The sequence below is a fragment of the Rutidosis leptorrhynchoides genome, chromosome 6, assembly GCF_046630445.1.
Source record: "Rutidosis leptorrhynchoides isolate AG116_Rl617_1_P2 chromosome 6, CSIRO_AGI_Rlap_v1, whole genome shotgun sequence".
NCBI lineage: Eukaryota > Viridiplantae > Streptophyta > Magnoliopsida > Asterales > Asteraceae > Rutidosis > Rutidosis leptorrhynchoides.
Genome location: NC_092338.1, coordinates 111557482 through 111629570, shown reverse-complemented (window position 1 = coordinate 111629570; position 72089 = coordinate 111557482). Strand labels below are relative to the sequence as shown.

The 72089-nt window shown below is 33.3% G+C and overlaps 2 protein-coding genes across 2 annotated transcripts; one reads left to right on the top strand and one right to left on the bottom strand.

The window, feature by feature from the left end:
* The first annotated feature begins 24422 nt into the window (after window positions 1-24422).
* On the top strand, window positions 24423-25490 carry LOC139853973 (L-type lectin-domain containing receptor kinase VIII.1-like). The gene has a single exon (XM_071843308.1). It carries the CDS (start codon window positions 24423-24425, stop codon window positions 25488-25490), a length of 1068 nt encoding a protein of 355 aa, XP_071699409.1.
* A 961-nt stretch (window positions 25491-26451) lies between these two features.
* LOC139853021 (O-fucosyltransferase 19-like) lies at window positions 26452-32495 on the bottom strand. Its single transcript, XM_071842391.1, has 7 exons — window positions 31837-32495; window positions 28923-28995; window positions 28530-28600; window positions 28306-28394; window positions 27773-27905; window positions 27422-27654; window positions 26452-27333 (listed from the first exon to the last, which is right to left on the bottom strand). Exons 1-7 carry the CDS (start codon window positions 32392-32394, stop codon window positions 26595-26597), a joined length of 1896 nt encoding a protein of 631 aa, XP_071698492.1. The 5' UTR covers window positions 32395-32495; the 3' UTR covers window positions 26452-26594.
* Window positions 32496-72089: the final 39594 nt, after the last annotated feature.

Here is a 72089-nt window from a genome sequence, read left to right as displayed (position 1 = left end):
CTCACTAACTTCAATCCCTATATATATATATATATATATATATATATATATATATATATATATATATATATATATATATATATATATATATTTTATATACTTTATTTATATATGTAGAAAATTTTAAATAATAATTTATATATATTATTATTATTGTACATAATTAATTCTAACAATTACAATATATAATATTTCATATTATTATATACATATCTATATACACATAACGTTTTGTGAAACGTCGAGCTTGGTCAAAGAGGATAACTAATTATCCAAATATATATTTTAGACTTTCTAGACTCAATATTAAGGTTTTTGCTTATCGTGTTGGAAACATATAGAAATCAGGGTTTAAATTTGGTCGGAAATTTCCGGGTCGTTACATTAAGTATTTATCATTTTCTGTAGTCACTGACTGATAATCATATCCATTTTGGTATATGTCAGAGAAGCTTAACAAATTTCTCTTTGATATGGGAGAAAATAAGGCATTTTTTATCAGAAAATTTGTACCATTTGGTAACATGAATTTTGCCTTTTCCATTCCTTTTATTAAATCCGCAGGACCTGATATAGTATGTACCGTTCCTTCTGTAGCTTTGAAATCAGCGAAATATTTTTTAGATTTAAGTATAGTGTGTGTGGTACCACTGTCTGCAATACAAAGATCCCCACCATTTGACTGATTTTGCACTCCAGTAGTGTACATCATGAACTTGATTATACGGAGCACTTCGTGCTGATAACGTATTATAATTCAGTAGGCTTATAACTCCCTTTAGTGACGTGTTATAATTCAGTAGGCTTATAACTACCTTTAGTGATGTGGTTTTTGACTGTGGACTATTCATAATTATTAGAAGAAATAAAGAGAGAGAGAGAGAGAGAGAGAGAGAGAGAGAGAGAGAGAGAGAGTATATGAAATATATATATCATTCAAGCAAGTTACATGATTACATTTGATGGGGTATTTATAATACATGATTTACTGTGCATTATTTGACTTATAATTAGGAGTAGCTGTCATCCATATTTACTTTATCACAACACATTCTACAAAATTAAGTGCATGTGGAAATTTTATAAGATTTATTTCTCGCATTCTAATTAAAATAATACAACTTAGAACTACATATTAAAAGTTGGTGTTAATAATACTACACATCGTTTAGCAAATAAAAATGAAAACTTAGTGCATGTTAGAGAAATTTTCTTTTGATCACTCTGTTTTATATTTAATTTATCTCCCACATCGCCAAAAGAATAAGTAAAACTTCAGTATATATATATATATATATATATATATATATATATATATATATATATATATATATATATATATATATATATATATATATATATATATATATATTGTGACACCGCTAAAAAAAATTTTTTATTTTATACGTGGCAGAAGCATTAACATTAATTAAATACGATATCAACAATTGTACAAACCGATGTCACGTGTCATTAAAACAAATTACATATTAACATGAAAAGACGTAAATACATTCTGTTATCAAAAGTACACGGTTCATATTCCAAAAGACCACATCAGAGTTAACCCTGTCAAACATAACATTGTCATGCCCGTCTTCTCCCCAAAATGCAATATTTACAAAAACTAATAACCTGCAGGGAGGAGATGGAGGGGAATTAGCACGAAGCTAAGTGAGTACGACTAACTACAGGCCATAGCATACATAACTGTTATACTAATCATGTCACATAGTCTAACACACAAACATCACCCAAGTGCCGTCTACAGAGACTCTAGCGGCTCGGCCAAACCATTAACCACCAGCTGATCGGACTGGGGCTTACCAGAAGTTCCTCCACCACCGTACGTATATATATAATCCACACGCGACGGACGCGTCATTCACATATATATACACCACGGCTGTCTAGGCTACCACAGAGGAACCTAACCCGCAGGTTGATCTCTCCTACCGAGGCTACCACACAATAGGGACGCACTGGGCTCCAGCAGACAAGCATCAATTAACATGCAGTCATCACAAGAACTAACTAACCACAACAATAAGTATATCTAACAAGTATGGCAATCATAATATAACATGCTTCTATATACTATAATCTCCAGTTAGTCCCACTCACCAATTACCAGCAAACGAGAAGGTATTCAGCTATCTAATCACTGAACCTTCTCTTTCTCCTTTTCTCCTGAGAAAAACATATACATAAGTTAGTTTCTATCTGATAGCACAAAACAGCACAATACTGAAATTTTTGTCAGAAAAAGTATCCGCTAAAACTTGTTGCTTAACACTTATGCACTTTCAAAATTTACATCAAAATCATCAAAATAAAAACGGGCAGCATAACGGCTAAAAATCAACCCTTAGTAAAAATTTCTACTGCATAGACCATCGGTCGATCGTCAGGGACGGTCGGCCGATCGTCACTACACCATCGGCCGATCGACCACACTATCGGCCGATCGTTAAAATTTCAACCGTTGGTCGAAGGGCTCACACCATCGGTCGAAGGTCTAGTCCATCGACCGATCGTCAGACACCATCGGTCGATCGTTAACGACCATCGGCCGAGGGTAGTTCATCTGTCACAGCAGTTGCCAAAGTGACGGGTTTCACCCAAAATCGACTAATTCTTGCTCGAGAGCTCGATTATGACCTCAAAACTGACCAAATCAAAGACACTAAGCATGTAGAAACATAAACCCACAAGATTTGGACTCAAACAACATCAAATCTAACCATTTTGACCCAAAATACACACTTTATAAAAACTAACACAAAAACCCCATTTTCTTGAAGATTAAAGCATGAAAACTTGTGATTCTTACCTTGAAAGAATCAGTGAATCACAAGGAACACAAAGATGTAAATGATTCGAGCTCTAAAACAAGGATTAGAAATTAGGGTTTGATTGTAGGTGAAAGGAAGGTACGGGAGTGTTTTGGGAATTTTCTAGAAAATGCAAGAAGGGGATAGACATCAGTCTATTATTTGGGATTAAATCCCATACTGTGTAACTCACGGGTATTTACCAGTTATCTGATATCTTTCATACATCATTTGGCAACCCAAACGAAGTCCAAATTAAATAAACAAACCTGTTCTGTGACCCTTGTCACAAACTGGTCCTAACCACACCATTATTTAATAATAAATATTAAATAAAAATAAAAGCATATAATAACGCAATACAAACTTAAGGGCAATCTAGTAATCTTACATCTAGGCCCAATTGAGGATGTTATATATATATATATATATATATATATATATATATATATATATATATATATATATATATATATATATATATATATATATATATATATATATATATATATATATATATATATATATATATATATGAGAGAGAACAAACTCAATTACTTGTAATTAATACGATTAGCTTTTTTGATTTGGGCTTCAGTCCGCCCTGCTAATCATAAAGTTTTTTTTTCAAGATTTGGCGAATCGAGGTTTCATTCCTCAATCTTCGGGTGTATTTGTTAGCGACAAATCCTCTAACGTTTTAACGTATTTAAATCGAAATGGAAAAAGTGTCTGCATCGATAAGATCGATGGTTTGATGTCGCTACCGGATGAAAGAAATAAGTTTACTTTTTAGCGAGCCGTCGCGAACGACAAAGGTGTACCCAAGGCCGGTTATTTTGGTAATTTGGTTTCTTTGGTTGGTTTATGTGTTTGGAGTCGAGTTCTTTGATGGTTGTTTTATTTTCTTGTTCTATCGCATTGTATGTTGCTCCGTCCGATTAAGTTGTATGGTTTTGTTTTACGAGTTATTTTTTTCGTAGTGGCTCGGTTAGAGTTAGCTAGGTCTAGCTATCGGCTGTGATTCTAGTAAGTTTACTTTTAGCGAGCCATTTTGATGTAGGTACTACTAAGTGTATTAATCCCGTTAGTGATTCAAGCCAAAACTATGGCCAGGTATATAAACGAGGGTCCAGGAAACAAGCTGGAGTTGGGCTGCTGTATTGTGTTAATGGGCTACAGTTTGATTATGGGCTGCAACAGGCTAGTGGGGTGCAGATGGTTATTAGGCTCCAGGTCTATTGTGTAGTGACCCGAACTTTTCCATGTTTATATATATTCATTGAGATTGATATTTACATGATTAAATGTTTCCAACATGTTAAGCAATCAAACTTGTTAAGACTTGATTAATTGAAATATGTTTCATATAGACAATTGACCACCCAGGTTGACCGGTGATTCACGAACGTTAAAACTTGTAAAAACTATATGATGACATATATATGGATATATATATAGTTAATGAAATGTCCCGTTCTTATTGATTAAAAACGTTCCATATTAATTGATTTCGTTGCGAAGTTTTGACCTCTATATGAGACGTTTTTCAAAGACTGCATTCATTTTTAAAACAAACCATAACCTTTATTTCATCAATAAAGGTTTAAAAAGCTTTACGTAGATTATCAAATAATGATAATCTAAAATATCCTGTTTACACATGACCATTACATAATGGTTTACAATACAAATATGTTACAATAAAATAAGTTTCTTGAATGCAGTTTTTACACAATATCATACAAGCATGGACTCCAAATCTTGTCCTTATTTAAGTATGCGACAGCGGAAGCTCTTAATAATCACCTGAGAATAAACAGGCTTAAAACGTCAACAAAAATGTTGGTGAGTTATAGGTTTAACCTATATATATCAAATCATAATAATAGCCCACAAGATTTCATATTTCAATACACATCCCATACATAGAGATAAAAATCATTCATATGGTGAACACCTGGTAACCGACATTAATAAGATGCATATATTTAAGAATATCCCCATCATTCCGGGACACCCTTCGGATATGATATAAATTTCGAAGTACTAAAGCATCCGGTACTTCGGATGGGGTTTGTTAGGCCCAATAGATCTATCTTTAGGATTCGCGTCAATTAGGGTGTCTGTTCCCTAATTCTTAGATTACCAGACTTAATAAAAAGGGGCATATTCGATTTCGATAATTCAACCATAGAATGTAGTTTCACGTACTTGTGTCTATTTTGTAAATCATTTATAAAACCTGCATGTATTCTCATCACAAAAATATTAGATTTTAAAAGTGGGACTATAACTCACTTTCACAGATTTTTTCTTCGTCGGGAAGTAAGACTTGGCCACTGGTTGATTCACGAACCTATAACAATATATACATATATATCAAAGTATGTTCAAAATATATTTACAACACTTTTAATATATTTTGATGTTTTAAGTTTATTAAGTCAGCTGTCCTCGTTAGTAACCTACAACTAGTTGTCCACAGTTAGATGTACAGAAATAAATTGATAAATATTATCTTGAATCAATCCACGACCCAGTGTATACGTATCTCAGTATTGATCACAACTCAAACTATATATATTTTGGAATCAACCTCAACCCTGTATAGCTAACTCCAACATTCACATATAGAGTGTCTATGGTTGTTCCGAAATATATATAGATGTGTCGACATGATAGGTCGAAACATTGTTTACGTGTCTATGGTATCTCAATATTACATAATATACAATACAAGTTGATTAAGTTATGGTTGGAATAGATTTGTTACCAATTTTCACGTAGCTAAAATGAGAAAAATTATCCAATCTTGTTTTACCCATAACTTCTTCATTTTAAATCCTTTTTGAGTGAATCAAATTGCTATGGTTTCATATTGAACTCTATTTTATGAATCTAAACAGAAAAATTATAGGTTTATAGTCAGAAAAATAAGTTACAAGTCGTTTTTGTAAAGGTAGTCATTTCAGTCGAAAGAACGACGTCTAGATGACCATTTTAGAAAACATACTTCCACTTTGAGTTTAACCATAATTTTTGGATATAGTTTCATGTTCATAATAAAAATCATTTTCTCAGAATAACAACTTTTAGATCAAAGTTTATCAGACTTTTTAATTAACTAACCCAAAACAGCCCGCGGTGTTACTACGACGGCGTAAATCCAGTTTTACGGTGTTTTTCGTGTTACCAGGTTTTAAATCATTAAGTTAGCATATCATATAGATATAGAACATGTGTTTAGTTTATTTTAAAAGTCAAGTTAGAAGGATTAACTTTTGTTTGCGAACAAGTTTATAATTAACTAAACTATGTTCTAGTGATTACAAGTTTAAACCTTCGAATAAGATAGCTTTATATGTATGAATCGAATGATGTTATGAACATCATTACTACCTTAAGTTCCTTGGATAAACCTACTGGAAAAGAGAAAAATGGATCTAGCTTCAACGGATCCTTGGATGGCTCGAAGTTCTTGAAGCAGAATCATGACACGAAAACAAGTTCAAGTAAGATTATCACTTGAAATAAGATTGTTATAGTTATAGAAATTGAACCAAAGTTTGAATATGATTATTACCTTGTATTAGAATGATAACCTAATGTAAGAAACAAAGATTTCTTGAGGTTGGATGATCACCTTACAAGATTGGAAGTGAGCTAGCAAACTTGAAAGTATTCTTGATTTTATGTAACTAGAACTTGTAGAATTTATGAAGAACACTTACAACTTGAAGATAGAACTTGAGAGAGATCAATTAGATGAAGAAAATTGAAGAATGAAAGTGTTTGTAGGTGTTTTTGGTCGTTGGTGTATGGATTAGATATAAAGGATATGTAATTTTGTTTTCATGTAAATAAGTCATGAATGATTACTCATATTTTTGTAATTTTATGAGATATTTCATGCTAGTTGCCAAATGATGGTTCCCACATGTGTTAGGTGACTCACATGGGCTGCTAAGAGCTGATCATTGAAGTGTATATACCAATAGTACATACATCTAAGAGCTGTGTATTGTACGAGTACGAATACGGTTGCATACGAGTAGAATTGTTGATGAAACAGAACGAGGATGTAATTGTAAGAATTTTTGTTAAGTAGAAGTATTTTGATAAGTGTATTGAAGTCTTTCAAAAGTGTATAAATACATATTAAAACACTACATGTATATACATTTTAACTGAGTCGTTAAGTCATCGTTAGTCGTTACATGTAAGTGTTGTTTTGAAACCTTTAGGTTAACGATCTTGTTAAATGTTGTTAACCCAATGTTTATAATATCAAATGAGATTTTAAATTATTATATTATCATGATATTATCATGTACGAATATCTCTTAATATGATATATATACATTAAATGTCTTTACAACGATAATCGTTACATATATGTCTCGTTTAAAAATCATTAAGTTAGTAGTCTTGTTTTTACATATGTAGTTCATTGTTAATATACTTAATGATATGTTTACTTATCATAGTATCATGTTAACTATATATATTTCCATATATATGTCATCATATAGTTTTTACAAGTTTTAACGTTCGTGAATCACCGGTCAACTTGGGTGGTCAATTGTCTATATGAAACATATTTCAATTAATCAAGTCTTAACAAGTTTGATTGCTTAACATGTTGGAAACATTTAATCATGTAAATATCAATCTCAATTAATATATATAAACATGGAAAAGTTCGGGTCACTACAGTAACTACCCGTTAAATAAATTTCGTCCCGAAATTTTAAGCTGTTGAAGGTGTTGATGAATCTTCTGGAAATAGATGCGGGTATTTCTTCTTAATCTGATCTTCACGCTCCCAGGTGAACTCGGGTCCTTTACGAGCATTCCATCGGACCTTAACAATTGGTATCTTGTTTTGCTTAAGTCTTTTAACCTCACGATCCATTATTTCGACGGGTTCTTCGATGAATTGAAGTTTTTCGTTGATTTGGATTTCATCTAATGGAATAGTGAGATCTTCTTTAGCAAAACATTTTTTCAAATTCGAGACTTGGAAAGTGTTATGTACGGCCGCGAGTTGTTGAGGTAACTCAAGTCGGTAAGCTACTGGTCCGACACGATCAATAATCTTGAATGGTCCAATATACCTTGGATTTAATTTCCCTCGTTTACCAAATCGAACAACGCCTTTCCAAGGTGCAACTTTAAGCATGACCATCTCTCCAATTTCAAATTCTATATCTTTTCTTTTAATGTCAGCGTAGCTCTTTTGTCGACTTTGGGCGGTTTTCAACCGTTGTTGAATTTGGATGATCTTCTCGGTAGTTTCTTGTATAATCTCCGGACCCGTAATCTGTCTATCCCCCACTTCACTCCAACAAATCGGAGACCTGCACTTTCTACCATAAAGTGCTTCAAACGGCGCCATCTCAATGCTTGAATGGTAGCTGTTGTTGTAGGAAAATTCTGCTAACGGAAGATGTCGATCCCAACTGTTTCCGAAATCAATAACACATGCTCGTAGCATGTCTTCAAGCGTTTGTATCGTCCTTTCGCTCTGCCCATCAGTTTGTGGATGATAGGCAGTACTCATGTCTAGACGAGTTCCTAATGCTTGCTGTAATGTCTGCCAGAATCTTGAAATAAATCTGCCATCCCTATCAGAGATAATAGAGATTGGTATTCCATGTCTGGAGATGACATCCTTCAAATACAATCGTGCTAACTTCTCCATCTTGTCATCTTCTCTTATTGGCAGGAAGTGTGCTGATTTGGTGAGACGATCAACTATTACCCAAATAGTATCAAAACCACTTGCAGTCCTTGGCAATTTAGTGATGAAATCCATGGTAATGTTTTCCCATTTCCATTCAGGGATTTCGGGTTGTTGAAGTAGACCTGATGGTTTCTGATGCTCAGCTTTGACCTTAGAACACGTCAAACATTCTCCTACGTATTTAGCAACATCGGCTTTCATACCCGGCCACCAAAAATGTTTCTTGAGATCCTTGTACATCTTCCCCGTTCCAGGATGTATTGAGTATCTGGTTTTATGAGCTTCTCTAAGTACCATTTCTCTCATATCTCCAAATTTTGGTACCCAAATCCTTTCATCCCTATACCGGGTTCCGTCTTCCCGAATATTAAGATGCTTCTCCGATCCTTTGGGTATTTCATCCTTTAAATTTCCCTCTTTTAAAACTCCTTGTTGCGCCTCCTTTATTTAAGTAGTAATGTTATTATGAATCATTATATTCATAGATTTTACTCGAATGGGTTCTCTGTCCTTCCTGCTCAAGGCATCGGCTACCACATTTGCCTTCCTCGGGTGGTAACGAATCTCAAAGTCATAATCATTCAATAATTCAATCCACCTACGCTGCCTCATATTCAGTTGTTTCTGATTAAATATGTGTTGAAGACTTTTGTGGTCGGTATATATAATACTTTTGACCCCATATAAGTAGTGCCTCCAAGTCTTTAATGCAAAAACAACCGCGCCTAATTCCAAATCATGCGTCGTATAATTTTGTTCGTGAATCTTCAATTGTCTAGACGCATAAGCAATCACCTTCGTTCGTTGCATTAATACACAACCGAGACCTTGCTTTGATGCATCACAATAAATCACAAAATCATCATTCTCTTCAGGCAATGACAATATAGGTGCCGTAGTTAGCTTTTTCTTCAATAACTGAAACGCTTTCTCTTGTTCATCATTCCATTCAAATTTCTTCCCTTTATGCGTTAATGCAGTCAAGGGTTTTGCTATTCTGGAAAAGTCTTGGATGAACCTTCTGTAGTAACCAGCTAGTCCTAAAAACTGGCGTATGTGTTTCGGAGTTTTCGGGGTTTCCCACTTTTCAACAGTTTCTATATTTGCCGGATCCACCTTAATACCTTCTTTGTTTACTATGTGACCGAGGAATTGAACTTCTTTCAACCAAAATGCACACTTTGAAAACTTAGCGTACAATTTTTCCTTCCTCAATACTTCTAACACCTTTCTCAAATGTTCACCGTGTTCTTGGTCATTCTTTGAGTAAATAAGTATGTCATCAATGAAAACAATGACACACTTGTCAAGGTATGGTCCACACACTCGGTTCATAAGGTCCATGAACACAGCTGGTGCATTAGTTAAACCAAACGGCATGACCATAAACTCATAATGACCGTAACGTGTTCTGAAAGCAGTCTTTGGAATATCATCTTCTTTCACCCGCATTTGATGATACCTGGAACGTAAGTCAATCTTTGAATAAACAGACGAGCCTTGTAGTTGGTCAAATAAGTCGTCGATTCTCGGTAGTGGGTAACGGTTCTTGATGGTAAGTTTGTTCAACTCTCGATAGTCGATACACAACCTGAATGTACCATCTTTCTTCTTGACAAACAAAACAGGAGCTCCCCACGGTGATGTGCTTGGTCGAATGAAACCACACTCTAAAAGTTCTTGTAATTGGCTTTATAGTTCTTTCATCTCGCTGGGTGCGAGTCTGTAAGGAGCACGAGCTATTGGTGCAGCTCCTGGTACAAGATCTATTTGAAATTCAACGGATCGATGTGGGGGTAATCCCAGTAATTCTTTCGGAAATACATCGGGAAATTCTTTTGCAATGGGAACATCATTGATGCTCTTTTCTTCAGTTTGTACTTTCTCGACGTGTGCTAGAACAGCATAGCAACCTTTTCTTATTAGTTTTTGTGCCTTCAAATTACTAATAAGATGTAGCTTCGTGTTGCCCTTTTCTCTGTACACCATTAAGGGTTTTCCTTTTTCTCGTATAATGCGAATTGCATTTTTGTAACAAACGATCTCTGCTTTCACTTCTTTCAACCAGTCCATACCGATTATCACATCAAAACTCCCTAACTCTACTGGTATCAAATCAATCTTAAATGTTTCGCTAACTAGTTTAATTTCTCGATTCCGACATATATTATCTGCTGAAATTAATTTACCATTTGCTAATTCGAGTAAAAATTTACTATCCAAAGGCGTCAATGGACAACTTAATTTAGCACAAAAATCTCTACTCATATAGCTTCTATCCGCACCCGAATCAAATAAAACGTAAGCAGATTTATTGTCAATAAGAAACGTACCCGTAACAAGCTCCGGGTCTTCCTGTGCCTCTGCCGCATTAATATTGAAAACTCTTCCGCGGCCTTGTCCATTCGTGTTCTCCTGGTTCGGGCAATTTCTAATAATGTGGCCCGGTTTTCCACATTTATAACAAACTACATTGGCATAACTTGCTCCGACACTACTTGCTCCGCCATTACTCGTTCCGACACCATTTGTTCCTTTCGTTCTATTAACCCCTGGTCCGAAGACCTCACACTTTGCCGCGCTATGACCATTTCTTTTACACTTGTTGCAAAATTTGGTGCAGAACCCCGAGTGATACTTTTCACACCTTTGGCATAGCTGTTTCTGATTGTTGTTGTTGTTGCGGTTATTATTGTTGTTGGGATGATTGTTGTAGTTGCTGTTGTTGTTGTTGTTGTTGTTGTTGGGCCGTTTTTTGTAGTTGCGATTGATGTTGCGATTGTTGGGATAATTGTTGCGATTGCTGTTGTGGTTGTATTGGTGATTCTTATCACCATTTTCCTCCCACTTTCTTTTGACTTGCTTCACATTGGCCTCTTCAGCAGTCTGTTCTTTAATTCTTTCTTCAATCTGGTTCACTAGTTTGTGAGCCATTCTACATGCCTGTTGTATGGAGGGGGGCTCGTGTGAACTTATATCTTCTTGGATTCTTTCCGGTAATCCTTTCACAAACGCGTCGATCTTCTCTTCCTCATCTTCGAATGCTTCCGGACACAATAGGCACAATTCTGTGAATCGTCTTTCGTACGTGGTAATATCAAATCCTTGGGTTCGTAACCCTCTAAGTTCTGTCTTGAGCTTATTGACCTCGGTTCTGGGACGGTACTTCTCGTTCATCAAGTGCTTGAATGCTGACCACGGTAGTGCGTACGCATCGTCTTGTCCCACTTGCTCTAGATAGGTATTCCACCATGTTAACGCAGAACCTGTGAAGGTATGCGTAGCGTACTTCACTTTATCCTCTTCAGTACACTTACTTATGGCAAACGCCGATTCGACCTTCTCGGTCCACCGTTTCAATCCGATCGGTCCTTCGGTTCCATCAAATTCCAAAGGTTTGCAGGCAGTGAATTCTTTGTAGGTGCATCCTACACGATTTCCTGTACTGCTAGATCCAAGGTTATTGTTGGTATGTAGCGCAGCCTGTACTGCGGCTATGTTTGAAGCTAGAAAAGTACGGAATTCCTCTTCATTCATATTCACGGTGTGTCGAGTAGTCGGTGCCATTTCCTTCAAAATAGTCAAATGGAACAAGTTAATCATATAGAATATTAAGAGTAGTTAATAGTATTTCGTAGCATAATATGAACTCATTTATAAAAGCTTTTTCTTCATATTAGCGTTTTATAAGTTTAAATTCGGGTAGTACCTACCCGTTAAGTTCATACTTAGTAGCTAATATACAATTCAACTACTACAATTCTTATATGAAAAACTGATTATAATAATATTTCGCGTTCAAACTTTTATACAATATTTTACAAACTTACAATACCGCTTATTTTACATAAAGCATGAAATATAGCACACAATAACTTTGATACAAGATAGTTGTGAAGATAATTCTAGCTAGTACACAAGTCGTTCAGCAAAGGCAATAAAGACACGTAATTCATACGTCCAGAAACAAGTCATGCATTCTGGTTTTACTAGGACTACTTCCCATCCTTGGTCTTGTGGAACATAACCGTTATGGCCGTTGATAAGACAGGGTGTTGTAACGTCGTCAAAGGGACGAGGGTTACGTAATGTCCAACAGTCCCGTAACAATCTAAAAACCTCATTTCTTACCCCAATTACCGACTCCGTCACTTGTGGGAATGGAGTTAGCTATACAAGGTTGAGGTTGATTCCAAAATATATATAGTTTGAGCTGTGATCAATACTGAGATACGTATACACTGGGTCGTGGATTGATTCAAGATAATATTTATCGATTTATTTCTGTACATCTAACTGTGGACAACTAGTTGTAGGTTACTAACGAGGACAGCTGACTTAATAAACTTAAAACATCAAAATATATTAAAAGTGTTGTAAATATATTTTGAACATACTTTGATATATATGTATATATTGTTATAGGTTCGTGAATCAACCAGTGGCCAAGTCTTACTTCCCGACGAAGTAAAAATCTGTGAAAGTGAGTTATAGTCCCACTTTTAAAATCTAATATTTTCGGGATGAGAATACATGCAGGTTTTATAATTGATTTACAAAATAGACACAAGTACGTGAAACTACATTCTATGGTTGAATTATCGAAATCGAATATGCCCCTTTTTATTAAGTCTGGTAATCTAAGAATTAGGGAACAGACACCCTAATTGACGCGAATCCTAAAGATAGATCTATTGGGCCTAACAAACCCCATCCAAAGTACCGGATGCTTTAGTACTTCGAAATTTATATCATATCCGAAGGGTGTCCCGGAATGATGGGGATATTCTTATATATGCATCTTGTTATTGTCGGTTACAAGGTGTTCACCATATGAATGATTTTTATCTCTATGTATGGGATGTGTATTGAAATATGAAATCTTGTGGTCTATTATTATGATTTGATATATATAGGTTAAACCTATAACTCACCAACATTTTTGTTGACGTTTTAAGCATGTTTATTCTCAGGTGATTATTAAGAGCTTCCGCTATCGCATACTTAAATAAGGATGAGATTTGGAGTCCATGCTTGTATGATATTATGTAAAAACTGCATTCAAGAAACTTATTTTGTTGTAACATATTTGTATTGTAAACCATTATGTAATGGTCGTGTGTAAACAGGATATTTTAGATTATCATTATTTGATAATCTACGTAAAGCTTTTTAAAACCTTTATTGATGAAATAAAGGTTATGGTTTGTTTTAAAATGAATGAAGTCTTTGAAAAACGTCTCATATAGAGGTCAAAACCTCGCAACGAAATCAATTAATATGGAACGTTTTTAATCAATAAGAACGGGACATTTCAGTTGATATCAGAGCGTTGGTCTTAGAGAACCAGAATTTTGCATTAGTGTGTCTTATCGAGTTTGTTAGGATGCATTAGTGAGTCTGGACTTCGACCGTGTTTACTTGAAAAATGATTGCTTAACAAATTTTGTTGGAAACTATATATTTTTAACATGTGAATATTATGTGATATATTAATCTCTTAACGCGTTTGATATTATGTGATAGATGTCTACCTCTAGAACAAGTCCCATTGACTCACCTAATAATAATAAAGAGTCAAATGTAAATTGGAATGATTCGTGGACTGATTCACAAGTTCCCGAAGAGGAACCGGAAGAAGAGTCGGAACTGGAAGAAGAATCAGAACCGGAAGAGGAGGAACTGGAGGAGGAAATAGAACCGGTGGGGGAAATAATAAAACGGTTAAGTAAAAGAAAATCCTCAACCAACCGACCAAGGTTAATTATGGTCAATGGTGTTTCCGCCAAGGAAGCAAAATATTGGGAGGATTACCAATTCTCCGATGAATCGGATTCCGACGAGAATTCCGATGATGTTATAGAAATTACCCCAACTGAATTTAAAAAGGCAAAAGAAAATAATAAGGGAAAGGGCATAAAAATAGAGAAATCTAATTCCAACCCCGATGAACTTTATATGTATCGTCAACCCCCGAAGTCCTTAAGTTGTAACAATGACCCGGGAACCTCTAAACCACCAGGTTTTTCTAAACCAATGTGGAAAACGACGATTCGTATTAGGGGAACATCATATATCCCTAGAAACTTGGCAAAACGAACCAAAACCAAAGAAGAAGAAACAAGCGAGTCGGAATAAGATAGTTGTATTCGTGTGGTGTAATATATGTAATATAGTGTGCTTATGCTTTATGATATATGTAAAAATTGCTTGTATTAATAAGTATTTTTTTTTTATGAATCTAACTCTTGTCTATTTTACAGTATAAAAACACAAAATGGAAAGACAACCCAATATTTTAAGAGACCTACCCGGAGACATGATTGATGAAATCTTGTCTAGAGTCGGTCAGAATTCTTCGGCACAACTATTTAAGGCGAGATCAGTTTGTAAGACATTCGAAGAACGTTCCAAGAATGCCTTGGTTTATAAAAGGCTTTCATTCGAAAGATGGGGGATATCACATTGGAAAATCCATAAGTTACGATGTGTTTACTTTGACGCATATATTGCGGGGAACCCAAATGCTATTTTACGCAATGGGTTAAGAAATTATTTTGACTCAATATATCCGAATATTGGACTTCGTGATTTAGAAAAAGCGGCTAACATGCAACATAAAGAAGCATGTTATGCTTACGGATTAGTAATGTTCGCTTCTCACCAAAGTGAGAACAAGAACATCGGGCTACAACTATTAAACAAAACGTTCCCACAAGTGACGGAGTCGGTAATTGGGGTAAGAAATGAGGTTTTTAGATTGCTACGGGACTGTTGGACATTACGTAACCCTCGTCCCTTTGACGACGTTACAACACGATGTCTTATCAACGGCCATGACGGTTATGTTCCACAAGACCAAGGATGGGAAGTAATCCTAGTAAAACCAGAATGCATGACTTGTTTCTGGACGTATGAATTACGTGTCTTTATTGCCTTTGCTGAACGACTTGTGTACTAGCTAGAATTATCTTCACAACCATCTTGTATCAAATTTATTGTGTGCTATATTTCATGCTATATGTAAAATAACCGGTATTGTAAGTTTGTAAAATATTGTGTAAAAGTTTGAACGCGAAATATTATTATAATCAGTTTTTCATATAGAATTGTAGTAGTTGAATTGTATATTAGCTACTAAGTATGAACTTAACGGGTAGGTACTACCCGAATTTAAACTTATAAAACGCTAATATGAAGAAAAAGCTTTTATAAATGAGTTCATATTATGCTACGAAATACTATTAACTACTCTTAATATTCTGTATGATTAACTTGTTCCATTTGACTATTTTGAAGGAAATGGCACCGACTACTCGACACACCGTGAATATGAATGAAGAGGAATTCCGTACTTTTCTAGCTTCAAACATAGCCGCAGTACAGGCTGCGCTGCATACCAACAATAACCTTAGATCTAGCAGTACAGGAAATCGTGTAGGATGCACCTACAAAGAATTCACTGCCTGCAAACCTTTGGAATTTGATGGAACCGAAGGACCGATCGGATTGAAACGGTGGACTGAGAAGGTCGAATCGGTGTTTGCCATAAGTAAGTGTACTGAAGAGGACAAAGTGAAGTACGCTACGCATACCTTCACAGGTTCTGCGTTAACATGGTGGAATACCTATCTAGAGCAAGTGGGACAAGACGATGCGTACGCACTATCGTGGTCAGCATTCAAGCACTTGATGAACGAGAAATACCGTCCCAGAACCGAGGTCAATAAGCTCAAGACAGAACTTAGAGGGTTACGAACCCAAGGATTTGATATTACGACGTACGAAAGACAATTCACAGAATTGTGCCTATTGTGTCCAGGAGCATTCGAAGATGAGGAAGAGAAGATCGACGCGTTTGTGAAAGGATTACCGGAAAGAATCCAAGAAGATATAAGTTCACACGAGCCCGCCTCCATACAACAGGCATGTAGAATGGCTCACAAACTAGTGAACCAGATTGAAGAAAGAATTAAAGAACAGACTGTTGAAGAGGCCAATGTGAAGCAAGTCAAAAGAAAGTGGGAGGAAAACGGTGATAAGAATCACCAATACAACAACAACAGCAATTACAACAATAATCGCAACAATTATCCCAACAATCGCAACATCAATCGCAACTACAACAAACGGCCCAACAACAACAACAACAACAACAACAACAGCAACTACAACAATCATCCCAACAACAATAATAACCGCAACAACAACAACAATCAGAAGCAGCTATGCCAAAGGTGTGAAAAGTATCACTCGGGGTTCTGCACCAAATTTTGCAACAAGTGTAAAAGAAATGGTCATAGCGCGGCGAAGTGTGAGGTCTACGGACCAGGGGCTAATAGAACGAAAGGAACAAATGGTGTCGGAACGAGTAATGGCGGAGCAAGTAGTGTCGGAGCAAGTTATGCCAATGTAGTTTGTTATAAATGTGGAAAACCGGGCCACATTATTAGAAATTTCCTGAACCAGGAGAACACGAATGGACAAGGCCGCGGAAGAGTTTTCAATATTAATGCGGCAGAGGTACAGGAAGACCCGGAGCTTGTTACGGGTACGTTTCTTATTGACAATAAATCTGCTTACGTTTTATTTGATTCGGGTGCGGATAGAAGCTATATGAGTAGAGATTTTTGTGCTAAATTAAGTTGTCCATTGACGCCTTTGGATAGTAAATTTTTACTCGAATTAGCAAATGGTAAATTAATTTCAGCAGATAATATATGTCGGAATCGAGAAATTAAACTGGTTAGCGAAACATTTAAGATTGATTTGATACCAGTAGAGTTAGGGAGTTTTGATGTGATAATCGGTATGGACTGGTTGAAAGAAGTGAAAGCAGAGATCGTTTGTTACAAAAATGCAATTCGCATTATACGAGAAAAAGGAAAACCCTTAATGGTGTACGGAGAAAAGGGCAACACGAAGCTACATCTTATTAGTAATTTGAAGGCACAAAAACTAATAAGAAAAGGTTGCTATGCTGTTCTAGCACACGTCGAGAAAGTACAAACTGAAGAAAAGAGCATCAATGATGTTCCCATTGCAAAAGAATTTCCCGATGTATTTCTGAAAGAATTACCGGGATTACCCCCACATCGATCCGTTGAATTTCAAATAGATCTTGTACCAGGAGCTGCACCAATAGCTCGTGCTCCTTACAGACTCGCACCCAGCGAGATGAAAGAACTGCAAAGCCAATTACAAGAACTTTTAGAGCGTGGTTTCATTCGACCAAGCACATCACCGTGGGGAGCTCCTGTTTTGTTTGTCAAGAAGAAAGATGGTACATTCAGGTTGTGTATCGACTACCGAGAGTTGAACAAACTTACCATCAAGAACCGCTACCCACTACCGAGAATCGACGACTTATTTGATCAACTACAAGGCTCGTCTGTTTATTCAAAGATTGACTTACGTTCCGGGTATCATCAAATGCGGGTGAAAGAAGATGATATTCCAAAGACTGCTTTCAGAACACGTTACGGTCATTACAAGTTTATTATCATGCCGTTTGGTTTAACTAATGCACCAGATGTGTTCATGGACCTTATGAACCGAGTGTGTGGACCATACCTTGACAAGTTTGTCATTGTTTTCATTGATGACATACTTATTTACTCAAAGAATGACCAAGAACACGATGAACATTTGAGAAAGGTGTTAGAAGTATTGAGAAAGGAAGAATTGTACGCTAAGTTTTCAAAGTGTGCATTTTGGTTGGAAGAAGTTCAATTCCTCGGTCACATAGTGAACAAAGAAGGTATTAAGGAGGATCCGGCAAAGATAGAAACTGTTGAAAAGTGGGAAACCCCGAAAACTCCGAAACACATACGCCAGTTTTTAGGACTAGCTGGTTACTACAGAAGATTCATCCAAGACTTTTCCAGAATAGCAAAACCCTTGACTACATTAACGCATAAAGGGAAGAAATTTGAATGGAATGATGAACAAGAGAAAGCGTTTCAGTTATTGAAGAAAAAGCTAACTACGGCACCTATATTGTCATTGCCTGAAGGGAATGATGATTTTGTGATTTATTGTGACGCATCAAAGCAAGGTCTTGGTTGTGTATTAATGCAACGAACGAAGGTGATTGCTTATGCGTCTAGACAATTGAAGATTCACGAACAAAATTATACGACGCATGATTTGGAATTAGGCGCGGTTGTTTTTGCATTAAAGACTTGGAGGCACTACTTATATGGGGTCAAAAGTATTATATATACCGACCACAAAAGTCTTCAACACATATTTAATCAGAAACAACTGAATATGAGGCAGCGTAGGTGGATTGAATTATTGAATGATTACGACTTTGAGATTCGTTACCACCCGGGGAAGGCAAATGTGGTAGCCGATGCCTTGAGCAGGAAGGACAGAGAACCCATTCGAGTAAAATCTATGAATATAATGATTCATAATAACCTTACTACTCAAATAAAGGAGGCGCAACAAAGAGTTTTAAAAGGGGGAAATTTAAAGGATGAAATACCCAAAGGATCAGAGAAGCATTTTAATATTCGGGAAGACGGAACCCGGTATAGGGCTGAAAGGATTTGGGTACCAAAATTTGGAGATATGAGAGAAATGGTACTTAGAGAAGCTCATAAAACCAGATACTCAATACATCCTGGAACGGGGAAGATGTACAAGGATCTCAAGAAACATTTTTGGTGGCCGGGTATGAAAGCCGATGTTGCTAAATACGTAGGAGAATGTTTGACGTATTCTAAGGTTAAAGCTGAGCATCAAAAACCATCAGGTCTACTTCAACAGCCCGAAATCCCGGAATGGAAATGGGAAAACATTACCATGGATTTCATCACTAAATTGCCAAGGACTGCAAGTGGTTTTGATACTATTTGGGTAATAGTTGATCGTCTCACCAAATCAGCACACTTCCTGCCAATAAGAGAAGATGACAAGATAGAGAAGTTAGCACGACTGTATTTGAAGGAAGTCGTCTCCAGACATGGAATACCAATCTCTATTATCTCTGATAGGGATGGCAGATTTATTTCAAGATTCTGGCAGACATTACAGCAAGCATTAGGAACTCGTCTAGACATGAGTACTGCCTATCATCCACAAACTGATGGGCAGAGTGAAAGGACGATACAAACACTTGAAGACATGCTACGAGCATGTGTTATTGATTTCGGAAACAGTTGGGATCGACATCTACCGTTAGCAGAATTTTCCTACAACAACAGCTACCATTCAAGCATTGAGATGGCGCCGTTTGAAGCACTTTATGGTAGAAAGTGCAGGTCTCCGATTTGTTGGAGTGAAGTGGGGGATAGACAGATTACGGGTCCGGAGATTATACAAGAAACTACCGAGAAGATCATCCAAATTCAACAACGGTTGAAAACTGCCCAAAGTCGACAAAAGAGCTACGCTGACATTAAAAGAAAAGATATAGAATTTGAAATTGGAGAGATGGTCATGCTTAAAGTTGCACCTTGGAAAGGCGTTGTTCGATTTGGTAAACGAGGGAAATTAAATCCAAGGTATATTGGACCATTCAAGATTATTGATCGTGTCGGACCAGTAGCTTACCGACTTGAGTTACCTCAACAACTCGCAGCTGTACATAACACTTTCCACGTCTCGAATTTGAAGAAATGTTTTGCTAAAGAAGATCTCACTATTCCGTTAGATGAAATCCAAATCAACGAAAAACTTCAATTCATCGAAGAACCCGTCGAAATAATGGATCGTGAGGTTAAAAGACTTAAGCAAAACAAGATACCAATTGTTAAGGTTCGATGGAATGCTCGTAGAGGACCTGAGTTCACCTGGGAGCGTGAAGATCAGATGAAGAAGAAATACCCGCATCTATTTCCAGAAGATTCGTCAACACCTTCAACAGCTTAAAATTTCGGGACGAAATTTATTTAACGGGTAGGTACTGTAGTGACCCGAACTTTTCCATGTTTATATATATTCATTGAGATTGATATTTACATGATTAAATGTTTCCAACATGTTAAGCAATCAAACTTTTTAAGACTTGATTAATTGAAATATGTTTCATATAGACAATTGACCACCCAAGTTGACCGGTGATTCACGAACGTTAAAACTTGTAAAAACTATATGATGACATATATATGGATATATATATATAGTTAACATGATACTATGATAAGTAAACATATCATTAAGTATATTAACAATGAACTACATATGTAAAAACAAGACTACTAACTTAATGATTCGTAAACGAGACATATATGTAACGATTATCGTTGTAAAGACATTTAATGTATATATATCATATTAAGAGATATTCATACATGATAATATCATGATAATATAATAATTTAAAATCTTATTTGATATTATAAACATTGGGTTAACAACATTTAACAAGATCGTTAACCTAAAGGTTTCAAAACAACACTTACATGTAACGACTAACGATGACTTAACGACTCAGTTAAAATGTATATACATGTAGTGTTTTAATATGTATTTATACACTTTTGAAAGACTTCAATACACTTATCAAAATACTTCTACTTAACAAAAATTCTTACAATTACATCCTCGTTCAGTTTCATCAACAATTCTACTCGTATGCACCCGTATTCGTACTCGTACAATACACAGCTTTTAGATGTATGTACTATTGGTATATACACTCCAATGATCAGCTCTTAGCAGCCCATGTGAGTCACCTAACACATGTGGGAACCATCATTTGGCAACTAGCATGAAATATCTCATAAAATTACAAAAATATGAGTAATCATTCATGACTTATTTACATGAAAACAAAATTACATATCCTTTATATCTAATCCATACACCAACGACTAAAAACACCTACAAACACTTTCATTTTTCAATTTTCTTCATCTAATTGATCTCTCTCAAGTTCTATCTTCAAGTTCTAAGTGTTCTTCATATATTCTACAAGTTCTAGTTACATAAAATCAAGAATACTTTCAAGTTTGCTAGCTCACTTCCAATCTTGTAAGGTGATCATCCAACCTCAAGAAATCTTTGTTTCTTACAGTAGGTTATCATTCTAATACAAGGTAATAATCATATTCAAACTTTGGTTCAATTTCTATAACTATAACAATCTTATTTCAAGTGATGATCTTACTTGAACTTGTTTTCGTGTCATGATTCTGCTTCAAGAACTTCGAGCCATCCAAGGATCCGTTGAAGCTAGATCAATTTTTCTCTTTTCCAGTAGGTTTATCCAAGGAACTTAAGGTAGTAATGATGTTCATAACATCATTCGATTCATACATATAAAGCTATCTTATTCGAAGGTTTAAACTTGTAATCACTAGAACATAGTTTAGTTAATTCTAAACTTGTTCGCAAACAAAAGTTAATCCTTCTAACTTGACTTTTAAAATCAACTAAACACATGTTCTATATCTATATGATATGCTAACTTAATGATTTAAAACCTGGAAACACGAAAAATACCGTAAAACCGGATTTACGCCGTCGTAGTAACACCGCGGGCTGTTTTGGGTTAGTTAATTAAAAACTATGATAAACTTTGATTTAAAAGTTGTTATTCTGAGAAAATGATTGTTATTATGAACATGAAACTATATCCAAAAATTATGGTTAAACTCAAAGTGGAAGTATGTTTTCTAAAATGGTCATCTAGACGTCGTTCTTTCGACTGAAATGACTACCTTTACAAAAACGACTTGTAACTTATTTTTCGGACTATAAACCTATACTTTTTCTGTATAGATTCATAAAATAGAGTTCAATATGAAACCATAGCAATTTGATTCACTCAAAACGGATTTAAAATGAAGAAGTTATGGGTAAAACAAGATTGGATAATTTTTCTCATTTTAGCTACGTGAAAATTGGTAACAAATCTATTCCAACCATAACTTAATCAACTTGTATTGTATATTATGTAATCTTGAGATACCATAGACACGTATACAATGTTTCGACCTGTCATGTCGACACATCTATATATATTTCGGAACAACCATAGACACTCTATATGTGAATGTTGGAGTTAGCTATACAAGGTTGAGGTTGATTCCAAAATATATATAGTTTGAGTTGTGATCAATACTGAGATACGTATACACTGGGTCGTGGATTGATTCAAGATAATATTTATCGATTTATTTCTGTACATCTAACTGTGGACAACTAGTTGTAGGTTACTAACGAGGACAGCTGACTTAATAAACTTAAAACATCAAAATATATTAAAAGTGTTGTAAATATATTTTGAACATACTTTGATATATATGTATATATTGTTATAGGTTCGTGAATCAACCAGTGGCCAAGTCTTACTTCCCGACGAAGTAAAAATCTGTGAAAGTGAGTTATAGTCCCACTTTTAAAATCTAATATTTTTGGGATGAGAATACATGCAGGTTTTATAAATGATTTACAAAATAGACACAAGTACGTGAAACTACATTCTATGGTTGAATTATCGAAATCGAATATGCCCCTTTTTATTAAGTCTGGTAATCTAAGAATTAGGGAACAGACACCCTAATTGACGCGAATCCTAAAGATAGATCTATTGGGCCTAACAAACCCCATCCAAAGTACCGGATGCTTTAGTACTTCGAAATTTATATCATATCCGAAGGGTGTCCCGGAATGATGGGGATATTCTTATATATGCATCTTGTTATTGTCGGTTACCAGGTGTTCACCATATGAATGATTTTTATCTCTATGTATGGGATGTGTATTGAAATATGAAATCTTGTGGTCTATTATTATGATTTGATATATATAGGTTAAACCTATAACTCACCAACATTTTTGTTGACGTTTTAAGCATGTTTATTCTCAGGTGATTATTAAGAGCTTCCGCTATCGCATACTTAAATAAGGACGAGATTTGGAGTCCATGCTTGTATGATATTATGTAAAAACTGCATTCAAGAAACTTATTTTGTTGTAACATAGTTGTATTGTAAACCATTATGTAATGGTCGTGTGTAAACAGGATATTTTAGATTATCATTATTTGATAATCTACGTAAAGCTTTTTAAAACCTTTATTGATGAAATAAAGGTTATGGTTTGTTTTAAAATGAATGCAGTCTTTGAAAAACGTCTCATATAGAGGTCAAAACCTCGCAACGAAATCAATTAATATGGAACGTTTTTAATCAATAAGAACGGGACATTTCATATTGAGATCCAGGTTGATTGGAAAAGTAGGGAACTAGAAAGTCACCGGAAGAGCTAGAGTCCTAGTTTATTTATGATTTTGTATTTAATAAGGACTCTCCAGCTAGTATATAAAGAATACCAAAGTTATTTGTCTTTTCAGTTTTTTTATTATCGATTTTTATTCAATAAAATTAAGCCGTGGGCTTTGTTTCTTTGCTGTGAGTTCTTGTGTGAGTTTTAGATTCAGTCACTTGCAATTCAATTCCTATTCTATTGTGTGTAGCCATTAAAGATCTTCATTACGTTTTTTATTTGATTTGGTTGTATCGATTTATATGTTCTTTCATTTATTGATATAAATGAAAGCTTTTTTAGTTTGAATAGTAACCGTTATTTCAGGAGAGAGAAAAAGAAGTTTCGGTATGAATGAAAAAAAGAATCCAACTCACCTTTTATTCTTCTACTCCCAAGTCATCAACCACCGAACAAAAAGTGAGAAACAATCAGACTGACCCCTGCAATAACAGTCTTACCATGACCAACTTAAAATAAATTCCCTACATTTAATTTTTCCCCAATTTTAAACCCTAATTTATAATTTATAATTTATAAAAGTATTTCTTCATGTTTTCAGTTGTAAATTCAAATCAGGACTAAATTTTGCACATTTACTGAACTATCTTATACACATGGCCTCAATTTTCACTTCAAGGAGTTCAAGGTACTTTATAATAATCTGTTTCTTTACTTTTTACTTCAAATCTTTAAATGCAGACTCAGATTCATCATTTGACTTCAAGAATTTTGGTAAAGATTCAAACTTTGAGTCTGTTCTTGCACTATATGGTGATGCAAATGTTGTGAATGATGGGTTATCTTTACAACTCACTGCCCCATTAGTTTCTAGTGCTGGTAGAGTGATTTACAAAAAACCAATTAAGTTTTATAGTGGAATCCCTAAAAAGTTAGTATCTTTTTTGACTTATTTCTCGTTTTTGATATCATCTGATTCAAGAAATGGAGACGGGTTAGCTTTTGTTGTGTTTTCAGATGGGTATCCTGTTGATTTGTTTGATGATAATGGTTCATTTGGGCTACCACATGGGGATGATTTGAAGTTCTTGAGTGTTGAATTTGATACATTGATGGATGATAAGTATGATGAAAAGAATAACAATCATGTGGGAATTGATGTTTCTAAATTTATGTCATTGAAAGTAATAAACTTGTCATCTTACAATGTGGGACTGAATAGTGGTAATAGATTGCAAGTTTGGATCGATTACCAAGCGGGTTCTAGGCGATTAGAGGTTAGAATGAGTAAATTTGGTGACAACCGGCCTATTGATCCGTTTCTATTTCGACAAATTGATCTTCCTAAAATTTGGGCTGAAAATGAGGAGTTTTTTGTTGGCTTAAGTTCATCAAATAGGAACTCTTCACAACTATGTAATTTGTATTCTTGGAGCTTTAGAATACGGCGATCGCCTGATTGGATGCATTCTGAACCATTGGATCCGTTTGTTTACAAAGAAAGCGTAGAAAATGAGATCAAGATTCATAAGAAAACTGATTGTGTTATGAGGATTCTTTCTGCCCTTATACTTGGGATTGGGTTAGGAGCTTTAGGAAGCTTTATTGGTATGTTTATATGGACGATAATTGCAAATAGGCGACTGATTGCAATTGCGCCTGAAGAAGAGTGTGCAATGAAATCTGTGGTTCATGAAAAAGTTTCTGCAATTGAAAAGCAATAGGTATTTGAGTAGTTGTTTAGATGTTATTTCTTGTGAATCGTAAATGGATTTTGCTTGTGATCTTGTAATGATTTCGTAGTTTGGTGTTGCTATCAATTCGATGATCAAATCATCTGAATCTAATATGTGTTCTAGTTATATGTTACGAACAAGATGTGATTTTGTTAACCTTGATATTTTGTTTCGTCACTTATTTACTGCAGAAGCTCTATATTACCATCAGTGCTGTAAAACTCTGAATTACTCAGGGAGTAATCGGCGATCACTCGGTTTTTGGGAGGGGTATAATCCGAGTAGTCAAAATCAGTCAAAAATCGGTCAACCCTCGGTCAATTGTAATTACTCGAGATTACTCGATCAAAATCTGATTAATTGGTCACCATAAATTGAGGATTGTAATCGAATTAATCAGGATTAATCGGTCAAAGTAGGGATTACTCGGTCAAAGTCAACTTAGTCAACATCCAGTTGCTTCCTGATTTTGACCGACTCCCTACAAGGTCTAGACCGATGCTCCCTGATTAGCGATTTTTGCAACCTTGATAACCATAAATATATTGATCATCAAAAACATTACATTCAAATAATGCATACTTTTGACGGATTTATCAGTTTTGACGGCAAGATTACAAAATGAATAAGCATTCTATGAACGGTAGCAACATGAAAGTAAGGTTGCCCGTTTAGCCATCTAACATGAAAGTAAGGTTGCCCGTTTAGCCATCTATCCGAAACTCATGTTACTGCTCGTTGCAATAAACAGAGGAAACAACGATGAATGAATAAACGTCGATTACTCAATATATATGCTTTCAAAAGTACGGAACAACGTAAGGCAATCACAATCTTAAACTGTATTTGTTTCTATCCAAACCTGTATTCACTTTGTTCCTAAAATCTACACTTCGAAAAAATGGGCTCCTACGCTCTACATTATGGTACCGATCAAATCTACGCGCATAAACTGTACAACCGAAGCCAAAGAATTCACTAAATTATACTGCAATTGACCAAAGGGCTTCTGGCTTAGCGGTAAGGTTGATGAGTTTGAGTCCCGCCGTGGACAAAAAGGGCGTGTGTTTGCTGTTCAACAAACGAATCAGACTACAATTGTGCCCGAATTGAGTTTTCATGGCTCGGTATTTGCTTAGGAAACATCTGAATCGTTTTCTTTTTCGACTCCCCACAAATACACCCGGGTAACGGGTTTGCATAAAAGCTCTCTTCTAGCTTTGGAGACGAACCGGGTCTCCTTTTATATGGAGCACCCACCCGGTCTTTATGAATCATTTTGACTTCGGAACTAAACTCTTCCCACGAGATCACACCTGCATCCAACTGATCAATCAACTTAACGAAATTCAACCGATCGGGGTTAATCGTCTTACGAAACCCTTCAAACCTTCGATGTCCTTGAACCGCCTTAGCCATGTTCCCATCGTACGTGTAAGCAAACACATCGCTTTCTAATGCAATGAAATAGTCAAGGGCTGCGAGGCGGTTTTGGTAGAGGTTAAGAGTGGCTAACTCATCCGGTGTCGCGAGTGTGCTGTGTGAATAGACGTTTGGGAACTCGGTTTGGAAAGCGTTCATACTGTTGTTACCGTAGATTTCGCCTGCTACGATGTAAATTTTTGTGTTTGTAGGGTACCCCATTGCTTTAAGGAACAAAGCTGCTTCTCTGGGCGACATCGGACACCCTCCTTGTTGTCTTTTTTCCGACCCATTTATGTCTTTTTCTTTCCAATGCTTCACATTATATCTCATTGTTGCAAGTACTTCGGATTCTTCGGTTGTTAGGTTATGGCTGCACCCTGTGAATGCAAGCATATCCTTTTCGTACCTGTAAAACGTTAACACGGTAATGTTCAGTACAAAACAAACCCATTTGACTTGCCCATTTTAACCCATATAAAAAAAAGTTTTAGTACCTTAAATGTAGTGCGATGTAGGGTTCTTCGTCACTCCTAAGTCTTTGAACAAGTTTTTTACCGAGGGTCTCGATCTCATCCGAGTAACGAAGAGCCTCGTAGTTTGCACGACATCGAAGTTTCTGATAAGACGACGAGAGCCCATTGTTGACCAGTCTTGCGTCTGAATGTGTAAATTGGAACACTTTGTGTTTTCTTAACAAGGCCTTCATTTCCCCTCTATAATAACTCGCCTAAATCATTAAAAATATAGTTTAAATATTACATAATCATATGTTATGTTAAGTTAATCTCCCTTTTACATGAAATTATAAGATTGAATGAAAATGATGCTTGACTATGTACACATACCTTTGACCATGAAACTGGAGCCTTGACAAACGGCTTCACGGTTGCGTATTGTGGTGGCAAAGACTCAACAATTTCGACATCATCTTTCAAGTAATCGATGAAATGCTTCCAATCGAATATATCCTTAAAATCACTACAAAACAAGAGAAACTAGATCAGTTAGTTGGTTGTTAGGAGTGTAGTGTTGAAAAAGTCGGATGATTAGTTCCCGACAAGTTGGATTTAGTGACTAGTCCGACCCGACTAGGCCCAGGTCTGTCAAAGTCTCCAGTCAACGGTTAGTCAACGCCAATCAAATTCGGTCAAAGTCTCAAGTCAACAATTGGTCAACGCCAATGAATTCAGTCAACGGGCCTCAAAAGTCATATTTATTAGGTCAAAGTTGACCGAAATCAGTCAAAGTTGAAAAACATTCGACTACAAGGTTCCAACTAACTAGTCCCAACTAGCGACTTTTACGTCATAAGTTGTTAGTGTTACTAGCATTTTGCTTCATGTTATGTAATAATAGTTGACTATAGAAATTAGCGTACCTAGGATCCGTCCAAAAAGATTGATGATCAAGAGACGGGAGAACGAGGGTGGCGTTCATCATCTTCGCGATTACCACCATGTCACATATCTAACGTATAGATAAGATCGATACAACCAACTTTAAAAACGATTTCAAAAACATATAAAGTCTCGCTTTTCAAAAAAAAAAAAACATATAAAGTCTCTAAAAATGGAAGTTTGATGATAAAATACGACAACTTACTCCGGTTCTCATTTGATTTAATCCACCGTTGGCATGGACAAGAAGATAGCCGATCGTTGGGAAGCCACTCTCTGAAAAACCGAAATCCAACAATCAATCTAACTGATCAACTCATTACGTCTAAATATCATTTCTCGTTGGTGTTTTAACTAAAATATCGTGATAATAGTTTGTTACATTTTTCTAACGACGGCATTTAGAGTTATTAACATCAATGTACATAAAAGTGTTTATATATTGACTTTATTGATGGTTCACTTTTATGCATGTTAACAGTAGTCTTTAACAGCGTAAGGATTATCGTTAGAATAAATCTAGTTTGTTTACTATAGAAATAAATAACATGACACTTTTTTTTTTTTTTTTTTTTTGGGGCGAAATAACATGACTTACTGCTTCGATCTCGAGGTCTATTTATGCATTGATGATAGTGACTGCTATTCGGTTTCATCCAAATTTCTGGGATCTGCTGGTAAATACAATAAACTGTTACATCTTACAAACATTTCCACGAATATTTCTAATTCAATGTTTCAATGTCATAAGAATAAAAAAAAATATGTATTAGTAGTACGGTGTGACCACCGAGCAGTTAGCTGAGTGGTATTCGGTCATGAAATACGTGTCCCAGAATCAAGGGAGAATCGAAGAATGTGATCCGGATTCGATTCTCAACCATGGAATTTTACTTTCCTCGAAATAGCTAGGATTCAAGTTGAATAGGTTTCCCTAAGTGTTAGTGGTTCATTATTCAAGATTACCATGGGTCACATAGCAAACTTGAGTAATCGAACACTCATATAATTTGATACGACTTCAATAAAAACCGATATTAAATTAAAATGGTAGAATTAAAATATAATAAAAAATGATGCATTTAGAAGTATGATAGGGATTTATATTTTTATAATTTTTATAATAAACTTTAAGTGGATCTAAAACTATTGGCTAGAAATGTTCTTCACCTACTCGCATGAAAAAAACATCTAATTTGATCTTTTTCTCTATTATAGGGAGTAATATTTTAAAAAGAAATTAGCCTACCCTTTTAAGTTTATTAGTTCATATTCACAAAGTTGGATTTGTAGTCACAAAAATTCACCTACAATGACTTTAAACTACTCATAAAATAGATAGTCATAATAAAATTAATAGACTCGTAACGAGTCAAATATTCATGTGTATAAAATATCTTGAATAATAGTGTGACTAGAGGGTGTGCATAATGCGCGATTCACCCGGTATCAGATCTCGCGCTCGAGTGACTTGATAACCCGAGGTTTTACCTTCTATGAGGAGTCAATGTGTTTGTTCATAGAAGGATTTTCTCGCTTAAAAAAAAAAAAAAACAATGGAGTAGTAAATGCAATGTTTGTGTGACACGAGGTTAAAAAGTAATTTTAAAATATGTTAATGCTTTCTTAACGGTCAACTAAAGATACATTTCCACTTGGTTTAGGTTTTTTGGTTTTTTGTCAAAGGAACAAAACAAAGACTCAAAATTTAATACTCCGGCTGCTAATCATTACTTGGGGGAGTGTTGTCAAGGAAATTTTTAGTAAAAAAAAAAAAACTAATTTTCTATTACCAAACTGCCTTTTTGACCCCGTTTTACTATTTTTTGGACTAATTCCTAAACTTTTTTTAATAGCTGAGGTAAATATAATTTTAATTTATAATTTATAATGATAATGATGCTGACTAATAACACTTGAACATATTACACATAAAAAACAAAGAAACCAAATTAAATGAAAGAAAAAAGGGCATTATGTTTGTAAATTAACAACTAATCACCATCCATTCAATAGAATTTATTAAATATTAATCCTCTTTTATATATATATATATATATATATATATATATATATATAGTGAAAGGATCCCTAGAGAACTAGAGTATGTAGAGAACCCATAGAACTCATAGATTGAACTTCAATCTATGTGGAGATTGAGCTTCAATCTATGAAAAAAAAATACAATCTGCAAAAAAAAAAAAAAAAAAAAAAAAAATCTGCAAAAAAAAAAAAACAATGAATCTGCACAGAAAAAAAGTGAATCTGCAAAAAAAAAAAAAAACTGCAAAAAAACGTCAACCTGCACGCAGATTGACTCAATCTGCACAAAAAAAAGTCAAATCTGCACAGAAAAAAGTCGATCTGCAAAAAAAAAAACTGCAAAAAAACGCAGATTGACTCAATCTGAATAAAATAACAGAAAAAACTCGATCTGTAAAAAAAAAAGCTGGAAAAAGTCGTCAATCTGCACGCAGATTGACTGAATCTGCAAAAAAAAAAAAAAAATCTGAACAGAAAAAAAAAATCTGAAAAAAAAATATGTGAATCTGCACGCAGATTTAGTGAATCTGCACGCAGATTTAGTGAATCTGCACGCAGATTTAGTGAATCTGCACGCAGATTTAATGAATCTGCACGAGTTCCATGAGTTCTCTACTACCTTTGGTTCTCCATGGATCCTCACCCATATATATATATATATATATATATATATATATATATATATATATATATATATATATATAAAAGTAGTATTATCGTATATACACCAATTGATGATAATGGACTATACATAAAAAGGGTATTATGTTTGTAAATTAATCCATTCAATAGAATTTATTAAAAATTAATCCTCTTATATATATATATATATATATATATATATATATATATATATATATATATATATATATATATATATATATATATATATATATAACGAAAAAACGAATTAACATATAACGGATCAAAACTCAGCAAGTAAAACTTAAAAGAAAGAAAAATTCAAACCGAGCCAAACAAAAAGTCATAAACATGTAACATAACAAACGGTCTCATCAACAAAGTAAATCTAAACATAATATATTCTAGACATATAACTTTACAACCTTGAGGTTGAGGGTTCGAGTCCTGCTTAGGACAATTTGTGGTGTATATATTCGAGTTAGATTTAGGTGGTTGTGTGAGCTTGCCTTTAAAAAAAAAAAAAAAAGACATATAATATTTATATAATCTAAACATAATATTTTGCATTTATTTTTATTTTTTGAAAGAAAAACTCATATACACTTTACACAAATATTTACAATAATTCACGAAATATGTTCACTTGACTTGAACTCTCAACCTCTTGATTAAAAGAGTTACCACGATGCCGCCAGTTCAATGACCCTTTTGGTCATAATATATTGCATTTATGCTAAAGAGAACCACTCCAATTTGATTTAACTACTACTCGTATATTGTAAACCTTAAAATAAAAAGATGAAGTAAAAAAGAATGGAGCTTACATGATGATTTTCAAGGGACTTTTCAAAGACACTTTTAGGCAATGAAGAAGAATATGAATCAAAATCAGCCAATGCTTTCAACACATCACTTTTATAATCTCTTAATATCAACATTTGTTGTGCTTTTGACCAACTTCTTCCGACCACCTCCGCCTCCATCTCCGCCACCTGACCACCACCACCACCACCACCACCACCACCATTCATATACGCAAATTTCACAAACACACTAAATCCCACAACCATTATCAAAAACCCCAATAACGTAAGCCTCAAATTCTTCCCTAATCTCCCATAATTACGTACTTGATTAATATGAACATTATGATTATGGTTATGATTATGTGTTGTGTTACAACTACCAAAACAATCAACTGCAGCCTCAGCTATACAATCATTGATGTTTTTTTGAGGTTGTTGATGTTTTTCTTGATAATGATGATGTACGATGGCGTCACCCGTCGTGACATCGTTAGCACGACGGCGGTGGGTGGAGACACCCCCGAAACGTGGACTACTCCCGGTGGTGGACGTGGGGGTGGGGCCACCGGTTGACATGATCTGTTGATCACCAACAATCACCAATTTACTCGTAAAATACTCTCGATATTGAAACAAAAGGTGATAGTAATTATTATAAGGATTAAAATTCGATAGAAAGGGTGATTATGATTATGATTATGATAATGATAATTGGAGGAGTGGGTTTAGTTTTAATTAATGGATTAGAAAAGGATTAGAATTAGAGATGAATTATAAATTTGATAAAAAAAATAAAATTATGGGTTTAAAAAAGATTGTGCAAAGCGGAGGCGAAATAAAAGGGAAGTTTCATACTTTCATGTGGTTGCTTATGTTTATGGTTGCCTTGGGTTTATTTGTTTATTTATATACTAATTCTTTCTTCCTAAGCGTTACTTAATTCGTTTAATTTTTTATTTTGTAGTACATGATGATTTTGCTCTTTTTACATTACATTTGACTTTGACTTTCAAAAATAAATAAATTAAATCAAAGTAATTACCGGAAAACTAGTGTTATAATTAAGGTGAAAACGAATTTCTAATATACTTTGAATTATGTTTGATACTTTCTAAAATATACTCCGTATTAAACCTACAAACTTCTTGAGTTACAAGAATTTGACAATTGGAGAATTCAAAGAATACATCAGACGTGATTCTAGACACTCAAAATAAGAAAATAAAACAAAAATATAATAAGAATAAGTGGTTCTATCGAAAAAAATATATGGTTTCAAAAAAAAAAACTTTAAGAGGTGGTTTTGTGGTTTGATGTTTAAAAATCTTTAAAGGAAACCCATCTTAAATCCTTATTAGCTACAGTGGGGCCTTGTTTCAAAAAAACAAAATGTGATCGGATTTGTTTCCGCTATAGGTATTTAATTTTATTTTGATGAATCACAAAATACAAAATACAAATAATTTGTATTTTGTGATTCATCAAAAGAAAAAAGAATTAGTTACCTATTGCAAGGACATGTCATTGGTATAGATTTTACCAACTACTCCCTCCGTCCCATCTTAACTGTCCACTGTTAACTTTTTAAAGTCTTTCTTGGTCAACTTTAATCGTAAATATTTTTATTTGTGCTATATAATATTTGATGAAACTTATATGAATGAATTAAGTTTTAAATGTGTTTTCATTCCATATAATTTTCATCAAGTATTATATAATACAAATAAAAATATTTACGGTTAAAGTTGACAAAGAAAGAATTTAAAAAGTCGACAAAGAAAGACTTTAAAAAGTCAATAGTGTACACTTAAGATGGGACGGAGGGAGCAATATTTATTTATGTTGTGTTTAATAGTAGTAATATTCGGTTCTATCTGAAATAAAAACATTCATACTATCCATTACTATGACATATTCTCTCTCTCTATCTCTCTCTCTCTCTCTCTATATATATATATATATATATATATATTTATCACATTAAAATAAATTTTTATTAAAAAACCCCACTAGCAAGACACTGGGAGGGGGAAAACAAGGTTTTGATATTTTTATGGTGGAGAAATGTGGCGGTAGCACCTAGCCACAAAATGTGGTGGTGTAACGTGGTGGTTAAATGTGGTAGAGGAATGTGGCGGTGTATGTAGTGGTGGAATGTTGTGGTGGAACGTGACAGTGTGACACTACATTTGGCGATAAAATATGGCAGTGAAACGTGGTGATATAATCTAATGGAAAATGTGAGGGTGAAATGTGGCGATATAATGTGATATATGAAGGTGGAATTTGATGATGTAACGTGATGGTGGAATCTGGCGGTGAAAGTGAAAACTGACAGTGCAATGTGGCGGTATAATATGGCGGTGGAATGTGGCGATCTAAGGTGACGGCGAAATGTGGTGGTATAATGTATTTACGTTTACGTTTGACATTATGGTATAATGTATAACAGTTTGGTCCACTTTCCCGTTAATTGATCTTGTCGACGAGGCTCGGTAACCAAACTGTTATAGTCCTCTCGGACGGTGGACCACAAAATCCCGGTAGTTTGCGAGTTCCCGATAATGTTGTTTTGCGAAGCTCGGGCCCAACACTCGGCTAAAATTCGACTTTCTTCATCGGACCACATAACCTTTGCCCGTTTTCCTTTTCCACGTGACTCGGGTGTTTGTGTTTCTTCAACTTCTTCGTTTTCAAATTGGGTTTCTTCAACTGCATCAACTTCGGGCAGTGAACTCTCTAACAGAGGATTAATATGTTGTTGATACATGGTTTGGTTAGGGTTTCTGAAACCGCCAAAACCGCCGCCTTGTGGCGGTCCGTACCTACTAAAACCTCCAAAACCGCCGCCTTGCGGTCCGTATCCACCGAAATTTTGAGGACCTCCGAAACCAAAATTTTGTGGACCTCCAAAACCGAAATTGTGAGGACCTCCAAAACCGCCTCTTGGATGAGTGAAATGTTGGTTCTGGATAGAAGATGTTGGGGGTCTCGGAACGGTAATATTGTATCTTGTAAAAGTGAACACCACATATCCCGACCGACACTCAATGAATTTTGTTCGGGTGTTTGTTTTTGTTTTTGTTTGGACGTTTTTTTGGATGAAGACATTTTGATGAAGTGATGGAGATAGTGTTTGAAGTGTTTGAATTGTTGTGAAATGGAGTATGGTTTGAAGTGTTTGAATGTGTGTTTATATAGAAGTGTTTGTAGTGTAAAAGTTTGAAAAAAAAAAGAAAAAAAAAAAGAAAATGACCGTTGCAAACGGCTATATTCATTTTAAGTTTAATTTTTTTATTCATGCGGGCCCCACCATCGTCCTCCCAAATGTCGTTACACCGCATATTGAAGCACGGTCTATCGAACGGCGGCCCAACCGTGCCCCCTAGCATCGGCGCCGTTCAACGGCGGGGCAAACAGCAGGCCTAACGACGAGGCGCTGTGAGTGGTCTTAATGGAATGGTTCAGCACTGAATGCTGAACCATTCAGCATTCAGTGCGTTTGTTTCTGACCTCTGAATGACATATGGTCCTGAATGGTTCAGCATTCAGTGCTGAACCATTCACAGTTGAAACACTCTCTTAACCATTAAGATACTAAATTTTATGTAATATTATTCTTAAATTGTATCCAGAACACTTATCAAATAAGTATTTTAAAGTTTTTGTTAACGTTAAACGATAACAAGTTGATTTAATTCATTCCCATTATTTTTTTACGGCCAAAAAAATGATTTATATAATAAAAAACGATCCCTAGCAAGTCGCTAAGAGATGATTACAAAGGCATAGACAGTCATAAGTTCCAGTTTGAAACTAAATGGCCTCTATTTTTAATCCAACAAAAAGTAATTAATCTAATTACATCAAATACACTACTGCTTTTCAAAAAAAAAAAAAATTAAATAAACTACTTTTACTACAAAAAGAATCTAGAAAAACGACTCCATTACGATAACGCCAAAGAGCCCATAACATCGTCACCACAACCGCGACAATCCGATTCTTAGAAGACATTTGTAATCGAACCCCTTCGAACCATGAACTATATTCATTCAAAACCTCTGAATCATTCAGATTATGAATCATTCAGTAATTAATCATTCAAATTTATCAAACGCACCTTTTCTTTCGTCTTTTATGATTGATTGTTCTAACAAAATGCACTAATCAATTGAGTATCATGAAAATTAATATATATGAGTCAGAAAATATATCAATACTCATAAATCAAAATAGCCATAGATTTTAGAATTAAAATTCTTTAGAATTATAAATTTTAATATTTCAAATTCTTAAACTAGAGGCTTTGCCTCACGATTTTGTGGGCAAACATTGTGGTGCAGATCGCGAAAAAAAACTGAGGAACCAAATTAATAATGAGGAATCAAAGAGATCTTGAACCGATCCGAGTTATTTTGATTTGGTCCTCGATTTACATTTTATCATATTTTTGGTCTGTGGTTCGGACCAAACCCGAAAATATCACCAAAATTTATTGAACTAACCGAACTTAAAATATATTGTCTAGTTCTCGGTCCGAATTTTTAATACAAACTGAAATTCGAGACAACCAAATTGAACTAGGTTGATTCGGTTATGTACCATACACATTCCTACGTATAATTGATTGACGTGTGTAATCAATTGTTGTTGATCATTCTTACAATATATGTTGTGTCATGGGCTAAAGAGCACCAAAGGATTCCATTTGGTATTTTTACCCACCACAATATGAACCACCTTTTCAATATCGAATAAATTATTCCATATAAATCATGATTACACTAAAATGAACAACAAACACAGATTGTTTTCAATGTGAAATTTTCAAGTTACTAATTTATCCTTGCTTTAAATTAACTTAACTTCTCTATTACAAGTTACACGTAATTACCAAATCATCAACCCCTTTAACAATTTTTAACTTAACACTCTATTTTAGCATTTTTCATCTCCAACTTTAATACATGAATAAAAATAAAATACAATAAATTAAACTTCCCGACCGCAAAAATTATCTGAAAGGTTCCATATGTGTTCGATTAATTTGTTGCAGAATAACTTACGTACAGTTCTACCTCACAAATTCTGTGACCGTTTGATGTTATGAAAAGATAAATTTTGAGAATTTTTCATAATGAAATAAGCGAAAGCAATATAGATCGTGTGAGAATAAAAATTCAAGTTATATATGTTTTTTTAGGGCGAAAATGGTTTTAAATTTTAAAAATTAGAATGAGGTATTTTGTATTTAATATTACTTTCTAACAGCTAGAAGAAAAAAAAAAGAAGAAAATATGAAAATGGGTCTCACCATCTCACGTCATCTAACTCAAAATAATGATCGGCAAAACATTTGGCTCACCCTTAGACCGTTCTTAATGGGGCAAAGTGACGGGGTTACTTGCCCCCGTGGCAGCCCAGAAACGCGAAAAACGGCGGTATCCGAGCGTTAGTTGTCGGCGTCAGCGAAGAAGAAACAGGAGAAGAAACGTGTGTCTTGACACGTGGCCAAATCTGATTGGGTGGTGGTTTTGACCGTTGAGGTTTTTGACCGTTTTTTTTTTCATTTCAATTTCCCTATATATATATATATTTACATATACACTACAACTTAAACACATCAACTTCAACTTACACATCCAGCTTAAACACTTTCATTTTTTTACACACACTCAACAAAAAAAAATGTCAAATTCTCCTAACACTCCAAACACGCCTCGCAATCAAGTTAATGATTCCGATCCACAAATGAACAACACAACATCGTTTACGAATCTAATGATTTTCGGGAGTCCAAATGCTCCCGGAGTTTCAAACCAACCGATGCTTACACCTACTCCGCAAAATTTTGCGAACGTCGATCGTAATTTATTCGGTGTAAATCAACCGTTAACTTATGAACAACAACAACAATGGGCGTTTTATCAACAACGAATGTATCAATCACAACCGCAAATGTTTCCAAACCAACAACAACAAATTTTACCAAACCAACAAACGCTACCACAAACACAAGATCGGCAATCGGTGGATACACAATCCCTACCACGGGCAACGCGAAAACACATTAAAAAGAATAAAGGTTCGATATATTTTATATACACTATTTTTATTTATATTTATTATTATATTATACTGTTAGTGTAAATATATATATATATATATATATATATATATATATATATATATATATATATATATATATATATATATATATATATATTATAGTAAACTGTTGTATAATATATATATATATATATATATATATATATATATATATATATATTTATTAATAGTATAACATATTATTATAGTAAACTGTTGTATAATATATATATATATATATATATATTAATAGTATAATTATATAATTATATATATAGTATACTGTTTAGTATAATAGTATAATTATTAATAGTATAATTATATACATATATATTTATTAACATATTTATTAATAGGGAAAGCGGTTGAGGAAACTAGTTCTCGGCAAAAATCACAAAAATCGTGGTCGACAAAAGAGCTTGTATGGTTGGCGGAGTGTTTTTGCGACACGTCGGAGAATCCAATTGTTGGTCGAGGCCAAAAGGGTAATACTTTTTGGGGGTCGGTTATGGAAAAGTTTAATAATAATGAATATGGATGGTTCCGAAATGAGGATTCTTTATCTTCGAAATGGCGAGGGGTTAACAAGTATAACGACCCTCATTTTTCCATTCTATATTTTTTCAATATTAAATGTCCAAACAATATAATTAAAACTTAATGATTAAACTTTAATCAACAATTGTTAAGTGTTAAGAGTTATAAAACATATTAATTAACTTTGTGCAATAATTGACAAGTTAATAAAAGATGAAAAGTAAAAGCTTGTTAACTTCCGTGAACAAAATGTAATAACTCAAAACTTAAAGCTTTTAAACATGTAAATTGGAACTTATAAGGAACCATTTTAACCAAACCAAACTACAAGGTCTAAAACGAAAAAGTTCCACTTCCTTTAACCTAACCCTAGCCGTGATTTTGGAAGGGCAAAAAGACCCTTTTGCCCTTGGTAAAAATCGGCCATAATCACCATCATTAACCTAACCCTAATTTCTAAATTTTGCTCCAAGTATTCTAACCTAAACCTAGTTCTAGAATGACCTAATCTCAACTATAAAAGGAGGTGCTAGGTTATCATTTTTCTCATCCCATTCTCATAATCTCTTAAACAAATCACAAAGCAACTCTCCCTCTCCTCCCTCTCTTGGCTCACGGCCACAACACCACCACCACAACACCACCATCGATCAACTACAACCACCATAATACCACCACCACAATCGGCAATCATCAAACACCACCACCACCTACGGTTTTCTTGAAAATCGAACACCCCCCAACACCATCTTGTTATCTTGGTTGATTACTTCTAGTTTTCGGGTTAATCTTCAAACGTGTTCTTCGTGTTCATCAAGATCTTCAAAGTGTTCTTGATTTTTCGAGTGCTTGAATCTTCAACTTCAAGTTTTCTTCTTTTCTTTTTGTTAATCTTCATCATACATCATCAAGCTATAACCCTAGATCCAAATCTTTTAAATTATATCTTTCGATTTATGTTTATATTCATAATCATATTCATTCTTGATCTTAATATTCATATTGTTCATGTGAATATATATATATATATATATATATATATATATATATATATATACATATACATATACATATACATATATACCACACGACTAAAAAAAGAAAAAAAATATATATAATTGGTTTGATCTTTAAACCCTAATTATTTGGATCATTAACATATATGTAATCTTGTTAAAAATATACAAAATATATATATACATATGCCACGTATACATATACATATATAAAAAAATATATATATAAACATATACATACACATACATATACGGCTACATATACATATATATACATATATATATATATATATATATATATATATATATATATATATATATATATATATATATATATATATATATATATACACTATATATACATACATATATACACGACATATACATACTACATAAACATTAAATAATATAAAACCCTAATACTACTAAAACCCTAAACATTAATTATATAACCTTAATTATATAATAATCATTTTCTAATCATTATTAAACCCTAATTTAACCTAAATCATTACCTAATCATTTCTTAATTATTAATCATTAATTACTTAAACCCTAATCATATAATAATAATAATTACTAAACCTAATCATTTAATCATTAAATCTAATCATTACTTTACTAAACCCTAAAGCTAATACTACTTAAATACTATTTAAAACATTTAATACAACTAAACCCTAATATTACTACATATACTACATACTACTACCTAACACTTATACACTTATACTACTACTAACACTTATAATGTACTACTTATATTATAATACTTATATTATAAGATTATAACATACGAGTACAATAGTCATGGAATCCGGTTATCACCAACTTAGGGTCATGGAATCCGATATTCCTAAGACTTCTTTTTGTACTCGTTATGGACACTATGAATTTTGTATCATGCCTTTTGGCTTAACTAATTCTCATGTCGTGTTCATGGATCTTATGAATCGTGTCTGCAAACCATATCTCGACAAATTTGTCATTGTTTTCATTGACGATATCTTAATCTACTCCAAGAGTGAGAAAGAACATGAGCAGCATTTGCGCATGATTCTTGAACTCTTACGAAAGGAACAACTCTACGTTAAGTTTTCAAAGTGCGAGTTTTGGCTCAAAATCGTACAATTCCTCGGACATGTTGTTGATAGTAATGAAATACATGTCGATCCAGCTAAGATTACCGTTATTCAGAACTGGGAGATACCAAAGACTGCGAAGCATATTCGTCAATTTTTGGGACTTGCCGGTTATTATCGAAGATTCATAAAAGATTTTTCCCTTCTTGCTAAACCCCTTACAAAGTTAACTCACAAAGGGAAGAAATTTGAGTGGTCTGAAGAACAGGAATCAGCATTTAAGGTTCTGAAGGAGAAATTGACCACAGCCCCGATTCTATCTTTACCTGAAGGCTCTGACGATTTTGTTGTTTACTGCGATGCCTCAAAGCAAGGCTTTGGTTGTGTTTTAATGCAACGTGAAAAGGTTATTGCCTATGCATCTAGACAGTTGAAGAAACATGAGAAGAACTATATCACACATGACCTGGAATTAGGAGCCGTGGTATTTGCACTAATAATGTGGAGACATTACCTCTATGGGGTTAGAATCACGGTGTATATCGATCATAAAAGTCTTCAGCAAATTTTTGACCAGAAGCAGTTAAACATGAGGCAAAGGCGTTGGATTGAGTTATTAAATGACTACGATTGTGAACTTCGATATCATCCTGGCAAAGCAAATGTAGTTGCCGATGCCCTTAGTCTAAAAGACAATGTTAGACGTGTTCGTGCTTTAAACCTGAAAATCAAATCGAATCTTATATCACGAATCTGTGAAGCTCAACTTGAAGCTATTAAACCAACACTTATCGAAGGTGAAGGACCTATCAGGTTCGAGAACCAACTCTAAGTGAAAGCTAATGGTACACGGTACTTTGGTAACAGAATTTGGGTTCCTCGCTTCGGTAATCTTCGTGATCTAGTCTTGGACGAAGCTCATAAGACTAGGTACTCTATTCATCCCGGTTCCAGTAAGATGTACCACGATGTGAAGAAATTCTACTGGTGGCCTAACATGAAAGCCGACATTGCTACTTATGTTAGTAAGTGTCTCACTTGTTTGAAAGTCAAGGCTGAACATCAAAAGCCTTCTGGTTTGTTGACACAACCCGATATCCCGTAGTGGAAGTGGGAATGTATCACTATGTATTTCGTTACTAAGTTGCCTAAGACTTCAAACGGTAACGATACTATTTGGGTCATAGTTGATCGTCTTACTAAATCTGCACATTTCTTACCGATCAAGGAAACCGACAAGATGGAGAAATTATCGCAACTCTATATTAAAGAAATTGTCTCACGTCATGGAGTTCCTATCTCAATTATTTCTGATCACGACAGTCGATTCGTTTCTAGATTCTGGAAAACTTTGCAATCTGCTCTTGGAACTCAACTCGACATGAGTACAGCCTATCATCCGCAAACTGATGGTCAAAGTGAACGAACCATCCAAACAATTGAAGATATGCTACGTGCTTATGCAATCAATTTCGGTAAAGGATGGGATAGACATCTACCTTTAGCTAAATTTTCCTACAACAACAGTTATCACTCTAGCATTAAAGCTGCACCTTTTGAAGCTTTATACGGATGGAAATGTAGATCTCCATTGTGCTGGGATGAATTAGAGGACAGACATTTAACTGGTCCTGAAATTATTCATGAAACTACCGAAAAGATCGTCCAGATTAAGCAATGATTAGAAACTGCCCGCAGCCAACAAAAGAGCTATGCTGATAAGCATCGAAAGGATATAGAATTCCAAGTTGGAGATAAAGTCATGTTGAAAGTATCCCCTTGGAAAGGTGTCGTCCGCTTCGGTAAACGAAGTAAACTCAGTCCACGATATGTTGGACCTTTCACAATTACTCAAAGAGTCGGTCCCGTGGCGTACCGATTAGAACTACCAACTGAACTTAACCAAGTACATGATGTGTTTCATGTCTCGAATCTTAAAAAGTGTCTTGCTGATGACACACTTGTTATTCCTTTGGATGATATCCGCATTAATGAGCAAATGCACTTCGTTGAAGAACCTATAGAAATCATGAATGAAGAGGTCAAACAAACTCGTAAAAGCAACACACATATCGTTAAAGTCCGTTGAAATTCGCGTAGAGGCCCGGAATATACATGGGAATGCAAAGACCAAATGATACAGAAATACCCCCTTCTCTTCCCAACTGCTGATGCAAACGATAAATCTACCTAAAACTTCGGGACGAAGTTTCTAATAACGGGGAGGTACTATAACGACCCTCATTTTTCCATTCTATATTTTTTCAATATTAAATGCCCAAACAATATAATTAAAACTTAATGATTAAACTTTAATCAACAATTGTTAAGTGTTAAGAGCTATAAAACATATTAATTAACTTTGTGCAATAATTGACAAGTTAATAACAGATGAAAAGTAAAAGCTTGTTAACTTCCGTGAACAAAATGTAATAACTCAAAACTTAAAGCATTTAAACATGTAAATTGGAACTTATAAGGAACCATTTTAACCAAACCAAACTACAAGGTCTAAAATGAAAAAGTTCCACTTCCTTTAACCTAACCCTAGCAGTGATTTTAGAAGGGCAAAAAGACCCTTTTGCCCTTGGTAAAAATCGGCCATAATCACCATCATTAACCTAACCCTAATTTCTAACTTTTACTCCAAGTATTCTAACCTAAACCTAGTTCTAGAATGACCTAATCTCAACTATAAAAGGAGGTGCTAGGTTATCATTTTTCTCATCCCATTCTCATAATCTCTTAAGAAAATCACAAAGCAACTCTCCCTCTCCTCCCTCTCTTGGCTCACGGCCACAACACCACCACCACAACACCACCATCGATCACCTACAACCACCATAATACCACCACCACAATCGGCAATCATCAAACACCACCACCACCTACAATTTTCTTGAAAACCGAACACCCCCAACACCATCTTGTTATCTTTGTTGATTGCTTCTAGTTTTCGGGTTAATCTTCAAGCGTGTTCTTCGTTTTCATCAAGATCTTCAAAGTGTTCTTGCTTTTTCGAGTGCTTGGATCTTCATCTTCAAGTTTTCTTCTTTTATTTTTGTTAATCTTCGTCATACATCATCAAGGTATAACCCTAGATCCAAATCTTTTAAATTCTATCTTTCAATTTATGTTTATATTCATAATCATATTCATTCTTGATCTTAATATTCATATTGTTCATGTGAAATATATATATATATATATATATATATATATATATATATATATATATATATATATATATATATATATATATATATATATATATATATATATATATATATATATATATATACATATACATATATACCACACGACTAAAAAAAAAGAAAAAAATATATATAATTGGTTTGATCTTTAAACCCTAATTATTTGGATCATTAACATATATGTAATCTTGTTAAAAATATGCAAAATATATATATACATATGCCACGTATACATATACATTTATAAAAAAATATATATATAAACATATACATACACATACATATACGGCTACATATACATATATATAAAAAAAATTAACACACTATATATACATACATATATACACGACATATACATAATACATAAACATTGAATAATATAAAACCCTAATACTACTAAAACCCTAAACATTAATTATATAACCCTAATTATATAATAATCATTTCCTAATCATTATTAGACCCTAATTTAACCTAAATCATTACCTAGTCATTTCTTAATTATTAATCATTAATTACTTAAACCCTAATCATATAATAATAATTACTAAACCTAATCATTTAATTATTAAATCTAATCATTACTTTACTAAACCCTAAACCTAATACTACTTAAACACTATTTAAAACATTTAATACAACTAAACCCTAATATTACTACATATACTACATACTACTACCTAACACTTATACACTTATACTACTACTAACACTTATAATGTACTACTTATATTATAATACTTATATTATAAGATTATAACATACGAGTACAATAGTCATTCACGATAATGTGAAATTACTCGAACGTCAACGCTACTTGTGGCCTAGGGTGATCCTTGTTACCATTATGGGATGCTTGTGGATCTCGAATGCCAAGACTTAGATTCTGGTCAAGAGATCCCGGGCTGCTCGGTAACAATAGATCATTCGAGTGACTTGCATGTTAGCAACGAAGTTTGGGCGAGATTGTACAACACTTAGTCACTTACACACTTAATAAGTGGCGGACTTATTAAGAACAACTCACTAGTGTTCAACACTAACTTACTAAAAATGGAAACTTACTAAGAATAGGAACTTAGTAAAACGAACTACACTTAAACACTTGCATACTTAACTTAAACTTGGGCAAACATTTAACTACTCTTAAATGTCATTAGGTTGACTTTCTGCTCACATTCATCCAACTCTTCTTATCCGAGGAATAACAAACTCTTCTCCTACTTACTAAGGTGAACTTCATAGCCTCACTTACTATTGCGCAATTTATTTAAACTTACTGGGGTGAGACACATCCTTCTTTTAATATTTACAACTTAGACACAAGTACCAACTATTAAACTGTGCTATACCTGGCTATGTCCTGCAAGTCCTCACTGTGATATTTTTAATTGCTTTTATATAACGCATTCTTAATTATTGGGGGTAGGCCTATTGGGAGTAACGTCCCGATACATTTGACCAAGTCATTGTATTACTTAATAATGATTCAAACCGACAAGGACAGTACAACTTGTCACGGGGCAAACTTTGAAACTGTTTAATCTAAATATCATAAACTTGGCACTTACTTTTAGATCCCTGCGAGATCTACATTTATAAATAAAAATCTTGTGGTCTAAGTAACGGTCAACTATTTTGTTAAACCAATGAACTTCACTCAACCTTTTTGGTTGACACTTTAGCATTGTTTTGTCTCAGGTTACGATTGATCAGCTTACTCTTATCTGTGTGATGCTACTTGGACTCTAGGACTTGAAGAAAGAGTTACATTTATTATTTATGCATTTATTTACATTCTTGTAATTTCAACTCTTGTAACGACATTCCATTTCTTTCCGCTGCGTACTCAATAAAGTTTGTTTTTATCATATAGTGTCATTCTCATTATATAATATGTTGGTATTTTTGATATAAATGTCACATTCACCCAGGCCCTAACTGGGGGTGTGATAACAAGGCTTGTACGGAGTTTTTACCAATTTTCAATGATATAAAGGATAATTAGCGTGGTGGTTCAAATGACGAGCGTTTACAAAGACGCGGCGTAATCATATTTTAATACTTATGGTAAAAGTTTTAAATTAAAGGATGCCTTTTATTTCTTGAAACAACATCAAAAGTGGAACGTGCTAAAAATTCTGGTTATTCGTGATCGGGAAGACTTTGAGGCGGGTGTTGGTGAAACTCAAGGAGACCCGATAAGCCTCTCTCAAGACTTTGAGGCGGAGTTGTTTGGGGACGTACAGATGACGCGTCCAATCAGACGCGAAAAGGCAAAGAAAGCACGAAAGACTTCGGCTTCTTCGGACGCGGGAGCGTCTTCTCGAGGTAAAAGTTCGAGTTCGTCAAGGGTTGAAGAATTTATGGACAAAATGGAAGAAGTGGCATCAGTAAAGATAGAGTTGCATAACAAATTCAATGAGTATGTTAAAATGAAAATCGCGTTAGCACACATGGATTTGTTGGGGAGATCATCGGCAACATTGGAAGACCCCGAAAATAAGATACATCTTCAAAATCTAAAAAAGTATGTTCGTAGCCAAATGGGTGAATACAACTTCCCGTCGAATGCCGATCAGTAGTTTATGTTTGTACGTCTTTTTTATGAATTTTAATAAATGTAATTTTTCTTTTTTAGGAATTTTAATAAATGTAATTTTTCTTTTTTAGGAATTTTAATTATGTATTTTTTTATTAGTAATGGTATTAATAAAATGTGTTTTTTATTTAATATATGTTTGTTGACTTTTATCTTTCATTTAAAAAAATATAAATAATATAAATACAATTGAAAAAAATGGGAAAAAGAAAAATAAAATGCCACATCAGCATTCCACTAAAAGTAACACCAAAAAAGTAACACCACCACTACTCCACTCAGAAAAGTAACACGTCCTACTCATCAAAAAGTGCAAAAAAGCAAATGACACTAAAAGTAACACCGCTCACCATTATGAATGGTCTTAGTATCTTAGCCAAAGCAAGAAAAGGCGAGGATAGGGAACTCCCCTCAGAAAATTATTGTGTACATTTTTTAAGTTTATTACGGAGTATAAATAATAGATGAAGGGTTAAATAAGAAGGTTAAATTTATGAGAAAATAAAAAATGTGGAATAACTATAACTATTTTTACTATTTGAAATATATTTTTTTTAAACATTTTTCATAACTGTTATTTTCAAAATAACTTTATAAGTTATAGCCGAAATATAAATAACAAATGTTAACTTTCTCAAATATTTTGCGGAGGGTAAATATTCAAGATAATCACAAAATATAACATAACTAGTGAAATGACCCGTGGAAACACGAGTTTGTTTAAACGAAACAGTTTAGTGATATGTTTTACGTATTAAGTGAATATAAATGTTAAAGTCATTTAGTTTATTGCTCCGTGGAATCACGGATTACGACTAAGAAACTTGTCGTTGATTTTATAAACATAAAGTTCGCACAAAGTTGAGTATTTATATTTATATTTTTAATAATAATAAATGCCTTTTAAATTTTTTATAAAAATAAAATTACAATTTAGGAGAGATTAATATTTCCTTTTATAAAAAAATTTGTATTATTTTTTAAATTAAATTAATATATAATTATGATATCATGAATATGAAAATTAAGTTTAATGATGACATCATCATTTTAGAGGTTTATTAGACTATATAGATATATAATTATACGTGATTATCATATCATCGGACATCAATAAAATAGACTTAATAATTACAAATTATTCATGTGATTATCAAGCATCTAATGTGATTATTGGGAATAAAAAAATAATAGAAACAACTGAAATAAATAAATAAAATGTTGAATTTATATTTAAAAGATAGTGTTATAACCAAAAGGCTATTGGCCTATTTATATTTTAACTATATATGGTTTTTTTTTTGTAAGCAATGAAACTCTCATATGAACGAGCACATTGACTCCCCATAGAAGTTAAAACCTTGGGTAATCAAGCCACCCGAACGTGAGACCTGATACCAGGTGAATCGCGCATTATGCATAAAACTATATGTGATGACCCAGAAATTTCTGACCAAATTTAAACTTAATCTTTGTATGATTAACATTTCCGACACGATAAGCAAAGTCTGTAAAACTGAATCTCAAAATTTTTGAACTATTCAAATACCTTTCGATTGTTCTCGATGATTCGCGAACAATTATATGTATATAGATACATATATATATGTTAGGTACCCGAGAAGGAGTAAAACGTGTTTCCCTAACCTTATGGAGGATCCTTTATACGAGGCTATATAAAGGATCCAAGGCTCCCTAGATTAGCTAAGCTTAGCCACTGTTATGTAGAGATTTCAAGAGAGCCGTGGAAAGTCAATCTTGACTGATTGACTTTCTCTCTCAATCTTAATGGCTATTCTTCACATTCATTGATATTCATGTGTCAAGGGTCCTATCAATTGGTTTCAGAGCCTAACCTTCAATGAAACGAAGGAGATCCTATGAATATTATGAATGTTTTCCCTCCACCTTCAAACCTTCAAACACCAAACACATACATCTTCAACTAAAACCTTCAAATCTTCATCATCTTCATCATGAAGATATAAAGATCTTCATATTTTTTTCGAAAAATTTTCAAAAAAAATTTCGATACTGAATTTCAGCAACACACATATACAACTAAATGAGATTAATTCGTTACCGAATCTCATTTACCGAATCTAAAACGAAACTTATTCTAATCAAATTCACTACACCAAATCAAACATCACAAATTTCAAACATTGATTCATAACAATATTTCTGATCATTTCATTATCACAGATACGTATCAAAATCAGCATAAACTCAGAATCAAAAATCTAAACATCTACAGTACTCGTTCATTCATCATGAACTTGAAATCATGAAATTCTTCTATGATGATTCTTCTAGCAAATTGAGCTGAGATTTGTAATCTATATCAAATTCCTAACTCTCATGACTGATCAGAGGTCTTTAACTACAACAGATTCGTTGTTCTTCAATTCGTGTTCTTCATTGTTCACCGAAAACACACATTGATTAGTTTTGAGAGTATTACTCGATCATTTTTCGATCTAAGAGTTGTTTTGGAATCCTTATGATGTGTATCAGCTTCGTGATTCTTCAATTCGAGTTCAGAATCATTGCACGATCTCAGATCTTCAAGTCAAACGTATGAACACTTTCGGTCAACATTTTAATTCGTGGAATACAAGATGTGTCTGGATCATTTGATGCTCTTCGAGTGTTCTAATGATGATTTGAAACAAGTTTGCAGAAGAAATCGAGGCCTAATAACATCTAAATCACAAAATCAATTTTGTGTTCATACAAAGCAAGAAGCTCCTGTTCATTGATTAATTCTGAATAAATGATGGTGTTTTGGCTTCAGATTCCTTAGAAATATTGTTAGATGCTACTTCTGTTACTCAAATGAAGAGATTTCAGACCGGAATTCATTGATTACTCGATGAATATCTTCATAATTTTTTGGTCGATGTTCATAGGTACTCGATGAAGATGATGTTTATAACATCTGGTGTTGAGAATTGATGATTATGATTTGGTATATTGCAAAGGTTGTTACTGATTCGGTACACACTCTGATTTAGTTTGGATTCATAATTTCCTTCATCAAATAATAGATTCGGTATGTTGATTCAGGACTCGGTATGAGGAGTTTTATTCTCCTTCGGTACTCTATTCGGTACAGTGACAGTTATAATCATGATACATTACCGAGTATGAATTTGGGCTATGCTTGTGTTGGGCCACCAAATCTCACTTTGCCAATTATATAGTATATTGGGCCTACCGAATCTACTTAGCCCAACAGAAATGGGAATCAGTCCAATTACCGAATCTGAGTGCACATTTGACAACTTTAGTCCCTGAAAGGTTTCAGATTTTGCAAGCTCAGTCCATATACCGAATCTGGTTTCAAATTTGACACTTTTGACCCCTAACTGTTCATCAGATTTTCAAGAGTGGTCCTATACCGAATCTAGCCTTCTAAAACATATTTTTTCAATATTTTTGTAGCACGGATTCACACGGCTTTTCTCATACGCGTTCTTTATGATCTTTTGGAGATTTGCCGAGCACGTCAACCATTTTATACAATGACGCTCTTATTTCATACGATATTCATACGAGCATCATTGTGGGGGAGATATGTAAATGGTTGATGTTCGTGTGACTTCTATACATGTACGGTATAGGACTCGAATTTCAAAGAAAGAATTGTTTGTTTGGGGGGGGGGGAGCTAGAGACTCGAAGAAGATCCTACATCATATGGGGAGTTTTCTTATGACTAGTATCGAAAATACTCTTTGGAACGATGAAAGTTCAAGAGGCGTGTCTCGGTATTGAAACCGACGGTATTTACGTCATGACACTTTGATGCGAGCCCATGTACTTTGAGGGGGGAGCTTCTAAAGTTTCAAAACGACTTCTCAATGCAAGCAAATTCTAAAGACATATCACAACTAAGTCAAGGGAGGGATTGATAGTAACATATTTAGTTTGTGATGTGTTCTTCAATGCGCATTCCGCTGTGCACACTCAAAGACCGTTGAAAGAGCAAAGATATCACGATGAAGTTCAAGTCTTAAACAAAGTCGAAAGAAGATTGTTAGCGTGACAATTCGAGGATCTAGGGGGAGGTTGAAATGTAATGATTGACCAAGACGATGTTAGAGATGCGAATTTATTTGATGATTTAAAGTGAAGATTCAAGATCTTCATCAATGGCCATGCATCATTTGGGGGGGAGTTAGTTAGCAATAGTTGATTCTTTCCTTGTAATGTTGTATGTTTTACTAGGGAGTTAGTTTTTGGAAACCCGTCTCACTCCTGGGGGGAGATTGTTAGGTACCCGATGTGACGATCGCTCCAAATCCATATGGACGAACACGTCATTCATCGATTTCATTGCGAGGTATTTGACCTCTATATGATACATTTTGTAAACATTGCATTCTTTTGAAAAGGCACACCATAAATGAATATTTAAATCAAAGGTTTTCGACATCTGATATTTTTACATATAGACAATCACCGTAAATAAGTTTACAATAGTACTTCCATTGACAATGCAGTTAAAATAAGATACATGGTGATGATTTGGTGAATGCAATGTTTCCTTGATAAATATGCCATGTAAGACTCCATGCACATAGCTTGTCTAACACATAAGCAAACAGCGGAAGACTTCTAGGAAACCTGAGAATAAACATGCTAACAAGTGTCAACACAAAGGTTGGTGAGTTCATAGTTTTAATGTTTCGTATAATCTGTATATAAAGGTGGATCACAAGATTTCAGTTGTTTCATCCAGAAACGTTTATCAAAATATTCTACGAAATTGAGCACCCTGGTAACTAAACTTAACGTATATATAATTTGTACCCTTTGTATAATCATCTTAATAAATACACGCAAACTAACGTGTACGCTTCTCAAATAGCATACGTCCGTTAAAAGGCTAGTGCTCTAGCTCGGACGGGGATATCAAGCCCTATGGATCCATATACTACTACTCGCGCCCACCAGTTCTTATAACCGGCAGTTACTAGTTACCAAAGCTAAGGGATTTTCGGTTCAAACTCGGTGTAGAATTTAGTATGTACTTGTATCCATTGCGTTTAAAATAAAGTGCATGTATTCTCAGCCCAAAAATATATATTGCAAAAGCAATTAAAAAGGGAGCAATGAAACTCACACTTTATAATTATTGTAAAACAGTTATTAAAGCATTTGCATGTATTCTCAGCCCAAAAATGTAAAGGGTAAAAGGGATCATATGAAACTCACGCATATAAATATTGTATATCGGTTAATAAAGCATTTGCATGTATTCTCAGCCCAAAAATGTAGAGAGTAAAAGAGATCTTATGAAACTCACTGTTTAATATTGATATACAATATTGTAGAAAAGCACGTAGACGCATCGGAGATGATAAACACGAGGTTTGATTCACAAAAATACCCTCGAACATTACCCATAATTTCCTTGGCAATAACCCATATTTTCCTTAGCTCTAGCTCGCTTGGAAACACGTTTTGAAAATTACTTGGACAGCACTCAGTCGTAATATTTTATGTACATTATTATTTTTGTATCGCAAAAATAATAACACTAATAATAAAAATAATAAGATTAATAATAATCTTATTAATAATAATAATAATAATAATAATAATAATAATAATAATAATAATAATAATAATAATAATAATAATAATAATAATAAATAATATTACGGAGTATATCTATATTTGTGTATGTGTGTGATTATCTCGAGCTAAAAACTGCAATTTATAGCAATCATACCTGAAAAAGTACCCCATGCGATCGTATGGGGTTTAGCCTCCTTGGCCATGCGATCGCATGGCTGGAGGATCCAGCTCATAAACCTTTGTCTCGTTGTTTGTCGACGTATTATATATATTAATATAATACGTAAATCGAATATTAAATTTTAAAAAGTCGTATTTATTAAATACTTCAGGGGTATTCTATGTAACTTATAATTAATAATTTCTATCATGTCGTTTTCATGTGAATAGTAAATGAATTAATTTAAATTCAACTATTTAAGCTACACGTTGTACGTTGTGCTTTACAAATTGTACATTATTAATTTAACTTCGTTTCTTAAAAAAAAAATACAAAAATTATATCATAAAAATAAAATGACTTAATACGTAAAAATTTTAATTTGAAATAGCATCGTTTAATAGTAAATTTTTAATCATTTCGTATATAAATATTATTCGCATGATTCCGTATATATCGAAAACTCTTATATTTATTAAAATATGTATATAATACATGTTATAACGTTCGTGAATCGTTGTACAAACAGGATGGTCAACCGTTATATATAAAAAAAATCATTTTCAAAAGTTTTAAAACTTGTCAAAATTCATTGCTTATCATGTCGGAAACATTAAATCATAAAAAGATTAAGTTTAAATTTGGTCAGAAATTTCCGGGTCATCACAGTACCTACCCGTTAAAGAAATTTCGTCCCGAAATTTGAGTGAGGTCGTCATGGCTAACAATAAAAATGTTTTAATGACGAATATGAGTTGATAATAAAGTTTTATCTATGTTTGAATAATATGGATAAAATAATCCAATTACTCGAAGCGTATGAGAGAAGTTATCGTAATAGAATGAAATGGAGAATAGAGATTCGTCTTATCTCTTGACGTAGTAACGATTGATTTTCGGAATTTAAGGAATAGAAAATCTTCATAATCTAAATAAGATTTGATTCTTCAGAATTTGCAGAAATTAGGATTTTCTTTGATTAAATGCGTAATCTGCCACAATTGCTATGTCTGATATTTCGCTATAAATTGACCTCTTCCGTTTCATTATTTTCACCAATCCTATATCTTCTTCCTCATTTCATACTTTCAAAAGATTGTGAAATGCTTCATCCAGTTCTGATTCTTGATATACTCCTAACTTTCATATCTGTCATTCTTCTTTTTCATCTACCGCCAGAGGAAGTTATTTTCTTCTACCATTACCTTGGGGTTATAGTGTTTTTCATTCTTCCGTGTCTTTATATTGCTATACGCATTGATATACACGGTTTGTAATTTCGAGATTGTTATCGGGCTTTATATTCTCCATTATATTTCGGAGCTTCATGCTTTCGTTTTTTCTTCCCGACCTTAAGTTAAGCGAATAATGGTCCAGAATTCGTAGCTATTCATTTCGGAATGAACATAGTTAATGTTCTAAGAAAGAAATTGTAATGGCACGATATTGATTTGTCAAATTATCAGAATATCTGGAAAAGACCGAATCATCAAGAAAAATATTTTCTTGATCTGTTTAGAGGTTAAATAGAATGAAAGAGTTATGTAACATGGTTCATGATGAGGGTATGATCTGAAAAACCTTTATCACGTTCCATTAGAAACTCAGCATGACTTACTGTAATATAATCACGTTGATCAAGTGTCATTATATTATACTAACTCATGCTTCAGCTCCCAACACCACTTTCAAAATATTCATATTTTAAACTTGAAAGTTTCAGAATTTAGAAGCTAAAATAGTTTCTTTTATGATATAACACAGATATCGCAAGGAGAAAATTGATTTTCGATACGAATGATTATGAAATTATCTCCAGAAATATGGAGGATATTTATAATGAAAGATTCGATGATATCTTAGAATTTCTAATATCAGAGGATGATGAAGAATATTTTCCGCAAGGGTTTAGATTCGGAAGCAAGGTATTCGTTAATGGCTTCAGCAGATACTGAATCATTTGGATTCTTTGAAGGTAGATTTAGTCTTCGTGATTTGTCCACAGCCTCCTTCATGGTCTGCTCAATCCGTTTTTCAGTTCCAAACCTTCTCTTTTTCTCAGTTTTACCACCATACTATTATTTATCATCAAACTTTTGACTGTTAAAGTCGTTTACCATTTTTGCTGCTTCATCAGCATTGTTCCAATTTCAGAGAACTAGTTCATAGTTTGGGATGTTTTTCCAAAACTTCACCTTCGAAGTATGTAAGTCTAGAAGATAGATGTTATCCATATATAACTGTTGTCGTATAAAATGCTGCAAGATTCAAAATACTGATTGCTAATTCCCGGTAGTTGGTATGACAATTACCGTTATAAGATGTGGATGAGTACATGATAGGGTTTCAATGAGTATAAGGATTTTTCGGAAGGTCAAGGATCAATGAAGTTGTTGGTAAATTTACTGCTAATGTGGTGGAACATAAAAGGTTTCCCGGTAACAAAAACGTATATGTCAAGGTTACAATAAGGTTAATCTGAAAAGTCAAAGTTGACTGGTTGAAAGTGTGATAAAACTGGATACTTTGAAAAGGATGGCAAGATTATTTTCAGTAATAACAATGCTAAAGGATCTTTCACATTTTTGAAGTCAAAGTATAGATTTGAAAGATGTAGAGATCTAAGAATGATGTCACAGGTTCAGAGTTATGACTTAGATTCTGATCCGTCAATATCAGAATATGTAATTGAATTTGTATGAAAATGATTGTATATCGTTGTGAGCATTGTTAATAATTTTTGAATCAAAGTTGAAGAATGTACAGTATAACATATTAATTGCGAACTTATATATTTCCCGGGTATTACCTACCCGTTAAAGATTTCACAATTAATACTTTGTACAAAAGAATTTTTATTACCGTCTTTATGAAAATATATGTATGTATATTTTCTTCAGATGTAACACAGATTTAATGAGTTAATATCATATTAAGCTCATTTAATTTTTTTTTGTTGGATTAGAAATGAATAATCTCTAAAACATTAAAGATTTCATAATCTTCGTGGAGTATTTTACTAATGTAATCAATACTTCGTTATTCAGTTTTATTGATATTTTCTCAGTGAATCATATTGGTGCTCATGGAACTCTTGCTAACTTCGCAAGGTACGAATAATGTTTTCTAGAAAGTTTCGAGTACATCGAAAATGAAAATGTAAAATCAACTATGTAATTGAATAATACACTTGGTTTATTATGAAATGGAATTCACTAAGTTGAAACAGAGATTGTAGTTAACAATGGTTAAGTTGTTAAGGAAGGATGTACATCATAGCATATTAGTAATATGAATTTAACCGAGTAGTATTTACCCTTTTTCAATTCATACTTAATAGCTTAGTACGAAAAGATTTATGATGGTTTTAAAATATATATAAGATATACATATAAATTCTTCAGAGGGAATGGGTTAATATTTCATAACTCATTGATACAAATATACGCGTTGTTGACTTGTAATAATATCCACGGTGCTTTCTTGAACCGGCAGAGCTTGTGATGTTAGAGGTGCTGATGATTCTAATGATGTTGACAGCACTAACTGTGATGGTGAGGCTAAGGGTACTATTGATGCTGTTGGTAAAACAAGTCTAATTTGTACCTTACGCATCATTCTTGTCAGGGTTTCTATTCTTCCTTCTATTTATCTGATTTACGGTTAGAACTGGGATAAATAATCTCTAAGATTTTAGAGATTACATAATCACCGAAGAATATTTCTTCGATGAAGTTATGAATCAGTACTTCATCATTTATTGTTGTTGGCACTCCTTGGTATCTACGGTGCGTATGATGTTGATATCCGAAGTACAGTTTTTAGATGTGATATTGAGGTGTGGGATGCGGATGTGGTTGTTGGTGGTGGTAATGGTACTGTTGTTGTTGATAATGGTGGTACTGGTTATGCTGCTGGTGCTGCTACTGGTGTTTGTAACCTTCGCACCATATTCTCCAAAGCCACTACCCGAGCGCGAAGCTCATTGACTTCTTCTATTATACCGGGATGATCGGTGGTTCGGACGAGCGGACGAATAAGATTTAGAATGTGAGATAATATATAATCATGATGAGATACTCTGGAAATGAGAGAGAAAATAGTATTACGAATAGGTTCACCGGTAAGTGCTTCAGGTTCTTCGCCAAGAGGTGAATGTGGTGGATGGAAGGGATCACCTTCTTCTTATCTCCAATGATTAAGTAGGCTACGAACCCATCCCCAATTCATCCAGAATAGGTGATGGCTGATTGGTTGATCCATTCCGGTTACACTTTCTTCAGAGTTCAGGTGAATATCCATATCGGAATAGCTGTCGGAATTTAAGGAATTTAAATTGGATACGGGATCCATCTTGTATAATTAGATATATGATTTTTGATATGAAATAGATTATAGAATTTAGATTGGTACTCTTCAATACATAATTTACATATGTATATATAATACCAAAATTCCGTAAATTACGGAGAAATTTTCGGAAGATGGCAGTCCAAGTTTATAGTAAAAGATACGCTAAGATATGAATTTTGTCTATACACTATTCATGCAATCAATGCAGTAAAACGTGTCTAGACTTAAGAATGATAAGCATGTAATTTCCGACAAGAAATGATAAGCAAAACTTTTAACTTGCAGACACGGTCGAAGTCCAGACTTACTAATGCATCTTAACAACTATTAGTTAGACACATTCATGCAAGACCTGATTCGCTAGGACCAACGCTCTGATACCAACTGTGACGATCGCTCCAAATCCATATGGACGAACACGTCATTCATCGATTTCATTGCGAGGTATTTGACCTCTATATGATACGTTTTGTAAACATTGCATTCTTTTGAAAAGGCACACCATAAATGAATATTTAAATCAAAGGTTTTCGACATCTGATATTTTTACATATAGACAATCACCGTAAATAAGTTTACAATAGTACTTCCATTGACAATGCAGTTAAAATAAGATACATGGTGATGATTTGGTGAATGCAACGTTTCCTTGATAAATATGCCATGTAAGACTCCATGCACATAGCTTGTCTAACACATAAGCAAACAGCGGAAGACTTCTAGGAAACCTGAGAATAAACATGCTAACAAGTGTCAACACAAAGGTTGGTGAGTTCATAGTTTTAATGTTTCGTATAATCTGTATATAAAGGTGGATCACAAGATTTCAGTTGTTTCATCCAGAAACGTTTATCAAAATATTCTACGAAATTGAGCACCCTGGTAACTAAACTTAACGTATATATAATTTGTACCCTTTGTATAATCATCTTAATAAATACACGCAAACCAACGTGTACGCTTCTCAAATAGCATACGTCCGTTAAAAGGCTAGTGCTCTAGCTCGGACGGGGATATCAAGCCCTATGGATCCATATACTACTACTCGCGCCCACCAGTTCTTATAACCGGCAGTTACTAGTTACCAAAGCTAAGGGATTTTCGGTTCAAACTCGGTGTAGAATTTAGTATGTACTTGTATCCATTGCGTTTAAAATAAAGTGCATGTATTCTCAGCCCAAAAATATATATTGCAAAAGCAATTAAAAAGGGAGCAATGAAACTCACACTTTATAATTATTGTAAAACAGTTATTAAAGCATTTGCATGTATTCTCAGCCCAAAAATGTAAAGGGTAAAAGGGATCATATGAAACTCACGCATATAAATATTGTATATCGGTTAATAAAGCATTTACATGTATTCTCAGCCCAAAAATGTAGAGAGTAAAAGAGATCTTATGAAACTCACTGTTTAATATTGATATACAATATTGTAGAAAAGCACGTAGACGCATCGGAGATGATAAACACGAGGTTTGATTCACAAAAATACCCTCGAACATTACCCATAATTTCCTTGGCAATAACCCATATTTTCCTTAGCTCTAGCTCGCTTGGAAACACGTTTTGAAAATTACTTGGACAGCACTCAGTCGTAATATTTTATGTACATTATTATTTTTGTATCGCAAAAATAATAACACTAATAATAAAAATAATAAGATTAATAATAATCTTATTAATAATAATAATAATAATAATAATAATAATAATAATAATAATAATAATAATAATAATAATAATAATAATAAATAATATTACGGAGTATATCTATATTTGTGTATGTGTGTGATTATCTCGAGCCAAAAACTGCAATTTATAGCAATCATACCTGAAAAAGTACCCCATGCGATCGCATGGGGTTTAGCCTCCTTGGCCATGCGATCGCATGGCTGGAGGATCCAGCTCATAAACCTTTGTCTCGTTGTTTGTCGACGTATTATATATATTAATATAATACGTAAATCGAATATTAAATTTTAAAAAGTCGTATTTATTAAATACTTCAGGGGTATTCTATGTAACTTATAATTAATAATTTCTATCATGTCGTTTTCATGTGAATAGTAAATGAATTAATTTAAATTCAACTATTTAAGCTACACGTTGTACGTTGTGCTTTACAAATTGTACATTATTAATTTAACTTCGTTTCTTAAAAAAAAATACAAAAATTATATCATAAAAATAAAATGACTTAATACGTAAAAATTTTAATTTGAAATAGCATCGTTTAATAGTAAATTTTTAATCATTTCGTATATAAATATTATTCGCATGATTCCGTATATATCGAAAACTCTTATATTTATTAAAATATGTATATAATACATGTTATAACGTTCGTGAATCGTTGTACAAACAGGATGGTCAACCGTTATATATAAAAAAAATCATTTTCAAAAGTTTTAAAACTTGTCAAAATTCATTGCTTATCATGTCGGAAACATTAAATCATAAAAAGATTAAGTTTAAATTTGGTCAGAAATTTCCGGGTCATCACACCCGAGAAGGAGTAAAACGTGTTTCCCTAGTCTTATGGAGGATCCTTTATACGAGGCTATATAAAGGATCCAAGGCTCCCTAGATTAGCTAAGCTTAGCCACTGTTATGTAGAGATTTCAAGAGAGCCGTGGAAAGTTAATCTTGACTGATTGACTTTCTCTCTCAATCTTAATGGCTATTCTTCACATTCATTGATATTCATGTGTCAATGGTCCTATCAATATATACTATAACTTGAAAACGTAACAATGTATTAATTGTTTAATATCGTACATTAAACTTATTGGTTTAAATATTTATTTGAATATATATGATAAGTTGGAATATTAATTGTATGAATAACTTGCAACGTATATTTAAAACATGTTTATGAATGTTGAAAATATATATTAACTTGGTCATAAAACGATTTGTTATTATATATATATCAACAAATAGCGAGACAATGATTTATAGAAGTAAATGATCAAAACACTCGAAAGTTTAAGATACACTTTGAATGATATAGTTTATTGATAATTTAAGACTATATTTTGACAAAGGTACGAGTCACAAAACATAAATTGCGAGTTTTCTAAGCGTACGAAAATGCGTTCGAGAAACCGGAACCGGGACATAAGTCGAGTGACAACGTACGAGTCATCGGAACGAAAATTACAAGTCAACTATGCACATGAATTTAATATAATATATAATTAATTATTTAAATTATATATATTATATATATTATATTTAATTATGTCGACAAACAAGAAAACACAAAATATGTGAGCTGGATCTGACGGCCATGCGATCGCATGGGAAATAGGCATAAAACTCATGCGAGTGCATGAGCTCATGCAAGTGCATGAGATTTGCACTAAAATCCCATGCACTCGCATGGGCATCAGAATCAGGAATTATGGCTATAAATACCAGGTTTCTGCTCGAGTTTTTTTTACACTTATATTACTCCCTAAGTATTTATTTTTATTATTATTATTATTATTATTATTATTATTATTATTATTATTATTATTATTATTATTATTATTATTATTATTATTATATTATTATTAAGATTATTATTATTATTAATCTTAATATTTTTAGTAATATTATACATAAACTATTACGACGAGGTCATGAGCGTGTCACTTTCAAAACAAGCTTCAAACGGGATAGAACTAAGGAAATTATGGGTTATAGCTATGGAGGTTATGGGTAATGTTCATGGGTATTGTTCGCAAGTCAAACCTAGTATTTATCATCTCTGTTGCGTCTACGTACTTTCCTGCAATATTGAATCTCAATATTGATACGTGAGCATTCATATCTTATCTTTTATATATTAATAGTGTATACATGTCTAGTGCTCGAGTATATATTTGTACATGCTTGTATGCTAAATTTCATCGTTAAACAGTTTATAATGAATCACGAATTAAATACATATATTACTGGTAAAAGGTATATGATATACATGTTTTTCGGAAAGCTGGTGAAAAATCAATAACTTTTCATTTAGAAATCGCGTAATTTCGATGAACGAATCAAAAGATATGGTCAACTGAATTATAATTGACGTTAATTGGAATTGCTTTTGAATATGCAAATAATATTTAAACAACCTGTTTATGAGATTGATAAAATACTACTAGCCAAGTAAATGATAAAATATTTAGGCACGTCTCGTTTTGTTGAACAATTGTCAAAATTGACTTTTTGAAATGACTTTTGATAACTTTTGTATGTCGATCTCGAGCATTAGGATTGTGATACACTATAACCCAACCTAGTTTATTAGACATGTATTGACCAACATATGTTCTCTAGGTTGAGATCTACGGTTAATCTTGCATTCCGAGTTACGTTCACTTTTTGATGAATGACCTTATGTGCTGCTAAGGTGAGTTTCATTTGCTCCCTTTTTAATTGCTTTTCAAATATATATTTTTGGGCTGAGAATACATGCACTTTATTTTAAACGCAATGGATACAAGTACATACTAAATTCTACACTGAGTTTGAACCGAAAATCCCTTAGCTTTGGTAACTAGTAACTGCCAGTTATAAGAACTGGTGGGTGCGAGTAGTAGTATATGGATCCATAGGGCTTGATATCCCCGTCCGAGCTAGAGCGCTAGCCTTTTAATGGACGTATGCTATTTGAGAAGCGTACACGTTGGTTTGCGTGTATTATTAAGATGATTATACAAAGGGTATAAAATATATATACGTTAAGTTTAGTTACCAGGGTGCTCAATTTCGTAGAATATTTTGATAAACGTTTCTGGATGAAACAACTGAAAACTTGTGATTCACCTTTATATACAGATTATGCGCAACATTAAAACAATGAACTCACCAACCTTTGTGTTGACACTTTTAAGCATGTTTATTCTCAGGTTTCTAGAAGTCTTCCGTTGTTTGCTTATATGTGATACAAGCTATGTGCATGAAGTCATACATGCTTTATTCAAGAAAACTTTGCATTCACAAAATCATCACCGTGTATCTTATTTTGACTTCATTGTCAACGGATATATTATGGTAAACTATTATTTATGGTGATTGTCTATATGTAGAAATCATCAAACGTTGAAAACCTTAGAAATTGATATTCATTTATTGTGTACCTTTTGAAAAGAATGCGATGTTTACAAAACGTATCATATAGAGGTCAAATACCTCGCAATGAAATCAATGAATGACGTGTTCGTCCATATGGATTTGGAGCGATCGTCACAGTTGGTATCAGAGCGTTGGTCCTAGTGAACCAGGTCTTGCATAAGTGTGTCTAACTGATAGTTGTTAGGATGCATTAGTAAGTCTGGACTTCGACTGTGTCTGCATGTCAAAAGTTTTGCTTATCATTTCTTGTCAGAAATTACCTGTCTATCATCTTAAGTCTAAATGCGTCTTATTGCATTGATTGCATAGATAGTGTATAGACAAAATTCATATCTTGGCATATCTATTACAATAAACTTTGACTGCCATCTTCCAAAAATTTCTCCGTAATTTACGGGATTTTGGTATTATATATACATATGCAAATTATGTATTGAAGAGTACCAATCTAAATTCTATAATCTATTTCATATCAAAAATCATCTCTCTAATTATACAAGATGGATCCCGTATCTAGTTCAAATTCCTTAAATTCCGACAGCTATTCCGATATGGATATTCACCTGAACTCTGAAGAAAGTGTAACCGGAATGGATCAACCAATCAGCCATCACCTATTCTGGATGAATTGGGGATGGGTTCGTAGCCTACTTAATCATTGGAGACAAGAAGAAGGTGATCCCTTCCATCCACCACATTCACCTCTTGGAGAAGAACCTGAAGCACTTACCGGCGAACCTATTCGTAATACTATTTTCTCTCTCATTTCTAGAGTATCTCATCATGATTATATACTATCCCATATTATAAATCTTATTTATCCGATCATCCGAACCACCGATCATCCCGGTATAATAGAAGAAGTCAACGAGCTTCGTGCTCGGGTAGTGGCTTTGGAGAATATGGTGCAAGGGTTACGAACACCAGCAGCAGCACCCGCAGCATATCCGGTACCACCATCATCCACACCAACATGATCATTACCACCACCAACAACCACATCCGCATCACACGCCTCAACATCACAATCTGTACCTCGGATATCAACATCATACGCACCATAGATACCAAGAAGTACCAGCAACGACAAACGATGAAGTATGGATTCATAACTTCATCGGAGAAACATTCTACGGCGATTATGTAATTTCTAAAGTTTAGAGATTATCTATTCTAGCCTTAACCCTAAATCAGATAGAGTAGAAACCCTTATCTGAATGGTGTAAGATACAATCTAGACTTGTTTTACCAACAGCATCAACAGTACCCTTAGCCTCACCAGCACAGTCAGTGCTGCCAACATCGTCAGAAGTAGCAGCACCTCTAACATCACAAGCTCCGTCAGTTCAAGAAAGCACCGTGGACATCATTACGAGTCAACAACGAGTATATTGTATCAATGAGTTATGAAGTAATAACTCTATTCATCTAAAGAATTTATATGTATATCTTATATATATAAATTTTAAAACCATCATGAATCTTTTCGTACTAAGCTATTACGTGTGAATTTTAAGGGGTAGATACTACTCGGTTAATTCATATTACTAATATGCTATGATGTACATCCTTCGTTAACAACTTAACCATCGTTAACTACAAATATCTGTTTCAACTCAATGAATTCCATTTCATAATGAACTTAGTGTATTAATCAATTACATGTTTGACTTTACACTTTTATCTTCGATGTACTCGAAACTTTCTAGAAAACATCATTTATATCTTATGAAGTTCATAAGAATTCCACGAGCATCAACATCCTTCACCGAGGAATAAGAATAAATAATGAAGTATTGATTTCATTAGTGAAATACTCCGCGAAGATTATGTAATCCTTAATGTTTTAGAGATTATTCATTCAATTCAAAAATCAAATGAGCTTAATATGATATTAACTCATCAAATCTGTATTACATCTGAAGAAGATATACATACATATATTTTCATAAAGACGGTAATAAAAAAAATTCTTTGTGTACAAAGTATTAATTGTGAAATCTTTAACGGGTAGGTAATACTCGGGAAATATATAAGTTCACAATTAATATGTTATACTGTACATTCTTCAACTTTGATTAAAAAATTATTAACTATGCTCACAGCGATATACAATCGTTTCCATACAAATTCAATTACATATTCTGATTTTGAAAAATCAGAATCCAAGCCAAGATTTAACAGAAAACATCACTCTTAGATTCTTACATCTTTCAAATACTATACTTTGACTTCAAAACTGTGCTAGAACATCACTTCTATTCATAAACCCAGAAAAAAAAAGTGTATCGTTCAAAATTCTAGAACATCATATGTATCTTGACAATTACAATCTTCATGCAAACCCTTCAAACTTTTAAAAATACCTCGGATTGATAACCAACGATTCGGTTATGATAACTTTGAATGCTGATGAAGCAGCAAAAACTGTAAACGACCTTAACAGCCAAAAGTTTGATGATAAAGAATAGTGTGTTGGCAAAACTCAAAAAAAAAAAAAAGGTTTGGAACTGGAAAACGGATTGAGAAAAGTATGAAGGAGGCTGTGGATAAATCACAAAGACTAAACCTGCCTTCAAAGAATCCAAATTATTCAGTATCTGCTGAAGCCATTAACGAATACCTTGCTTCCGAATCTAAACCCTTGCGGACAATATTCTTCATCATCCTCTGATATTAGAAATTCTAAGATATCATCGTATCTTTCATTATAAATATCCTCCATATTTCTGGAGATAATTCCATAATCATTCTTATCAGAAATCAATTTTCTCCTTGCGATATCTGTGTAACATCATAAAAGAAACTATTTTAGTTTCTAAATTCTGAAACCTTCGAGTTTAAAATATGAATATTTTTGAAGAGGTGTTGGGAACTGAAGCATGAGTTAGTATAATATAATGACACTTGATCAACGTGATTATATTACAGTAAGTCATGCTGAGTTTCTAACGGAACGTGATAAAGGTTCACAGATCATACCCTCATTATAAACCATGTTACATAACTCTTTCATTCTATTTAACCTTTAAACTATCAAGAAAATATTTTCTTAATGATTCGGTCTTTTTCGAGGTATTCTGGTAATTTGACAAGTCAGATTGTGCTATTACCGTTTCTTTTTTTAGAACATTAATTATGTTCATTCCGAAATTCATACCTACGAATTCTGGACCATTATTCGCTTAATTTAAAGTCGGGAAAATAAAACAAAAGCATGAAGCTTCAAAATATCAATGGGAGTATATATAAATCACAGTAAATTGGAGAGAGTATTAACTGTGGATGTCAATGATTATGGAAAGACAGAAGCAGAGACATCGAAATATAAGGGAAGATATAAAACCCAACAACCACCCAGAAATTACAAACCGTGTATATCAATGCATATAGCAATATAAAGACACGGGAGAATGAAAAACACTATAACCCCAAGGTAATGGTAGAAGAAAATAACTTCCTCCGGTGGTAGATGAAAAAGAAGAATGACAGATATGAAAGTTAGGAGTATATCAAGAATCAGAACTGGATGAAGCATTTTTTACAATCTTTTGAAAATAGGAAATGAGGAAGAAGATGTAAGAGTGATGAAAATAATGAAACGGAAGAGGTCAATTTATAGCGAAATATCAAACATAGCAATCGAGGCAAATTACGCATTTAATCAAAAGAAATCTTAATTTCCTTAAATTCCGAAGAATCAAATCTTATTTAGATTATGAAGATTTTCTATTCCTTAAATTACGGAAATCAATCGTTAATACGTCAAGAGTTAAGACGAATCTCTATTCTTCATTTCACTCTTTTACGATAACTTCTCTCATACGCTTCGAATAATCGGATTGTTTTATCCATATTATTTAACGGTGATAAAACTCTATTTATCAACACATATACGGCATGAAAACATTTTTATTGTTAGTCATGACGACCTCACTCAAATTTCAGGACGAAATTTCTTTAACGGGTAGGTACTGTGATGACCCGAAAATTTCGGACCAAATTTAAACTTAATCTTTGTATGATTAACATTTTCGACACGATAAGCAAAGTCTGTAAAACTGAATCTCAAAATTTTTGAACTATTCAAATACCTTTCGGTTGTTCTCGACGATTCGCGAACAATTATATGTATATAGATACATATATATATACTATAACTTGAAAACGTAACAATGTATTAATTGTTTAATACCGTACATTAAACTTATTGGTTTAAATATTTATTTGAATATATATGATAAGTTGGAATATTAATTGTATGAATAACTTGTGACGTATATTTAAAACGTGTTTATGAATGTTGAAAATATATATTAACTTGGTCATAAAACGATTTGTTATTTTATATATATATATATATATATATATATATATATATATATATATATATATATATATATATATATATATATATATCAACAAATAGCGAGACAATGATTTATAGAAGTAAATGACCAAAATACTTGAAAGTTTAAGATACACTTTGAATGATATAGTTTATTGATAATTTAAGACTATATTTTGACAAAGGTACGAGTCACAAAACGTAAATTGCGAGTTTTCTAAGCGTGCGAAAATGCGTTCGAGAAACCGGAACCGGGACATAAGTCGAGTGACAATGTACGAGTCATCGAAACGAAAATTACAAGTCAACTATGCACATGAATTTAATATAATATATAATTAATTATTTAAATTATATATATTATATATATTATATTTAATTATGTCGATAAACAAGAAAACAAAAAATATGTGAGCTGGATCTGACGGCCATGCGATCGCATGGGAAATAGGCATAAAACCCATGCGAGTGCATGAGCTCATGCAAGTGCATGAGATTTGCACTAAAATCCCATGCACTCGCATGGGCATCAGAATCAGGAATTATGGCTATAAATACCAGGTTTCTGCTCGAGTTTTTTTTACACTTATATTACTCCCTAAGTATTTATTTATTATTATAATAATAATAATAATAATAATAATAATAATAATAATAATAATAATAATAATTATTATTATTATTATTATTATTATTATTATTATTATTATTATATTATTATTAAGATTATTATTATTAATCTTAATATTTTTAGTAATATTATACATAAAATATTACGACGAGGTCATGAGCGTGTCACTTTCAAAACAAGCTTCAAACGGGATAGAACTAAGAAAATTATGGGTTATAGCTATGGAGGTTATGGGTAATGTTTATGGGTATTGTTCGCAAGTCAAACCTAGTATTTATCATCTCTGTTGCGCCTACGTACTTTCCTGCAATATTGAATCTCAATATTGATACATGAGCATTCATATCTTATCTTTTATATATTAATAGTGTATACATGTCTAGTGCTAGAGTATATATTTATACATGCTTGTATGCTAAATTTCGTCGTTAAACAGTTTATAATGAATCACAAATTAAATACATATATTACTGGTAAAAGGTATATGATATACATGTTTTCGAAAAGCTGGCGAAAAATCAATAACTTTTCATTTAGAAATCGCGTAATTTCGATGAACGAATCAAAAGATATGGTCAACTGAATTATAATTGACGTTTATTGGAATTGCTTTTGAATCTGCAATTAATATTTAAACAACCTGTTTATGAGATTGATAAAATACTACTGATAATGCTAAAAACGAACATATATTTCATAGCATTATTCCTCAAGAAAGACAAGCTTTTAGTTGCAATTGTTCTATTTACAAGTGATATTCGTTTGTATAATAAAAGGTGAAGACAAAAGACAGATTCGACGAATTGAAGACGCAAACGACCAAAAAGCTCAAAAGAACAAAAGACAATCAAAAAGGTTCCAATTATTGATAAGAAACGTCTCGAAATTACAAGAGTACAAGATTCAAAACGCAAAGTACAAAATATAAAATTGTACGCAAGGACGTTCGAAAATCCGGAACCGGGACCAGAGTCAACTCTTAACGCTCGACGCAACGGACTAAAAATTACAAGTTAACTATGTATATAAATATAATATAATATATAATTAATTATATTAATTATATATATATTATATATATAATAAAAACCGTCGGCAGAGGAAGACTCCAAGATGTGAGCTGGAATTTCAAACTCCGCGACTCGCGGAGTTTGAAGGCAAAATTCACCGCGAGTCGCGGAGCCCCAAAAATCAAAAATCCCTATAAAGCAAACCGAATTTTGATCAAAAATATATTCTATTTCTCTCATCTCTCTATCTATACGATATATATATATATATATATAATTTATATTTTAATTTTAATTTTAATTATAATTCTAATAATAAGGGTATGTTAGCGAATGTTGTAAGGGTGTAAGTCGAAATTCTGTCCGTGTAACGCTACGCTATTTTTAATCATTGTAAGTTATGTTCAACCTTTTTACATTAATGTCTCGTAGCTAAGTTATTATTATGCTTATTTAAAACGAAGTAATCATGATGTTGGGCTAATTACTAAAATTGGGTAATTGGGCTTTGTACCATAATTGGGGTTTGGACAAAAGAACGACACTTGTGGAAATTAGACTATGGGCTATTAATGGGCTTTATATTTGTTTAACTAAATGAAAGTTTGTTAATGTTAATATAAAGATTTACAATTGGGCGTCCCTATAAATTACCATATACACTCAATCGGACACGATGGGCGGGGTATTTATATGTACGAATAATCGTTCATTTAACCGGACACGGGAATGGATTAATAGCCACTAGAATAATTAAAACAGGGGTGAAATTACATTCAAGGGTAATTGGTGTAATTGTTAACAAAGTAGTAAAACCTTGGTTTACACGCAGTCGATAACCTGGTGTATTCATTAAACAAAGTATTAAAACCTTGTTACAATTCGAATCCCCAATTAGTTGGAATATTTAACTTCGGGTATAATAATAATTTGATGAGGACACTCGCACTTTATATTTATGACTGATGGACTGTTATGGACAAAAACCAGACGGACATATTAAATAATCCAGGACAAAGGACAATTAACCCATGGGCATAAAACTAAAATCAACACGTCAAACATCATGATTACGGAAGTTTAAATAAGCATAATTCTTTTATTTCATATTTAATTTCCTTTATTTTATATTTAATTGCACTTCTAATTATCGCACTTTTATTTATTGTTATTTAATCGCACTTTTAATTATCGTACTTTTTAATTATCGCAATTTTATTTTATCGCACTTTTATTATTCGCAATTTCATTATCGTTATTTACTTTACGCTTTAATTTAAGTCTTGTATTTATTTTATATTTTACATTAGGTTTTAACTGCGACTAAAGTCTTAAAATCGACAAACCGGTCATTAAACGGTAAAAACCCCCCTTTATACTAATAATATTACTTATATATATGTTTGTATTTTTATAAAAGTAAACTAATATAGCGTTGAGCTTTGTTTAAAGATTTCCCTGTGGAACGAACCGGACTTACTAAAAACTACACTACTGTACGATTAGGTACACTGCCTATAAGTGTTGTAGCAAGGTTTAAGTATATCCATTCTATAAATAAATAAATATCTTGTGTAAAATTGTATCGTATTTAATAGTATTTCATGCTAAAATTAATAACTATTTTATATACACCTCGCAAAACATCAAGTATTTTTGGCGCCGCTGCCGGGGAATATCTTAAAAGCCGGAAGCGCAACGCTAATATAAAAAAAAAAGATTTTTTGTTTACTTTTATTAAAATTCGTTTTTGTAAAAATACGTTTTAAATATTCAAAAATATAAAAAGAAAAACAAAAATATAAGTATTTTTAAGATTTTGTTAAATATTTAAGTTTTATAAGTTTCTTTATTTTTATTTTAGTTTATAAAAATATAAGTTTTATTTTAAAATCTTTTATTTATAAACAGAAAACAGAAAATAAAAAAAAATATATATAAAAACGCGTAAAATTTCAAACCTGTCAGCTGAATTCTGAAACCCCGCGACTCGCGGGGTTTGATGTATTAATTACCGCGACTCGCGGAGCCTTTCTGACAGGCGACAAAAAACCCTAATCCTGCATTAATTACGGGTTATTATTAATTATAATTATTATTTAAACCTAATTATTATTATTATTATTATTAGTTTTATTTTTATTTTTACTTTTTATTTAATTTATGTATTTAGTATTAATTAGTTTTATTAAATTATAAAATTAGTAGTTTTATTAAATAAATAATATAAAAATAATATTTTTATAAAAATTGTACTTTTTACAACTTTTTGTATATTTTTATATTTTGTCCCTTTTTAATCGTTGTAGCGTAATATTTGTATTTTTTAGCTCATATTTAATTTTAAACTTAGTTTTTGCTATAGTTATTTTTACTCCTAGATTTTTAGGCTTTGCCGTAGAATTCCTTAAGTGCTTTTTCTTTAGACTAAGATTTAGGTGCTTTAAAATTTTGCGACGCCATTTTAAGTTTTAGTTTCTTTTTAAGTTATTTCCATTTGGGATTTAGTTTTTCCTGTAAGCTTTAATATTTTTAGACTTTTACTATGTATCAATTATCATTCCAATTAGTAATTTCAATTTGCGATTATAATTTTAAGTTAGTTGTAGTAATAAGATTAGGTTAGTTAAGTATTTTTAAGTTTTTATAAGTTTCTTTTATTTTTCCGTCACCTTTTATTTTTCAACCATTTTTCGTTTTTCGACCTTTTTCGACGAACTCTTTTTCTCTCTTATTTCTCGCTATTCTAGTTTTTAGGACTTAGAATTTTTTCTACTTCTTATCTAAATTTCTTAAAATTACGAAAATTTATTTTAAGTGGTTAAATTAATAGACATCAAAATTTTCTGGTTCGTAGTAATAGTTGGATTTGTACGTGGACCGGGTTATTGGAGCCAAATAGTCCTCAATTATATTGAGACCAAACGAATCCTGCCCCTCTGCTGCATCTTTTGGCTATTCGAAACGTGGGCAAAATCAGAAAAGTCTATTGATTGGATAACTTATTATAATTTTTCTTTCCTTTTTAAAAACTAATAGGATATTCAGTGAATGCACCGAGCAAGACGTTCATCACCTTTTGTACGTTCACCACCTGTAACTAGATCAAGACATTTAGCAAATATAACCGCCGTTGATTTTTCTTTAGAATCATCATCCAGTCGACCAAGTACTTCAGTTCAAATTTCCGATAATCCATTTTTTGAACCCAACATCACAATTGAGAATCCGGAAAATATTCAGGAACGGTTCATAGATCCTGAACCACTAAACTTTCCTCCGGAACCACCAATCATTCAAACAGAGATTGTTGAGGAACGAACCATTAAAACAGAATCATCTAGTGATACCGATTCAACAAATTCAATTATGGAGAATCTGGAACCTTTAAGTATGGAAGACCGAATGAGAGCTAAACGCACTGGCCAAGGTCACGCAATTACTCATCCAGACATTAATGCGCCGGATTATGAAATCAAAGGACAAATTCTACACATGGTGACTAATCAATGCCAATTTAGTGGTGCGCCGAAGGAAGATCCAAATGAACATCTACGTACCTTTAATAGGATCTGCACACTATTTAAAATCCGAGAAGTGGAGGATGAACAGATATATCTCATGTTATTTCCCTGGACTTTAAAGGGAGAAGCCAAAGATTGGTTGGAATCGTTACCTGAAGGGGCGATCGATACATGGGACGTTTTAATTGACAAATTTCTTAAACAATTCTTTCCTGCATCTAAAGCCGTAAGACTTCAAGCAGAAATTGTTACGTTTACACAGAAACCAAATGAAACTCTATATGAGGCGTGGACAAGATATGGAAAGTTATTAAGAGGATGTCCGCAACATGGTTTAGACACCTGTCAAATAGTACAAATATTCTACCAAGGATGCGACATCACTACAAGGAAAGACATAGATATAGCAGCTGGTGGTTCTATTATGAAGAAAACCGAAACTGATGCTTACAAAATTATTGATAATACTGCTTCCCACTCACATGAGTGGCACCAAGAAAAAGACATCATTAGATCATCTAAAGCAGCTAGAGCCGATTCTAGCCATGACTTAGATTCCATTTCCGCAAAGATAGATGCTGTGGAACGACGAATGGAAAAGATGACTAAAGATATTCACTCAATACGAATTAGTTGTGAGCAGTGTGGAGGACCACATTTGACAAAAGATTGTCTCAGTATTGAATTAACAATGGAACAAAGAGAGAATATTTCATACATAAACCAAAGGCCTGGAAATAATTATCAGAATTATTATCAACCGCCAAGACCAATTTACAATCAAAACCAGAATTATAACCGAAATATTCCATACAACAACCAACAAGGTCCTAGCAATCAACAAGTATCCAATAATACTTACAATCAGCCAAGACCTAATTTTCAAAACAAACCACCACAACAAACCGATGATAAAAAACCGAATTTAGAAGATATGATGACGAAGCTAGTTGAAACTCAAACGCAGTTTTTCAC

What these genes read in the sequence shown, in the direction of transcription:
- LOC139853021 (XM_071842391.1), bottom strand. Translation starts at nt 32,394, where the DNA reads ATGTCAACCGGTGGCCCCACCCCCACGTCCACCACCGGGAGTAGTCCA. An exon ending in AGTCCCTTGAAAATCATCAT is followed by an intron (nt 28,996 to 31,836) that starts GTAAGCTCCATT and finishes ATTTACCAGCAG; the next exon opens with ATCCCAGAAATTTGGATGAA. An exon ending in TAAATCAAATGAGAACCGGA is followed by an intron (nt 28,395 to 28,529) that starts GTAAGTTGTCGT and finishes TCTATACGTTAG; the next exon opens with ATATGTGACATGGTGGTAAT.
- LOC139853973 (XM_071843308.1), top strand. Translation starts at nt 24,423, where the DNA reads ATGGCCTCAATTTTCACTTCAAGGAGTTCAAGGTACTTTATAATAATC.